At 36.3% G+C, this 72089-nt stretch overlaps 1 protein-coding gene across 1 annotated transcript; it reads left to right on the top strand.

The window, feature by feature from the left end:
* Positions 1-22659: 22659 nt before the first annotated feature.
* LOC113058164 (follistatin-related protein 5-like) lies at positions 22660-69798 on the top strand. Its single transcript, XM_026225839.1, has 6 exons — positions 22660-23060; positions 37549-37684; positions 42742-42775; positions 64131-64379; positions 68876-68942; positions 69690-69798. The coding sequence occupies exons 1-6, from the start codon at positions 23038-23040 to the stop codon at positions 69796-69798; spliced, it is 618 nt and encodes a 205-aa protein (XP_026081624.1). The 5' UTR covers positions 22660-23037.
* Positions 69799-72089: the final 2291 nt, after the last annotated feature.

The following is a 72089-nucleotide window of genomic DNA, read 5'->3' as shown; positions in this document are numbered from 1 at the left end:
ACCCTCTAAGGCGAGGGAATCAATGCCCGAGACAGCATTACACAAGAAGATTTTCACAAATGGCACCTATACTTCCCACTCGATACCTCAACAAGAGGGGACACCCGGGTGACCAGGAATCCACTCAGGGTTACCTAGGCGGACATCCAGGAATATCTTTGCAGTGACATGCCGGGGTCCTGATGATCAGAAAGGCTCCCTGGCCACATAATCCAGGAAGCATGAAGCCAAAACCAGGGCTATCCTACCGGCTCGACATTATATACAGTAGATGAGTGAAGAAACACTACATGTCGAGCACCCGGTTTCTGAATCCAGCTAAGGGGCGGGGGTGCTCACAGAGGACCTACATTAGAAGCAACAGAAACACACAGGTCCTGGAAGAACACTGCAAATAAATCTGACAGGTGGGGGAGGAGCACGAGCCACAAAACTAGCCTTCTGTGCCCATCTGTGATCCTCACAGTGAGACGGACCAGGATCCCTATGTTGTTCAGGCTCAGACCTGGACCTTCTTGGAATAAAGGATTTGAAGGCCGTCTCAACGGAGATACCAAAAGTTCAGAAGGCGAAACTGGAGCATTGAGAAGAAAGCCCCTTTCTTTCTTCCTGATATCTGCCAGGTTCACCCACAGATGTCTCTCCGTTACTACCATGGCCGTCATAGACCTCCAGGCGGAGACGACCTGCTTAGTAGCATAGAGAGCGAGATCTGTGATGCGTCGCATCTCAGCTGCCTCATCAGGAGAAAGGCCCTCGCCTTTATCCAGGTCTTTCAGCAGATCAGCCTGATATGCCTGGAGCACCGCAATCATGTGCAATGAAACCACAGCTTGACCTGCCGCTGCATATGCCCTGCCATTTAAGTGAGATGTATCCTGAAGGTGATTAGATGGCAAGGAGGGAGTATTAAGAGAAGACGTCTCACCCATAGAGAGATAGCTAGCCAGCATCTCCTCTACAGGGGGCATCCTTTCATAGAAACACCTCGATATAGGCATAACTGGTAATACATTCATGAAGAATTTACAATAAAGCAGACTTTGACTTTGACTTGACATGCCAGTCAATGTTTTGTTCGGTATTAGAAAATCATGTTGTTTCCTTTGTGTTCTCAGTACTCTTCTGATGTGTTATTGAATTTTAAATTCTATTATACAATAAAGAAAAAAGAAAAAAAAAATTATTGTAATTTTAAAATAAAAAATTTATGAATAAAAAAGTACCTGCGAGAGCATTTAACTTAGGACTTATGTTCAAAAAACCCATACTAGTCAAGTGGAATAAAAACTGCTTGTTTTATGGCTTGTACTGTACATGCATAATTTATTGTTTTGAAAATGAAGGGAATGTCTATGTTGTTGTGCACATGCAGTGTTACAGCAAGCAAAAAGGGGCTTAACAGATAAATCAATAATCTGTGCTCTGTTGCCTCTACATATAGGAGCTGGGGATTTACATTTTCTTGACTGCTGATTGAATTTTACACCTTCAGCTTGGGAAAACGGGAACTGTAATTACTTTGATGACGGAGAGAACGGTATAAAGGAGCACCGGATGAGAGAATTAACAACACGGATCGTTCAACGCAGACTCCCTTTTCACTCCGTAAGTCAGAGTAATGAAAGGCAGGGGTATAGAACACAGAATTATAACCATGGACCCCTGTGATGGATGGTGATCACCATGTAGTTTAGCTAGCTGTATATATATATATATATATATATATATATATATATATATATATATATATATATATATATATATATATATATATATGTTCTTGTAAACAATATATGAGCACATATATATATATATATATATATATATATATATATATATATATGTTCTTGTAAACAAATCAGCACATGTGAAGTACCCTGTTCTTATCTCAAGGTCAGAGGTCAATCTAAAATGAGGAGTTTTGCTTTTTGGCCCAAAATGTACTAAATTTTTGGTTTGACTTCTGCCAAGAAGATTTATTTTTGTCCAATAATTGCTGTCAGGAATTCAACTTAGTCTAACATCCGACAAACTTAGCAGCATATAGGACCTCACACCATTGATTTTATCATGATAGAACATTAAAATGCAGATGGTTATGCTGTCATCAGTGATGTGAAGTACTTAAGGGTGTGAGCAATTAGATGAGAGCTTATCTCAAACGAGTTACAGCGCACTAATAGACGTCTGTCTTAAATATGATAGATGAAGCATGCAGATACCAAATTGCAGATTTCACTTTGGGAACTTTGAGTGACAGACCTGCTTATTGCCAAGTTTTTCCACTGTTGGTGTTTTCTAAAACACTGTCAGCTTCTTGATTTATTGTTTGCCAAATTAGCTAGCTAGCATATCACTGCAAGTGCAGAAAGACTAAAATGAATTCTTAAGTGGAGTACCAGCTGCCCGTGGAGTTTCTATCAAAGTTAAATTGTGTAAATTACATGTGAAATATATAATGTGTTTTGCTACCTGCTGTAAAACACAGGGAAGCGAGAGGAGATTTTACTCATCTCCACAAGGAATAATTTAACTTCCCTTCTAATATTGTCATTGCAACAGCTTGTTGTTATGATAAAATGCGTTTAAGATTTGCCTGTTAATGCAAATACACCTCCAACACACTAGTACGCATATATATATATATATATATATACAGTAAATAATAATCACTGTTGTAGCAGTAAACTGTTTACGCAATGGGAGTGGAACTAGATCTCTTCTATTCTGAGAGCAAGGGAGACTGAGGCTTTTTCTGCTTTGAGTCTTAATTGGTTCCATTCCCTTTTAGAATTTTCCAATTATCTACACATCTGGAGACCTTGATGGCATCAGGCCCAGCCAAATAAACACACATGCACACACAAATATACAAGGTGAATGGGATGTCAGCTGTGCAAGCCCTTCACACCAATTCAGTGGTGCATTAATTATCAGATAGTCAAATTAAAGTCTTGCCACTCTAGTCCATTAAGGCTAATGTAAAAATGAGTCCACCAATGCATTAAAAAAGTAATCTCATGCATTAAATTAGACATCATATTATTCACAGTAGTAAATATTTACACTTTTAAGGGCAACTGAAAGGAATAGTCCACCCAAAATGTACATTTGCTGAAAACTGACTCATACTCACTCAGGCCATCCAATATGTATAGGGGATTTATTTTATTTGATGTATTTATTTTATTCTTCATCAGAAAAGGTTTGGAGAAATTTAACATTACGTCCGTTGCTCACCAATGGATCACACAGTTTATCAGATATTACTTTGTTAGTCCAAAAGGCAAAACAAATACATTATTAAAGCATTTTAACTTTACACCAGTGCTTTTGGCTAAAATATGATTCTTCTATCCCTAATACTTTGAAAAAGTTGTCTCGCCTGAATCAGTAGAGAAATACAATCAGATCTAGCACAATTTACAAGCAAAACATTTTTTAAATAATAATTTAAGAAATAAAAAAAGAGAGAGAGAGAACAGTTCTAAACAAATGGTGGTGGATTTTAATGTGACTAGACAACAAGTGAGTTCTAGCAAGCTTATTAAGGATTATTGGCCCAAAGAATGCCTTAATGATGTATTTGTTTCGAACAAAACAGCAATTTTCACTCCACAAGACATTAATTGATGGATTAGAGTTGTGTTTTGGATTATTGTGATTTTATCTTCTATTTGAACTCTCATTGGTAAGCAAGTGATGTAATCAAGTGATATATAGATAGATAAATAGACAGACAGACAGACAGACAGACATATAGACATATAGACATATAGACATATAGACAGATAGATATATAGACAGATAGACAGATAGACAGATAGATAGATAGATAGATAGATAGATAGATATTTTTTACACTCAGGAAAGTTTCAACACGAGGAATTCTCTAAACATTTTGCAGCAAGTTTCCACAGCACTGTCTTTGTCAATTTCATGGGCGACTTACATTAAACCAGAAATACACTTCTTGAGTTTATTCTCTGTCTGAAGCATCAACCACATCTATATTTGATTTATAATTTCTGCTTTTTCTAAACCACAAATGATCGCCTACATACATACAGTATAAGCAGTTCCAACTTTAAATGGGGTGGTGCATCAGTTTGTGAACTGGATCATCTTTAAACTGAAGTTTCACAAAAAATTGGCTTTGGGAGTTTAACTCTGCTTATGTCCCATCCTATATTAATGTTTTAGTCTTAGTGTTAATAACTCAGGAATGTGTCTGGATGAATGCATACATGGATATACGAGGGTGAAAGGAATGCTTTGAAAACCATTAATATTAAGTATATGTTTTGGAAAATATATATTCATGCACATGTAAATTACCCTAAATAGTGATATTCAAAAGTCTAATACCACAAGTGAAAATGCTTCTTTTTTGCATTCCACTGATTTAACTCTCTATTAGACCCCACTACTGATTATATGCATGTATGCTTGCAAATTAAACACACATGAAGGTTGTACTTAAAGCTTGCACACAATTGCCCTCTTTTACCATTCGTTCTCCTCTAAACTCTAGCCCAGCAACCAAACTCCCTCTTGGCCAGAGCTATTTCTAGTCAGCCCTGTTTACTCTGAATCAGCAGTAACATTCAGCTCTTTGGTTGCTTTACCTATTATCTACCTCTGTCCTCAAAGCAAGTTGGGACACACCTCACAATTGGGTTGGACAGACTTGTTGCTTCGCCTCATGTGACAAGTCTTGTTTGTATGTGGACACTCAAAAGACCTTTTCAGAGAGCTGTACAATCAGTGTCTGCAGACCTGGATATTGATTAGTATATACTGTTGAGTGAAAAGTTTTTGGCACCTCAAAAGCAACCACTTTATGCACATAAAAGCCGAGGGGAATTTTCTTTTGCTTTGATTGAGATATTGACCACACAGTCTGACCTTACAGAAGACTCCAGGTGCTGCCATTCAGAGGCACTTTGAATTTCCCTGGAGAGGGAAGGAAATGTTTGAAGTGGTAGCAGAGAGCTACCAGTGTTTTTGTTCATGTTGATAATTTCAGTCACCATGGCAACAATGAGGTGTTATTGAACCTCTTTAATAATAATAAAAATGAACATCATATACATTTAAATGAAACTGTAAACATGATTTAGTTGTGTAACCCTAGTGGGGATAATGGATAGTTATTTTTATATATATATTAAAATAACTAATCATGATTAATTTAATAATTTTTCAGTTCTATTTTAAGGGAAAAACTATCTTTAACATATGATTGGGAATGATTAAGTGAAACAGGGGCAATGTTAAATGGATAGTCCACCCAAAAATAAAGAATATTGTCATCATTTATGTTCACTTTCAAGTTGTTACAAACCTAGCTGTTAAACACAAAATACATTTTGAAGAATGCTGGTAACCATGAAGTCGACAGTAGCCATTAGCTTTTATCGTATGAAAAAAAAAAAAAAAAACCTTAACAGGACTTAACCATCAGCATTAGTAATACACTCAAAACTTCAACATGAGGACTTAATTCTCTAAACATTTTGCAGCAAGTTTCCACAGCACTGTCTTTGTCAATTTCATGGGCAACTTATATTAAACCTCAAATACATTTCTTGAGTTTGTTCTCTGTCTGGAGCATCAACCACATCTATATTTGATTTATTATTTCTGCTCCTTCTACATCACAATGGTCTTCTACAAACCTAGCTGTTGAACACAAAAGAAGATATTTTGAAGAATGTTGGTAACCAAACAGTTTGTGGTAGCCATTTGCTTTTTAGCCGTACAGCTACCACTTCTTAGGGGAAGTCGCAGAGAGAAAGTAACTCATACAAGTTTGGAACAAGTAGAGGTTGAATAAATATTGTCACAATTTACATTTTAGGTGAACTATCCATTTAACGTGGCTCTATTAAGTGTTAGTTCGCCCAAAAATTAAAATTATGTCATTAATAACTCACCCTTATGCTGTTCCAAACATGTAAGGCCACCTTTTATCTTCGGAACACAGTTTAAGATATTTTAGATTTAGTCCGAGAGCTCTCAGTCCCTCCATTGAAGCTGTGTGTACGGTATACTGTCCATGTCCAGAAAGGTAAGAAAAACATCATCAAAGTAGTCCATGTGACATCAGAGGGTCCGTTGGAATTTTTTGAAGCATCGAAAATACATTTTGGTCCAAAAATAGCAAAAACGACGACTTTATTCAGCATTGTCTTCTCTTCCGTGTCTGTGAGAGAGAGTTCAAATCAAAGCAGCTGGATTTCCGGTTCGCGAACGAATCATTCAGTTCACCAAATCGAACTGAATCGTTTTAAACGGTTCGCATCTCTAATACGCATTAATTCACAAATGACTTAAGCTGTTAACTTTTTTTAATGTGGCTGACACTCCCTCTGAGTTCAAACAAACCAATATCCCGGAGTAATTCATGTACTCAAACAGTACATTGACTGAACTGCTGTGATGAACACCGAGCCGAGCCAAATAACGAACAATAGACTGACTCGTTCATGAGTGAAGAACCGGTTGCATCGGTGTTCGGATCACCAGTAGTTCTTTCGGACAGTTCGATTCAATGAACCGGTTGAAGAAAACGGTTCACCAGTTCTTTTGCGCTCGACGTAATGGCATCATTGGCGATGATTGCCCTTGATTCAAGCCTGCGGTTTACCCACACCCATAACACTAGCACAGAATCAGTTCAGAATCAATCACCAAAAGAATCAGTTCAGTTCAGACGCTCTGTGTGTCGGTCTGCTTCACGCTGAATCACACATGCGCAGTATCATCAGCTCCTCGGTTCTCGAATCAGACACGTCTGACAGAAACGGTTCTTCACTCGTGAACGTGTCAGTCTATTGTTCGTTATCTGGCTCGACTCGGTGTTCATCACAGCAGTTCAGTCAATGTACTGTTTGAGTACATGAATTACTCTGGGATATTGGTTTGTTTGAACTCAGAGGGAGTGTCAGCCACATTAAAAAAGTTAACATCTTAAGTCATTTGTGGATTAATGCGTATTAGAGATGCGAACCGTTTAAAACGTTTCAGTTTGATTTGGTGAACTGAATGATTCGTTCGCGAACCGGAAATCCAGCTGCTTTGATTTGAACTCTCTCTCTCATAGACACGAAAGAGAAGACAATGCTGAATAAAGTCGTTGTTTTTGCCATTTTTGGACCAAAATGTATTTTCGATGCTTCAAAAAATTCCAACGGACCCTCTGATGTCACATGGACTACTTTGATGATGTTTTTCTTACCTTTCTGGACATGGACAGTAAACCGTACACACAGCTTCATGGAGGGACTGAGAGCTCTCGGACTAAATCTAAAATATCTTAAACTGTGTTCCGAAGATAAAAGGAGGCCTTACATTACATGTTATTAATGACATAATTTTCATTTTTATGCGAACTAACCCTTTAAACCCCTGCTGGAATGCAAAAAGCATCTATATGCTTTTATCACAGCACTGACTTATATATATATATATATATATATATATATATATATATATATATATATATATATATATATACATATATATAGATGACTAGATGATCAAACAGTTGGTCGAGAGTAGTGTTTGGATGCTAGCCTTTCAGGAGACCTGACTGAGACACTTCTCACCCATCAGAGGTGTCCTCAACTCAGAAGCACCTGCAGCCTCTGAAATCACACTTAAGATGCTGTGATCCCTCAATCTCTAGTGGCAAAGCTGCCAGATTCAGCTAGAGAGCTGCTCGAGAAACCATGTGATCTGGTTAGCCATGCAGCTACCAAACGCATCGGGATGGTTAGTGATGCTAATTAAACTGAGAGATAGGTATGAAAACAAATGATGAAAGACCTTTCTGTTTTTCAATCTGTTAGAATAAGCCTAAATGTCTACTGAATGTGTTTCTGCTTAGCTGAGGTTTGTGGATGAAGCAAGAGCCTTAGGGGACATTTGATTTCTTGAACATTGCTTAGCAAGCTGGTAAACAAATTCAGAGAGTACTGTTAAAAAATCTCTGCAACATGCAATTTAATCTGGATCAGATTTTAAAGATGTATGAGGAGCTAGAATTTGATATAATGATATTTAATCCCAAAGAACCAAACAGCCAACCCTTCTTTCTCTCTGTCTCCATCTCTTTCCCACCTGCAAGCATTTTCCTTAACTAATGAATTACTTTGCACTCCTGAGCTGTCAGTATACACTCCCAATAACGCTCTTTTAGTTCACTACAAAGGGATTCACACTATCAGCGAATTCCCACTCACACCTTGCACTTTGCCTTGCATCAAGCGGTTTCTTGTGAGGATGACGTTTACAATCCATCACTGATGGGGGTTGGATCTGCAAGAATGTCAAGAAACCTTTGTTTAATTGAAATATAAGGAATAATTTAGGAAAAACTTATATTCATGAGACTTTTTTGTTATTACCTTATGTGACGGTTTTCAGCTGAGGCAACAACAAAGCACAAAAGTCCTGATTCAGCAAAGTAAATCTGAGCAAGCATTATAAAGCAAAATACTCTATGCAGATTTGAAAACGTTGTACAACTAGCAGATGGTCCTGAGATTTACAATTTTAAAGGGATAGTTGACCTAAAAAATTATATTGTGATCATTGTTTCAGCCTTATGTTGTTACAAACATGTTATGTTTTTTTTCTGTATAAAATATAATAATAATAATAATAATAATAATAATAATAATAATAATAATAAACAGTTTTAATAGAATTAAAGACAGTGGGGACCAAAACATTACATTACTATTTCATGAACAAACAAAAAAAAGGGACTATTTATTTATTTATTTTTATTTATTTATTTATTGAATGAAGTATCTCTTTAATTAAATAAAAGGACACATTTATGCTGTGCATATCTATGCTTCTTCCTTAAGGGCCATTTTAAAGCCCACTTTGTATGATTTTATTAATGAGAGTTGCCTGGGCAGTTAATAAGAGAATGTGCTACTAATACAGGACTGTGAATCAGTCATTAATTAATGTTTGTAAGGGCAGGAGGACTTGGGTTACTGTGTCACCTCTATGTGAGGAGGCAGGTGGCCTGCAGCAGCTGGCCAACAATTTCACTTAACAGTCACTCCTGACACAGGGAAAAATACACACGTGCTTGCACACATCAGTTTTCTTTTTCAAGTGTGTATATATATATATCAGAAATTAATATTAGAGAACAACCTACAATTTCCTAAGTTTCAAGGTCACTGCTTAGTCCTATTTGAATATTTCCTAACAGTAGTAGAAGGGCAATGTTGTTGTTATAGAATTCCAAGTGCACAAAGAAGTCAGTGAAAGGTGGAGGAGGAAGTGTCATGGTTTGGAGGTTAATTAATTTGTTTATCAGAACCTCCTACAGCAACATGTGGTGCCTTCCCTGCAAGCATCTCCCAATAAGCCTGCAATTTTCATGCAGGACATGAAAATGTGAGATTTTATATATATTTAAAATTTACATTTATTCATTTAGCAGAGTCTTTTATCCAAAGCGACTTACAAATGAGGACAGTGGAAGTAATCAAAAACAACAAAAAGAGCAATGATATATAAGTGCTATAACAAGTCACAGTTAGCTTAACACAGTACACGTAGCAAGGGCTTTTAAATAATATAATAAATAAAAAGAATTGTATATATATATATATATATAGAGAGAGAGAGAGAGAGAGAGAGATTGTGCAGCATGTTCCGAAAGAAAGGGCCTCATCTTCTTGATGTTGAATAAAGCAAATCTGCAGGATCGGACAGTTTTAGCAATGTGGTCTGAGAAAGTCAGCTGATCATTAATCACAACTCCAAGGCTTCTGTCTGTTTTTGAAGGAGTTATGGTTGATGTGCCTAACTTGTTGGTGAAATTGTGATGAAACGATGGGTTTGCTGGAATCACAAGCAGTTCTGTCTTGGCGAGGTTCAGCTGAAGGTGATGGTCCATCACCTTCAGCAATAAATGTCTGTTAGAGATGTGAGTAGCCACTGTCGGATCATCAGGATGGAATGAGAGGTAGAGTTGAATGTCATCAGCATAGCAGTGGTATGTTTCTGAATGACAGAATCTAATGATGCCATGTAGATAAAGAAGAGAAGTGGTCCAAGAACTGAGCCCTGAGGCGCCCCAGTAGTTAGATGTTGTGACTTGGACACCTCACCTTTCCAAAATGCTCTGAAGGACCTATCTGATAGGTAAGACTCAAACCACTGAAGTGTGGTTCCTGAAATGCCCTTTGCCAGTAGGGTTGATAGGAGGATCTAGTGGTTAACCGTGTCAAAAGCAACGGACAGATCAAGCAGGATAAGTACTGAAGATTTGGATTCCGCTCTTGCCAGTCTTAGAGCTTCAACAACTGAGAGCAAGGCAGTCTCAGTTGAATGTCCTCTTCTGAAGCCAGATTGGTTGCTGTCAAGGAGGTAGGGTTAGGTGCAGGGTTGATGTAGGTCCATAGAATATACAGTTTCTACAGTATAAAAACCATTACGCCTATGGGATGTCCCCACAAAAACAAACGTGTGTGTGTGTGTGTGTGTGCTGACAATTCAGCTTTGCACAGGAATATTACCTTTTTAAATATATTAAAATAAAATATTGCTGTTATATATTTCATAATATTGCTGTTTTTACTGTATACTTGATCAAATAAATGCAGCATTTATGAAAATAAAAGTATTTTTTTATTTCTTATTTAGATTTTTTTATGATGCTCTAAATGTGTTAATTGTGAGATTACTGAGATTATACTTTTCTAATTTAAACATTACTGTTATACTGCAGCCATATATTCTTATAACACCTTGCCCCATTAGCTTCTATTTCTCCTAGGAAAGTAAGATAAAGCGGTGAGACAAACTTGACACTTATATTTAAATATAATTTAAAAAATAAAAATAAAAGTTGACACTTATAATATTACATATAATGTTATTGAGAGGTGAATTTGGTGAGAGGTTTTAATTTATGGCTCATGTAGTGTGACTCAGAGGCCACAATCCCTGTTAACATCATCAGGATACATACATGCTAAGCCATTAGTATACCATTAGTGTCTAGATAACCTTTCCCCTACCAGTGCTGACACAAAGACTCTGTGTAATAGATGTGTTTAACAGGAAGCAGAGGAAGTGTGGTTTCACCTGGATGAGAGTAACAATGGCTTTTCTGTGTGAGAGACTCGCTTGTGCTTATACTGGCATTTTACATCAGCCTAATTCGGACACTTAAGCAAAATTTTTATTTATTTATTTATTTATTTATTTATTTATTTATTTATTTATTTATCAAGTATACATCAGTGCTAGGGCTTGACATTGATTTAAAAAATAATGGAATATTTTTATCTATTGTCTTTGATTCAGTGATTTACTTATAATACTCAAAGACACTAGGCAGTCCCCACCTAAAGACAGAGTCATAGGTTTACATGAATCTGTCAATGACTCAGTGATTCACTCATAATACTCATGAACAAACTGCATACATTTGAGGCTGACCAAATGTATGAAACATTTTTTATGCAAATTATTAACATCAGATTTGTAAAAAAAAAAAAAAAAAAAAAAAAAAAAACATTTATTTATTGTAGCATATGATTTTATTATTTCTATTTAGCATGTGTTCCCATTGCAGTTTTATAAAAAAAAATAGCTTTTGCTTTATATTACACTGTTTACAAGATCTCACTTTACCTTTCTTTTTTCCCAAAAGGATAAAGGTAAAGTGGTCTAAAATTGACTCTTGAATCAAATGCATTGATTCTGAAATTGGAATTACACAACCCTAATTGATATTTGCCTGGCTAAACAAAGTTCTCCAATGATTTAAGCAGTTTAGCAATTGTTCAAATCTTATAGTAGAGGATCTTCTGATAGTCATTTTAGCAGCCTTGTTGACAGGACTGGCAGCATTTGTTTCACAACAAAAGCGATGCTGCGATGATCGTTTGATTGCTTTATCGACTGCAATCTAATAGATTATGGGAGGTCATTCAGTCTGTCATCCATCTTTCACTTTCTGTCCTTCCTTTTTCCTTGCATCCCATCATTCCCTCATTTTTTCTCTCATTCTTTCCCCTTTGTGTGTCTGGCACACAGCTTTGACAGACAGGCTGAAAGGTAAAGGCTCGTCAGTGTTATCAGCAGGGGACAGGATGACACAGGCAACTATGACTGTCTGTGCACCGTCTCTGACTAATCATCCAGACCAACCACACACACAAACATGAAACCTTGTGCAGGAAAAGCAGGCAATGAGGGGTCAAGATAGTGTGGGTTTATTTTTAAACTTCATGAAATGTTGCATGTAGCTACTAACAATAAGACCTACCATTTTTAGGCCAAGAATTTCATTCATAATCTGTTCCGGAGAGACAACTGGTGCATTTGTTCTAATATTACAATCTGCTGTATTCACTGCTTACGCTCCCAGTTGGGTTTCAAGGTTCACTGAGATCAGCCAACCTAATCGCCATCATATTTCTCTATTTAAATGAGCTTTACAGACAAAGTATCCCAGTAACCCACTTAGAAGTTGTCACGAGTCACGACTGAGCATTAGGTATTTATCTATTTTTATATCTAACAAATTAAGAGCCTCATTTGCTAATCATCTAAATATTTTTTTTACTTATATTGTTTTCAACAGGGATGAGGAGGTAATGACTTTTATAAAATGAAATTTCTGAACTAGTCAGTAGGATGTTTAAAACATTTATAATGGAATATTATGATTGTTTCATCGAACTTGTAAAGCCATTAATGCAAATATTGTGCAAATATCTCCTCCAGGCTTCACTTTTGGCCACTTCTCACAGAAATCATTGTTATTCTCCTGCATTTCTGTTATAATTCTGGAAAACGACTTCAATAATTAATTGTAGTGCCATCATCAAATCAGTTTTGTCTTGACATCATTGTACTACTACTAATAGGATAGCTTTCAAAAGGTATTATAAACCTACTTGTCTGTGTGACCTAAAGGTGTTTATTACACAGCCCCATAATACTGCCATATCAGGATTAAACCCCCATAATCCTCCAGTAGAAAGGGTTAGATAAAAGTCAGCATTACTGTAGTTTCAGGTAAATTCCAAAGTTTTGAGTTTTTTCCTTCTTGGTGAAGGTTCCAGTGAATACAATACTGAAAATTAGTCATTTCAACTGTATATCAGCTAAGTTGTGCAGCTAAAGGTGAAGAAAAAAATGGTTTTAAAAAGGCTGACAGAATGTCAATATATATATTATTATTATTATTTTATAATGGAAATATTGCTGAATAACAATGATTTTGTGCAATATGTGGCATGATTATGTACACAAACACACAAAACATATGAAATTGTGACACAATGACCATTACAACCAAAACATGAATGAATTGCATTACAAGCCTCTATTATTGACTGTTTTTATGCATTGTTTCATTGTGGTGCTACAGGTTACCGGCCAAAGTTAAGCCTGCCAAGAACAAGAAGGGAGTCAGTGCAAAGATATGAATTTATTTTACATTTATTTATACAACTTTTAGTGCTAGATTGTTGTTTAGTTTCAGCTCACTGTGTGGTTCATAAAGTTTTAATTTTTAGCTTGCATATTTAAACGCTCATGTTTTTCTGCAACCAAAATCGTGCTGTTTTCTCTTGAATAAAACATGTCCATCTATTGTTTAAGCTCAATCTTCTATCTCTCCATAGCTTTTTTCCATGTATATTTTATAGTTGTCTCTGTATTTATAGTACATTTAGGACCCTAAAGCTCTAAAAGTCCAATTTCTAAAAAATCTGTGGGTTTTATTTTTGCTTCTGAAATGAAGATGAAAGCTCTTAAAGTACCAAACGTTATCAAAGTATTTGTATTCAAGGGGAGACTGGGGCTAATCATAAGACTTTTTACTTTAACTGACTCCACACTTTATAATATTGTCGGAATATTATATTAAATAGCAGTTTAACAGTTTAACGTTAAACAGTTTAAAAAAAGTGTAGTAAAAGTCAGTTTATGAAACTTAATGCAAACACTTCTAATTAATAATATGTAACGCCTACCCCATTTGCTTTCCTTGACCTGACATTTATGGGAAAAAATAAAATAAAAAAATTGTTCTTAATATACAGTTAAACTCTTTGGTTGAAATACACGATTTATAAATTGAGAGAACAAATTAGTAAACTGTGTGCACGATTTAGCAATTCCAGGGAACAAAATAGTAATCGTGTGCACATTTTACTACATCGAGGGAATGAATAAGTAAATCATGTACACATTTTATAGATTTTTTTCTTGTATGTCATGTGCAGGTCTCCGTAGAAACTAACATTTATCCTTTGCGAGGGAAAACTAAAATTTGTGCAGTTTGGCTCCAAAAGTGAAATGCATTCTTTGTAACAACTTCCTGTGTGACAACAAGCCCCGGTCTCCTCTGTAAATAGTTCTTCGTACAGTATACATTCAAGTATAAGCTGTACTCCTACTGGTTGTCTGTTTCAGTCTCCCATTGTCGAGAGATAATAGTAGGCTCTGGAAATAGATAACCATGTCAGAAGAGAAGGCCTCAAAGTAAGCCTCTGCCTCCAAAAGGACTCTTTACAGAGGATATTCCTTTTACGTCGAACTCTGTAAATGCCTCCTAGTGGGGTCTCTATCTCTCTCTCTCTCTCTCTCTCTCTCTCTCATACACTACACTCTCTCAAGAGAGCAGACTCATCTATCTTTTATCTTCTCACAGTGTGTCAGGTTAGTCAGAACCTTTCTAGGCAGAAAGTGGGCAAAGAAAGTGAAAGGTATCTTTGAATACGCTCTGAGTCCCGCACCTGTTTCTCCAGGTTTTCATTTGTATTTTTTCTATTGTGAACAGGATTAAAGGCCATCAATGCTCCTTATTGTATCTAAATATTTATAATAAAATATTTCATTAGAAGCAGTGATACTTCTTCAGTGATCTTGCAGGAAGAAGCAGTAAATATTTTTCACTAGAGAGCAGCTCATGAGAAAAGCAGTGCATCTGTAAAAGTGTAAAGTGGGGTTTGATGGCATTTGGCACAACACCAAGCAACTGAGTATGTGTGTGTGTGTGTGCGTGAGTGAGTGAGTGAGTGAGTGTGTTTACATTTGTGTGACAACATAGCAGCTGGCTGACTAGTTTCTGTGTCTCAGTGCTGATGAATATATTTCATAAGCACCGCTGTATGAAATTTACTAAATGCGCTTCAGTCAATTTAGTCTTAAACTGAATTTGTTACGGTTTTATTGTCGAAGCAATGTGATGCTGATCATATCCATTTGATTTATTAACATATATTGATGTATAAATAAGACTCTCTGAAGAAAAGTCTTAGGTGATATAATTATTTATTTGCTTACTTGAAATTTGAGAAAACCTTACGTCAAATATAAATGTTACACATGTTATTATATATATATATATATATATATATATATATATATATATATATATATATATATATATATATACACATACAAACACACACATTCATGCATACACATTTGGTATATTTGTCATGTGGTACACACAAAGTACAAAACTTGATGTTGCTCACAGCTACTGTCTAAGAGTAAAAGAAAGGGGTTGACAGGGGACTAGTTAATCATTCGATGTCAAAAATAAGAGTAAACAGACTGTGCTTTGTTGTTTCAGAGGGGTGGCTGGAGGCAAAGGATGGTTTGTGTATGTTGTAAACATTAGTTTTTGTTTTTCTGCTTTCAGCATGTGGTTCTGTGAGTGGACTTGTGCTGTGAGTCAAGTCTGATTTAAGGTCAAAATAAATGGTGGCAGGGTTGGCCCTGTAACCCAGTGGTCACACTAATGGTCGATTATAACCAAGAGCAGGAGGTGACTTATGTATGGACTTTTTGTTTTGTGCTGTAAGTACAGAGGCTTGAGTTTCACTTCATCTTAAGGGTGGGAGATGGAGTGGAAGGACACGGAGTTGACCCGCAGTATTTATTTTCCATCAGCATTAATTTGCTGGTGCACATGTTAACTTTTGTCAGCATCAAACTACTCATTACCTCACTCTTTATTTCTGCAGCTGTAAACACTTGGTTACAGTCAGAGGTGATAACACCACGTTGTGCTCTATTTCTTACATCTGTCTTTCTTTTTGCAAACAAAAGCATTAGACTATATACCGATTCTCAAATATATATATGAGACTGTGGGTTACATGATACCAGAAGGACTGGGAAAAGCTGGTAAAAACCACACAAACTCTGAAGACAGATTCTTTGTGTAACAAAAAAAAAAAATTGCAAAAGTGTTTATTTTTCTGTCATGCTGGTGTATTTTTTGGAAGGGCAAAAATAACCAAGCAACTAGCCATTAAATCTACATGAAACAAACTGTCTGTGATTTCCAACTCCAGACTGCTGAATGATCTCAGCATGGTCTCCTCAAGTGCACCTGCGGTTGCCATGTAATAGTCAACAGTTCATCTCCATCTGTTCTTCAGTCTGCAGCTTGCAGCGGTTGGACATTTCATTTCATGCATGTCACTTGGTAAAGTACTCAATTTATAAACATTGGCTGAATTAGATTTCAGTGTAAGTCAGCACATGTACTGTAGTGTGTATAATGATGTATATTAGATGTGCGCTATTATCAGCTGTTAGAGATGTATGCACAGAGCAGAAATACAGAACATGAATATTGCAGAACTAGGGAATCATAGGTAGAATGTGTAAACTGCTGATGGCCGAGGGGTTGCAACAATCTTATGGGTGTTATTGGATAGAGCTTGACTGTAATGGGAATGAAACTCCTGCAGTACAGCCTGAGAGTGCTATAGACCTGTTTCTCTCTCTATATTTCTGAAGTGTGTCAGGTTCTGAGCAGTGACCCTTAAACAGGATTATGGACAGATCAATTATGGCTATAATATATAGGACCCTTTCCTGGGGCTACAAAATGCATTATAAGTTGGTAGTAAATAATTATTATTATTATTTACATTAATTGTAGAATAATTTTAAATGTGTATATAAAATAAAAAAAATGATTTACATACAATTGTGTATACTATATACACTGTACATACTCTACCAGTATGTTTTTTTTTATGTTTTTGCATTTATTTGTTAAAAAAGTGATGCTGATATATTATTACAATTTTAAATAACAAATTTTCTATTGTAATATTTGAAAATGTAATTTATTCTTGTGATGCAAAGTGTCAGAAACCTGTCAAGCTAATCACCCACACCTGTTCCCTATCAGTGACCTCATCACAAGGACTTTAAAGCAGTCACAGCCCCAGTTCTGGGTCAAGCTTCCAACAGGAATCGACCTCACGATCTTGTCTCCAACTCACCTCGCTTTCAGAAGACCTCCAGAAGTAACGTATACTTACCTTTGAGAAGCTAACATGTGTGTCTTTGTTCTACTGTCTCCAGGACTCCTGAGATAACCCAGTTACCTGAATTCCCTACGAGCTTCGATATCTCCTGTGTTCCCGTAAGACTCTCTGGGCATTGGCCTCCCCAGTAAAAGTAAAAGAGACAAGTATTAGTATTCGGGAATTGTGTTGCTTTGACTTCTCACCAATTTATGAATTCACCTCATTCCGCCGCTCACTCAGTGATCGGCACAGAATCCGCACCTAAAATTTTCTCCTACTTACCTTTAACAAACTCCTGAAAAAATAAACACTGTGTTGAATTCAACTACCTCTGTCTCCAGTGTACTGTATATCCTGACACAAAGCTGAATATTCAGCATCATTACTCCAGTCTTCAATGTCTCATGATACTTCAGAAATCATTCTAATATGCTGATTTGATGCTTATTGATAATCAGTTATTAACAATGATTCTTATTATTATCAGTGGTAAAAACAGTTGCTGCTTAATTTTTTTTTTTTTAATCATGATCATTTTTTCTTCATTTTTTTTTTTAAATGTCATTACTGTCATGTTTGATCAATTTAATATGTTGCTGAATAAATTATGTATTTTATAATTTATTTATTAATTTTATTTATTTCAAACTTGCATTACAATAAAAAATGGGGGTATCACTATTTGTTTTATTCAATGTATTATTATTATTACTATTATTAGCATAATAATAATAATAATAATAATAACAATAATAATAATAATAATAATAATAATAATAATAATAATAATAGAAGATGAAGTAGTAAAAAGAAGGAGAATTATTTCTTCAGCAGCAAATCAACATATTAGAAGGATGTTTAAAGAATCGTGAAGACTGGAGTAATGACTGCTGGAAGTTCAGTCATTATGTATTTATTTGATTGTTTATTTAATCTGCATTATAAAACCTATATATCTAATTTGGTCTTTTAGGAAGGGGTCCCTTGAAAGGTGAGCATCATATTTGGGGGTCCATGTCATCCAAGCAATTGAAACCCCTGGTCTAGCCTTAAATGTTAATCAGTATTTTGCTGTAGTAGGGTTTTTGTTTTGTTTTTAACAGTGCAGATGGGTTCTACTTACATAGGGCAGTGTATTAAAAAATTGGAGCTGCATAAGTAATCTATACTGGAATGATAAGGCAGAGAGGCTTGGATGTGTACAACTGCAATAAAGCAGTGGATCAAGAGATGAGAAAAGAGGACGATGTGTGGGTGTGGGGTGGGATGGTAAAGACATGGAACAAGACATCAACAGATCTGAGGATTTCTGCTGACGAGATTATGTTTTTAAGATGTTGTGGAAAGAGAACGGCACTTTTAATGTCCAGGAAAATAAATTTTTAAGAGGAGAGAGTTTGTAGACCATGTATTAAATCATAAATTAAATAAATGATCTGTGAACCAAGTGGTTGGAAATAGGTATAGCGTTTCACTACAGATGTTTTATACTTCGTTTTATAGCTATTTGACTTTCGTTAAAAAAAAATGGGAAATGTGTAAAAGAAATAGGAAATTAAATCTTAATCTTATTGGTGTTTATAAATATTTGTATGTGACCCTTTTGTAAGACCCAAAGTCAGTTTTGCATATTTAAGTAGATTGGACACAATTGTTTTGTTTAAGTGATTTTAAAGATAAATTCAATGAGCAGCAAAGATATATTTTTTACATTGAATATAGACATTAACTTTATCTTAAACTTGAGTGATTATTTTTATTGATTTTGTGAATCTTTAAATCATTTGCATTGTATTTATTTTAGAAATATTTTGGTATAGTTACACTTATTTTGGTATAGTTACACTGTCAAGATCTCAAAGTCTAAAGTCATATATCTCAGTGATTGCTAAAAGCATATATGTAGATGAAATGGTGATAAAACAGGTTGTGAATTTGTCATCTGAGATTTCTTCCAGCTTCATATTTCTTGCGGTTCTTTTCTGTCAGGAGTTGAACCCGCCGTGCTCCTCCAGGTCTCATTAGCTGTCCTGTCTCCCAGGTTACGCTCACATAATTGCTGCTGTTGACTGCAGTTCTGTCTCTTGATAATTATTTTACTTTTGGATACCTATTGTCCCTGAAGGTTTAGGATAGAGGTGACATCATGTCACTTCCTGTTAAACCTGTTATGTTTCACAGGTTGGGTGAGAGGGCACAGTGGCAAACCTTTTAAGTCACAGGGAAGCATTGCTTCATGGATACGCACTGCTGAGAACAGACCAAGGTTTAAAATGGAATTAAATGCTGGATATATCAATGGCAATTTAAGTTACAAAAATCTGAAGTAAACAGCATTAAGTGTTTTAGTGTTTAGTTTTAGTACTTAACCCTTAGTTGCATAAAATGAATAAAATTGATAATAATAATAATAATAACAATATTTAAACCATGCTGCTATAAAATATCATTGTGAAATATTAAATAATATTATTAATATTAATAGTACAGATTAACAGATATCTCTGGTTGAGAATTACTGGTGTCTATAGTATGAAGGTTTCTTTTTTTCAATAAATATAACATTTATTAATGAGTTTGTAAAGGGAATGATATACCCATTACCTTTGGAAATTAACCCATTACCTGGACTGTCCATTTGTCATGGTGTGGTGCATGAGGGGAATGCACAATGACAAAGAAGATTATGATATAAAGTTTTTAATATTCCACATAGAAAGAACACAGAAAACCCCTGTATACTTCGACTTGACCGGACAGCCAAACACTGAACAGAATGCAACATATATGAGTAATGTTAATGAGGATAATTGACAAGACACACCAGAGCATCATGACACAATCAACAGGAGACAGAAACTAATTCATCTAGGTTTCTGCAAGTATCAAAGCTAAATATTATGCAGTTAAATTGTTTACATTAGTTAATTATAATTAGTTTTTAAATTTAGGATTGAATTTATTATTATTATTATTATTATATGTAATTAACCAATTTTTTTTTAACTTTTTTATTACTTTTCAAAATTACTTTGTTAAACTGGAAATAGATGTAAAAAGGCAATGCAGTTTCTTTGTAGAAATCTATTAAATAAAATGCTTTGTTTAAATAATTTTTCTTCCCTTAAAGTATTTTTATTGCATAACAACACGCCAGTAACTGTTCTGATACAAATTACAAGTTACCAAATAATCATTGTATATGTGTGTGTGTAAAACTGTGGTGTCCTGCTGCTGATTAAGACGGTGCAATTAACTTCCTACAAAGTGTGGGTGGTTAAATCCAGCCACAGCACCCCCATGTCTCCATCACTCTGATTTTGTGAGTGCTTTTATCAGCTTTATTGCGTGAGTACTATTTCCTCTGCCTATCAGCTTGAGCCATATGGGCTTTGTCTTTGTAGCTCTCTCACAATCATTTTTACTGTAGGTGTTTTTAGACAGCTAAGTGGGTCTGTAGTGAAAACAATTATATGGAGATGCTCTCTCGCTCTTTCTCTCTCACTCAGTGAGCTGTTTTTGGTTCTCTTCCAATAATCCGCTGAGATATTTGGCTCTACCCTTCAGACTAGTTGTCCTCGGAATTCCACTCTCTGTGTCTGTGTAAGGTTGCTTTGACTGTCTCACTTTCTCTGTTGTGTCATTACTGTGAGTTATAGTTCCTTTTGGAGCCCAACCGGATGCATTGTCTGGCTGATAATTACTCCTATGTGCAGCCACAATCATCATAACTTTTTCCATGTCAACTGGCTGCACCCAACTGCAGGTTTATGAAGTCTGAATGGTACACCATAGTGTAATAGCTGGGGCGACTGAAGCTTTTGTGGCAATATTTTTGTCCAACAGCACTACGGAGATAGTATAGCAATTTAGAAAAAGAGAAGTTTTGCTGGTATTGTTGTGTTTAAATGCTAATTATTTTATTAAACTCTTGTTTTGTTTTGAAAAAAATCCTTTCCCTAATTGGATGTTCACAGGTCAAGAATGACCAGCTTTTAAAAATTACTTGTAAATACCTCTTTAAACTGCAATATCACCAAATCCTGGATTCACCTTTTTTGTTTTCTTTCAATTAGCACAGGTTTAGTAGTTATTTTTGGCATTGATTGATTGTAGGCCTTGTTGATATGCACCTCAGTTCTTGAGTAATAAAAGAATTTGTAGATAATGTTGGCAATATTCACTCAAAAACTATTGCATACAGTATGTATGTTCAGATCAGTGAGGCTTATGATCATTCAGTTCCAAAAAGAAATACAAAACCTGTGCAAAATGAAAGAAAACAAGTTGATAAAAACACTGAATCCAATATTTGGTAATAAAATAGCATTATAAGAGATTTACAAGTGAACATTTGTTAGGACATTCATTTTTGACCGGGAACATCACAAAGCACGAAATCCAATGTTTACTTCACACAATAGGCTCACTGAAATAAAATGCTTCTTAACTGACAAAATTTTCTGTCATCTTCACTTGACAAAGCCCCTCTGAGCCATATGATTTTTGGCACCATGATGAACTGACGAGTGTGGAAATCAGAAACATACTTGAGACTGATATGAGGGTCCAGGCGCAGATGTGAAGATGTGCCTCCAGAACATGGGTGGAATCCTGATTAAAAACGCCGCTATAAATCGGTCAATCTTAATCCTAGTCCTGAAGCTGATCTAATGATGATTTCATTGAAAATTTTATTTCAAATAAAAATAATAATCAATTAATTAAAAAATAAATAAATAAAATAGAAATAGCTTTAGGCCAAATCTTTAAAACCCATTTACACTTGAAGTTTATATTTAAACATTTTTTTTTCTTTATTGTTACAATGTGTTTTTAGGATAAATTGCCTAAGAAGTATGTGTTCTCTGTGCTTAACATCACATCACACAGGTATGTACATTTGACTAATTGCCTTGCATTTTATGCTATTTAGTTTGTTTATTGCATTATTTTAGTGTCATGTATGTTGCTTCTTCATTGTACCATCTGCTGTTACTGCATTTTACAGTATTAAAACCATTTCATCAGCTCGAATAGATTGGAATGTCAACATTGTGTGGATTAATGACACATGTATGCCATTAGGAACTGTAAAATATGCATGCCCAAAATGCCATACCATAATGCCAGTTTTTCTAATCATAAATCCGCCTTTGAGCTTATAAAAAAAAAATGCTAGACATAGATCATATATGTAATGTTTTCCATTTTCAGACCACAGGATAAATAATTTGGATGAAACACTCGAACACACAAATACAGCACCGCGTGGAAAAGAGAGGATAGGACGATCTGCACACAAACTCTGTTCATATTTGTCAAGGACAATTCATTTAAACGGATGAGCTCAGACAAGTCAGCTGGTTGTTTCCACTCGTCGGTGTTTGCGGCAGAGCTTTCGATTGGCTGGTTGTATTATTGTATGCAAATCCGGTCGAGGTTGCAGCCAGTAGGTGAAAGGCTCGCGCTGGTGTGGCTCTCCAGACCCGAAGCACGAGGTGAAATCGCTTTCTGCGGAGCTGTCCACTCCAGGAGGTGCTGAAACCGACACTTGGAAGGAATGCACAAACTCGGAGGACGATTTACAGCTTAACCAAAACGGAATTGGATTTACTTCGCACCAGTCAACATTGTTGTTCCAAAAGAAATTATTTTATTTTAAAAACCTCACTCGGAAATACTTTTCTGGATGAGTTGTAGTTGGATAAACAGGTATGTTTTTCTTCTGTATGATGTACTACATAACCTGATGTGATTTACGATCAAACCTCACGGATGAATTTCCGTGTGATTTAAACGCGAACACTATATTATTATCTGTGCTGGCTTCTGTACTCATTTGCACTTATTCAAATGGATTAAATGGAGAGTCAAAGTGGAAAGCACTTTCGCTGTAAAGTGTGAATAATTTAGTATTTTGTGCAGTGACATTCAGCGTAGCAGGCACGACTGAAGTCCAGTAGCCGTGCTTGATGGAGGGTGATGAAGTTAGACGAGCTTTTCCCATCCGCCGTATCGGGGACGAGTTCACTCGTCGGTCGATCCGATGTAATGTTGCCTTAAACAGTGCTGCGATAGTCCTCGAATGAAAAACGTAGACTTTAAAGCTCGTGGCCGTTTAATTTAGCCGCAGGGTACTTAGCAAGTTGTTTTTCTTAGCACGCAAATCCTTGAGTGACACCGTGCGCGGGCGAGGGGATTATACTCTTGTTTTCCTCGTTCCGATTCAATCTGGCGTGTGTTTATGGCGATCGCTGGTAATTGACGTGGCTGACTAGATACGGGCGACAAACTGGTGTCTGTAGTGCGACTGTACGGATCCGTTCACATAGGACGTGTTCTTGCGTTCAAAAACAGATGGAAGAGGCGCAACGCAATGGAATAGACGCGTGTTAAGTAGTTTAAATTACTGTTGAATCTCACCGCGCTGTCAGGTTACGACACAGACGTCTTTTAATGTTTGTGTGCATTATCTGGCTATTATAAAATATGAATACCTAATAATCGAACGGGTATGTGAACAGCTCCAACGATTTAACCCGTTCACACTGTTCCATATACGACCATGCAACTCTAAACGCATGCATAAATTATAATAAATCCGTATATGATACATTTTTGTTATTTTTAATGTCCGTTAACAATCATCAAAACCATGATCATTGTACACGGAGTTTAAGGAATTACAATAAACTTTTTATGAATGATTTAATTCAAAATCATTAAGGATACAGATGTTGTTAATATTGACGATGCACTCAGATTGAATCAGAAATAATCATCTGTGATTTAAGTGACACCAAACAAAAACTGTTTAAAAAAAATTGTGATGTCCATGGGTCTGAATGAATTATAGAAGACGTATGCTTCACAAAGATTTGTTTTTCCCCACCATGTTCACAAGGGCTGCCATTTTACCGATTTATTCTCAAGAATGCCTATTTCTTGATCTAAACATTTTGTGTGTCTGTGGCCATTGATGAATAGAACTTTTCTTCTTCACATTTTCTGTATGAAAGGTTGTAGGCGTTATTTCCATTTTTTTATTATTATTATTTATTATTTATTTATTATTATTATTTTGTATTAGGTTTCTTACAGCAATATTTTTCGACAAGACCTCAAGAGACAGCATTGCCAAGCTCAAATAGCCACATTGTCAAGCTTTCCTGGTTTGTTGTTGTCTGTTGGTTTAGGTTTTGCTGCCAAGCATTTATATAGAATCTGCTTTTGTAAGCGAAAGTGAAAGTTCAGATAAAAAAAAAAAAAATGGAAAGGAGTAAAAGCACAGAAAGGTGGGTGGAAATGCATTGTACCACCTGCTCAGTGTATGACTGATGAGATTCATAGTTAATGTATGAGAACTCTACTACTGTAGCTACTGTATGAGCTTCCATGCTTCTCTGCTCAAGTGAATCTGATGCACATTGAATTATACATCAAATGAGTATAGGTATTATTTTGTCAAATTGTCCATAGTGCTCAGTAGCAACGAATATACTGAAGACAAAAACTCTACAAGGAACTCACACGGTGCAGAAAGTGAGAGGAACAACAAACAATCACTTCTTCAACACACAGAGATAGGCAAACATGCATTATCACACAAAAGTAAAGCCTCAGATCTTACAAAAACACATTACAATTCACTGTATTGGCTATTAAATATGCCTCCAGAGCAGATGGCATTTAAAAAAATATAAATAAAAACATTCTGTAGGAAACCTAGCTGGAAATATTGGGAAAAGAACACTCAATGGAAATATATAAATTTACATAGAGAGAAGGGGAAATGTAGTGTAAGCACATTATCAGCACTGGATCTTCCTATAACACTCTAAAGGAGACCGCATTATCCTTTCTCTCTCAGTAGCAAGAACTCATCCTGTCACATTATTTCAACTCACCAATTTTAGAATTTCACCCAATCTTAAATTTTTCAGCAGCAGGTGGAAGAGCTGCTTTAATGCTGTGGTGTGCACTGATGTGAGAAACGCTGCTCACAGTGGAAATAAATGTAGGCACTGTTACCCAAAAGAGTAGTTCAGCATGTAAGTTGGGTAACTACTTAAAGTTTTCTTAGAATTTAAAGGAATAGTTCGCACAAAATATTGCTGCAAATGTTCTCCCCCCAGACCATCCAAGATTTAGATGAGTTTGTTTGTTCATCCGAACATTTGGAGGAATTTAGCATTATGGATTTAGCAATGGATCCTCTGCGGTGAATGGGTGCAGACAGAATGAGAATCCAAACAGTTGATAAAAATATCACAATAATCCATGAGTATTCATATTAGGCCAGAAGTGACAGAATGATGGATTTATTTCTTACAAACTATCATATTTTCACCTCACAAGGCTTTAATTGATGGACTGGAGTCTTTTGAAATGCTGAGCGTTTCCAAATCTGTTGTGATGAACAAACAAACTCATCTACATTGAATGGCCTGATGTTGAGATTGGGCATTTTCAGCAAATGTTTATTTTTGGATGTAATATTACTTTAAAACTTGTTCATTCACCCTCATGTCAATCAAAACATGAATAACTTCCTTTATTTTGTGTAAAACAGCTGCCCATGCAATGAAAGTACTTCAAACGTGTTATCTTTAAAATATTTTCCTTTGTGTTCCACAATGAGTGTGAATGAATGTTGACAGAATTGTTATTTTTTTGGTGAATCTCTTTGAAGCAATAGTTCACCCAAAAATGAACATTTTGTCATCATTTACTTACCCTAATGTTATTCCAAACATGTATAAGTTTATTTTCTATGTTGAACACAAAAAAAAAATATTTTGACAAAAACAAATTACAAAATGATGACAAAATTGACCTTTTTTGGGGTGAACTATTTTTTAACATTCTTGCTGTAATTGATTATTATAAGAAGCATTCATATTTTTTTTTTTTCTTGGAAATAACGACCACATTTCTCATTTCAATCAGCACTATCATCATCAGCAGCCACACTGTCAGCCACAGCTGCATCTTCATCATCATCATCACCATTATTATCTTCATGTGTTTCTCATTTTCTGCCTTCATCACAAATCATGGAATCGTTATGTGTGCGCATAATAGCAGTCTGTGATTTTCAGTTGTTTTCTCCACTGAAAGGCACTGCACTCACACGATACAAAAAAGAAGGGGGCAATACAAACACTCTAATTGCTTCCAATAATTAATCTCCTCAAACAACTTCCTCGCCTTTGCAGCCTCGACGTGAATAGCATCACCCCGAGATACACGTTCAAATAAGAATCCAGCATTATTTTCACACAATGCTGCTGAGATGCATGTGCGAACAAACTTTATTCCTGTGGTCTGTGGATTCCCCTGTCCATAGATATGTTCATCACAGACCTGAGTGAGTCCTACTGTTGCACTAATGAATCCTGACACTGCTCACAGATTGGACAGGTCAGTGCAATCCTCCGTGACCAGCAAATAACACAGTTCACTGGTCAGCGGACATAGAGCTATCTCACAGACCTGGCTCACAAAAGGCCTTTCTGACTTGCTCTCTGTATCCATCAACCAGCATGAACTTTTGGGTTTAGGGAAACTTTATGTTTTGTCTGTTTATGTCTGTTATTTATTTTTTATGTTATTTTTTTCTGGGGTTAAAAATCAGCCTTAAATCTGTTTTCCTTTTCCATCTTCAGATCTAATCATCAGATCTATTATTGCATTTGTGCACATTCTATTTAAACTTACTCAGGGCAACAACCCATACTGTATCTAATCAACTTGTATCTGTTGAATACGGCAAATATGTATGAGTGACTTGATTCTTGATAGGGCAGATATGTGTTTGACAGGGCATATTCACTACATACTGGATCTGGCTTAGGGCTTGGGAGAAAATAATTAGATTGTACAACCAATGTTTTGAAGTTGAATAGATTAAAGAACAAAGCCAAGCTTGGAAAAGTAGTTTGAACTCACATAGGGAAAGTGTCTGGATATTTCCAGCTTGTTCTCAGGCTTGTTCCCAGATTGGTAGACTGGCTGTCTGATCCTGCTTATTGATTGTCGGTATGTGTGTGTGTATGTGCCCACATTGCTCTAGATGTGAGCTTTGGAACATGTCCGCACACAGACAAAAGACCAGTCTTTGTGAAGGGGGACTGGTTTTTAAACTCTGGCCAGTGAGGTTGTGTTCTTTTTGATTGCCTTTGTTTGTTTAAATGTGTGTTTCTCTCTATATTTGTATGTTGTGGAATACACAGAGCCTCAATATGAAATTCTCAGCTGCCTTCCTGAGTCGCATTTTAAGGGGTGCAGGTGCCAGTGTCACATCGTAGTATCTGTCCCAAAACACAGGTACAGCTCTAGAAAGCAGTGTATCTGTTGCATAACGTAACAGAAGCTGCGTTCTGGCTTTCCGCTCTAATCTCACCTCTGCTGGCTGCTGGGGTTGTGTGTGTGCGTTCCATTTAATGAGTCCACATTATCCGGGGAAAAATGCTAAGCAACCATATCACGACAAACTAAACAAGAACCTCGGGACGCTTCTTTAGAGATCATGATTTTTTAATGAAAGTGACTCAGACTATGATTAATTTAAATGACTTTCAATTGCACTATTAATTGCACAAGAGTTATCATAGAATATAGATGCTTCTGTCACACCTGTCAACATTTGGGCACCAAAATCTGGGAGACCTCAGAGCAAGGGTGGGTGATGTATTGGGGTGGTTCAGAGTATCTGCAGGATTTTTTAAAATTAAATGTAAGAATTTTAAAGACCTTTTGAAGTCCTGCACAAGTAAAATGAATACCATTTGAGTGGAGTAGAGCAATGTCTATGGTAATATATTAAACCATAAAATGACAGTAAAAAGCAGGATTTGCAGTTCAGATACAGGTTTTCACAAAACAAAATGTTTCATAAAAATTATGAACTTCACATTTGAGCCTTTAAAACATTGTTAAGAAAAGATAGATAGATAGATAGATAGATAGATGGAAAATAAAAAAATATTATCAAACAATTATTAACATAAATATAACTTAATGTCTTAATTGTTTAGATTTGTATAATGCATTAATTTCTTGTAGATCCACCAGTTCACATTTTTAACTCTGCATATTTTCTGCTTAAAATGTGGGGCAATTTTCACTTCAGTCTGAACAAAAATAGTAGAAGGGCTTATTAAAAATGCACATTCATTCTCTGCAGGAGGAAAGGCAGAAATACAGGTGCTTCCCTGGAAATCGCAGTACACAAAGCAGCGCAGCAGCTGACTTTGAAACATGCACTGATCATATTTAATCAATTAACCATTGCCCTTTGAAATTTAATCATAAAGCTATATATCTCAATTCTTGTCTCTCTGTCCCCAAATTTAAGACCTCTTGAATCATAATTAAAGATGTCTTTCTTGTACAATTTAAGATTTTTTTATTATTAAGATTTTTAATTTATTGAGATCAGTGCGACACACTTTGCAAAAGGCGTGGACCTTGTCTAGCTGTTTGTTAAATTTATATGTAGGCTATATTTACTTAGTCTTCTCCTCCCATTTCTACCAATGATGCTTGAATCAACTTCCCGCATTAAACACCTGCACAGGTTTCAACAGTGCAACATGGTTGTAGGTTGCCAGGTTGAGGTCACAAATTGTTTGAAATTTGTGTCATGTGTCGATTTTGTGAGTAGGATGTGTTTCATACAATATCTGGCAACTGGACAACCTTGGAATAACATATTAATGTGATTAACGAGGTTTGGGCCATACAAATTACGGGAGTTTCCTGGGAGAAATAACAAAACTGGAGGAGTGCGGGAGATGTGTGTGAAATACAAGAGACTCTTGGGAATAACGTGAGTTTTGACAGGTATGGCTTCTGTTGTGTCTAAAAATATTAAGGATAATATCGTTGTTAATGGAATAGTTCATTCCAACTTCATTTTGTCGTCATTTACTTGTTTCTTTTTACTTGTTTCTTTTTATCATAGAACGCAGATAGAGACATTGCGAAACACTGCTTGTGTTTGTCCTTGTACTTATAAGAAACGAGACTCCTTGCAGAAGTAACAAATAAATTATTATTTTTGAGTCTGATCTTTTGGATGAAAACCAAACTGATTCAGTTCATAAGAACTCACTGACTCCGTGGTCCAGTTGTGGCCATTAATTTCAGTTTAGGGTGAACTGACGTTAAGATCTCATCGTTTCCATAAAGCTATGCCTTTAAGTGAATTTAGTTAAATGTAGGTTAAGATGGACATTTTGGAGATGGTCTCAGTTAGAGGATACAGCAGTTTAGGGGGGATGTGAAGTAAGAGAGTTCCCCCTGGCATGACTACTTTAAGACTGTTTGGTCCTGTTGTTACGCCTCTCATCTTATTAGATTTCAAAGAGCAAGACCACACATACTCAAAAAAGAGACCAAATCCATTTAGAGAAATCCTTGCGCTCTGCCCAGGGGGGCTGCCTTACAATCAAGGCTTATTAGCATATTACCCAGCATGCTCTGAGAACTTATGTTAGTGGTGGGGAGACTAGAAAGTAAGTCATTCAAGGTGGGAGAACCCCTATGGGAGTCAATCCAGAATGCTCTTAAGTGTGTTTGCACATTAATCTGCTTTTAGTCCAGCTGAACATTGACTCCAAAAGGGACTAAATGGTTTTATCAAGAGAAATAGATATGAGATGTGAGCCCTTGTAGTGTATCTGCCTTCAGCAATGTAGCACAGTTGTGATAACACAGGTAAGTCATCTACTGAGGATGGTGGCTCAATCGCCTCAATTCCAAATTTGATTCGAAACTTGTTTATCCTCCTGGATATGTACGTCTATGCTGGATTTTGAGAAAGATTACCTCTAAAGAGTGATTTAGCTCTGAGCTCTATTTCCACACAAAACTTGAGGGATTTAAGCCTCAGTGTCTCCGCTCAGTATTAGGCCGTTTGGAGCTGAACAAGAAAGGAAACAGGAAAAGTTTCATCAAATTATAGTTCAAGATCAGGCTTGAAAACCTGTACAAAATGAAACCATAGTTTTATATTATACTAACTGAACATTTTAATGGTAAATTGTATAATTTTTTAATTTAGATTTTAAGGATATTTTTGTTTGCCTTTAAGAATTTTGGTACTGTGTTGGGTCACCACTTGATATCTAATGTAAAATCGTGCCAAAACCCGTTTGAAACCACTGATTTAAGATATTTTTAATGGATATTTTCAGATGCAAAATGTCCTTTTTTCTTTGTGTATGTATGTATGCATGTATGTATGTATGTATAAATAGAAACATAAATAACAAAGCACAAAAAATGTAGCCTGCTACATTTTTACATATTCTAACTAAATGTGACAAAAATATATGCCTGCAAACACACACACACAGTTACATATTCTCAACTTTTGACATTTCTTTATCAGTGACATTTCTTTCATCCACAAAGGATTTACGAGGGGATATGCAGTGCAGCACTGTGTTCAAAGCAGGCAGCAAATTACACTCTTTCTTTTTGTGATTACAGTGCTGCATTGGGAGAGATGTCAGAATAAAAAAGATAACATGTTCATGAATGTGATGAGCAGCAATAAATAATGTCACCTGGTACACATGAACAGAGCAGTGTTTACACAAGTCCTGATCTCTTTTCTCATCTGTGATTGTGTTCTCCTGCCAGTGTGCTTTTATCATTGGTTTCTAGCAGAACTTTGGGTGTAATTAATCAAGGATATTTATTGTCCATGTTCCCTGTCTGGATAAAGCTTACTCTCCTCAGACTAATCTGGTTAAAGGACCAGCACGTGGTTGACCCGCCCGGCTAAACCCTGGTCATGTGATGCTTATCTGGGCACAAAATGACCTCTGCATGTGAGGTTGACTGTTTTTGCAATACTTGTGACGTTGGTGTAGATATGATATCTTTGTTAGTGTCTTGAAATAAACTACTATTCTTGCAGTATAAAACTAATAAACTAGTAGTTTACTGAGACTATCCTTCAAAGCATTTATTTAGTAAACTATTAGTATACCTATAAGTTCACTTTTAGTATAATTGCAGTACAAACTACAAACATAGAGGTAAACTAGTTGTGTATTCAATGTTTGCTACTGTTATACTTAAAGGGGGGGTGAAATGCTATTTCATGCATACTGAGTTTTTTACACTGTTAAAGAGTTGGATTCCCATGCTAAACATGGACAAAGTTTCAAAAATTAAGTTGTACGTTTGAAGGAGTATTTCTGTTCCAAAAATACTCCTTCCGGTTTGTCACAAGTTTCGGAAAGTTTTTTTCGAGTATGGCTCTGTGTGACGTTAGATGGAGCGGAATTTCCTTATATGGGTCCTAGGGCACGTAGTTTATTTTTACAGAGCATCAACGGAGTTGTGCAAGTGTTTGTGTTTGTTCCCTGCATTTCGAAGATGCTTGTTTTACAAACATGGCCCAGTTTGACGCCGGAATTGCGTATCGTTTATTTCTTAAGGATGATGCAATCCCAACGAAAAAGGGCCACGATCGTGTGTTGGAACCGCAGGCGGTGAGTAAAACTGCTTCAAATATCTCTGCCTTCTTGTTAGTGCGTCCGCCTCCCATGCCGAGACGCGGGTTCGAGCCCCGCTTGGGGCGAGTCGTTGCTGCTGCTGCTCTCGTTCAGTTTCGGCCTCGGGATCTGATTCTAGATCATAAATATATGCTGAATCTGTCTGTTAGCCATGGTTTGTTTTGGTTGGTTTTTTCCTCACGGTGTCACCGCTTCCAAACGCTCTCAACGCAAAAGCTTACTCGCGCTCGTGAATATTTAGCTCCGCCCACACGTCACGCCTCCAGTCGGTCGTGTTTTTCCGGGAAAAATCGGTACAGACTATCTTTCTCTTATGAATATAATAAAACTAAAGACTTTTTGGAGTTATGACGGATGCAGTACTACTCTATAGGTACTCAAGATTAGCAGGATATTGAGTGAAAACGAGCATTTCACCCCCCCCCCCCCCCCCCCCCCCTTAAAGTATAATTTTATATACTAGAAAGTGGGCCAATTTAGTTCCAAGGAGTATTGAAACTGTACACTTGCAAGTATACTACTAGAACACTGATATATAAATAAAGTATACTTAAAATATTCTTGAACTTTACTTAAGTATACTTAATAAAATAAACGTATACTACTTTTTGGTAAGGGTATTGACATCCCTTGTTTCGCAAGTTTCAGAATCATTAGATGAACTCTTCAGCTGGAGCTTAGCAGGATGACTTGAATGCAACACTGTAAGCTATTTATAAACAGTGCTAGCTTAGCATAGAAAGCTATATGTGCATGTGACAATTTATGGCTATTTATTCTTGTTAAAATACAATTGTATGAAGCAAATTCATTTTCTGATTTTATGCAGATCCTGATCATGAGGCACAAATTAGATCATTAGTAGCTTTCTATACAATACTGAAGGCACCTGTGTTAGCATTTTCTTTATCCAGCAAATACAATGGAATTGATCAATTAATTCGAAATGTTAATTGTTAACTTTAGTGGTTTCTTTAAACCGTTACGGATGCAGGAAGCGTGTGGTTGCTGATGTTGTTTTGTGTTCACCAGTCAGGAAGTGTAGTGGCATCAGAAATTGGCCATCTGTTTGTCATTTTTGCATTATTGTTTGTGTTTCTGTTTTTTCAATGAAGGAAACTTTTACAGTGCAGTTTTTAAAGTCTCTTATGCTCACCAAGGCTGCATTTATTTAATCAAAAAGTATAATAAAAACAGTAATATTTTGAAATTAATCAAGGTAAAATAACAGTTTTGTATTTTAATATATTTTATAATGTAAATGTAGATAAAAAAAGTCAGATTTTTACTGGTGGCACAAATTACTATACTGTTGCTGTAATATTTCTGTTTGAATAACAATGCTGAATACTGGATAGCTTTGTGAATATATATAGTTTGTATAGCATCATGTGTTTTTGACAGTATATGTATATATCTTAAGGTATGAAAGTGAGGATCGTATGCACCAACAGGTTTTAATCATTAATCAATTTTTCCAGCTCTGCTTTACAACTTCTACAAAGAAAATGCTCTTTAGGAGTGGTTTTATGAGCATTACAGATGTTCAAAACACATTTAAATCTCCCAGCCCACCTGGAGGGCTGAAGTGAAACATCCCTGGTCATTTTTTACTTCAAGCAATAAATGCAGTAAATCACAGTCTAAAGTCACATCCAAAACAGAGCTTAAAATCTAAATATATAAAGCATGTTATTCTGCTGCTTGAGTTTTTATGGATTGTGTCTAAAAGTGTGCCACAGTCCAAATGTAAAAAAATGCCAGAGCTTAAAGAGATACATATCATATATAATAATTGGTTATCATATAATAATCATTAGTATCATTTGCTCAATGTCATGCTGTTCTAAACCCTTCTACTGTGGAACACAAAAGAAGATATGAAAATTTGTTTTTGACCATACAAGGAACATCAGCTGGATTCAATATGTTTAGAGCACTCTGAATATCAAAATATTTTATTTTGTGTTGCACAGATGAATGTTTCCCTTTTCATAGGATCAGCAGTTATATACAATATAAACCAGAGTTACTGAGGGCTTTGCACCTATGCAGTATTTTGAGAGGCGACATTTAAGGACCAATAGAAATTTAATGATATTGAAACAAAGCTGGAGAAATACATTTTGCCTGACCTTTAGGAAACTCAGGTTTAACAATATCGCAGGCAAATTCTGTTTTTCAGCACAAGCCTCTTTATACAGTACAGTCCAGTATAATTAGAAGTTCTTCTGACAGTTTACACAATGACAGAAAAGTCATGTTGACACAAAAGGCCAACATCTGTCACCGCCCACAGCCCATTGGTTTGACAGACTGCAAAATATAGGTGAGATTTCACAGGGTTTTGTAAGTGGACCATTTCCAGACTTTAATGCTCACTGTCTCTTCTCTCGACATAGTGTAAACAGTTGCATCTCAAATCCTCGGTATGAGACATGGGAGGAAGCTAAATTGCAGAAAGATCTGGGTTGTGCTCCTATTCAAACAGAGTGCAGTAATTCACAGTAACAGCTGTGAACATAATACAGCAGCTTCCAGGGGTGTAGGAACAATAATGAATATTAATAAGGTGTCCGGCTCATAAATATTAATTGGGTAGCATGATATTCGTCAGATATCTGATTTGCTGAAAAGCGAGTAAAAGGATGCTAATTCAATCAATTGAAAAATGAAAAGAAAAAAGAAAAAAACAAAAAAACGTTGACAGCTTTCAGCTTTTCCTTAAATCACAGATTATAAATGAATATTAAAATATGCATAGATATGAGAATAACAGACTAGATAATAAAAACAGGCAGAGAAAGTAAGCAAACAAAGTATCTTTTGGAAAAGACAGGCCGTTTTTTCTGACCCTCTGTGTATGCCTTGTTTCATGATCAATGTTAAAATTCACCCAAGCTGGTCAGTTTAGTTTGATGTTGAAAAGACCATTTCGACTGAAAACATGTTTGCACAAATAAAACGGACACATAACGTTTTATTTCTTCTTCTTCTTCCTCGATGAAAACAACTGTATGTACAGTAAGTGCTAAGAGAATGTAATGTTATTGTTGTAGCTGCCAGCCATGAAACTCAGTAACCAGACCTTTGGGACTGCTGTGCAGATTTAAGCAAACAATGAAATAGGTCTGTTCTGTATTTCATGAACCTGTGTATACAATTGCTGCACTATTTTTTTTTTTCTTTGCCTTACAGTGTGTAATCCAAATATTTTTGCATGTTTTTTAACCTTGCATTTTTTTAGCCACAATTCACAGTTCAATTAGTGAGAGCTTTTTCCCCTCACAGGAGAGGAACAAAGAGATTAGGTGCAAGCACTGCTGCCTGCTTTCCTAAATGTACATAGCTTGGTGTAGATGTGTATCATTGTCAGGCAACTGAACACATATAAATGCTGAAGAGCCATCAGTACATGTGGTCTCATCACCTATAGAAGGACCTTACTGCCGGAGGTGACAGTGATGTTGTTCGTCAAGATGTAGGCCAGATGTGTTAGCCCCCTAAGGAAGCCTAATGCCTTCTTTACTGTGGAAGAGAGTTTTTTTTTTGTTTGAATTGTTGATGTTTGTTTATATGAATCCTATATGAAGACTCTTTCTATATTCCACTGATGAAAATGTGATTAAATCTGTCTGGGATGCATACTATGTTGTCCAATTTGAAAATAAACAATTTTATTTTATTATGTTCTCTATTATAACTACAAAGACTGCAAATGCCAGTGTTGGCAACACAACATTATTTATCTGGATGTATTATTTAATTTAATTTAATTTAATTTAATTTAATTTAATTTAATTTAATTTAATTTAATTTTTCTGTAAAAATGGCATTTGTTGACTCATTTTCTATAAACTATACAGTAACTACTCTTATTACAAAATTATCACTCTAGGTTTTCTTATTTCCTTTTAATTTTTACTGTACTTTTTTTTACATTTTGTTTGACCTTATTTTATCAAAATAACATCTGTTAACTCTCACTCTCATTTCCTTTCTTAACTGTATTTTTTGTAGTTGATGATCCAGTTGGAAACCTTGGCAACCTTGGTAATCTAGCATGCTCAGTGTGTACCCTTTATTGTAGGAGGCAGCATAAATTCTAACCACAAAGTCTACAAATGTCTGCAATACCAGGGTTGCCAACACAGCATTATTACTCTAGTCTACCAGAGCATGGGGGTGTACCGAGGGGCAAAATTAGAGAATGGTTCAGAAGATCATGCTCTGAATACATTGAAGCACCGATAAGTAAACAATCACTACAGATATGACTTTGGGCAAGTACAGTACAGTTGAGATGGAGTAGAAGACACTCATATCACTCTGCCTGCTGGTAGACTGTCATACAGTGATCTATTGTAAACATTCTGAGTGATAGACATCCCTCATTTGAAAGGCAATGCCAAGACACTTGGCATAGATGTGGCGCAGACGATTTATGGCCACATGATAAAGTTATGATGACTGTCCCTATAGGTGATTGCTCAGCGTTCAATCTTCCTTCTTCATGCGCTCTCTCTTTGGCATACAGACAGCATGAAATATGATAGTCATGCATGCTGAAATTGAAATAAAAGCACAGATTGGTAGCACAGGTTTGCATCAAGAGTGCTTGCTCATTTCTTGGGCCAGTCAGGTGCCTGACTTCAAACCAGTAATGTGAAATACGGATGGTCTTTGAACTAACCAACGATAAGAATCTCTTCTGAATTGCTTTGTTCTGAAATCCAACGTCATGTCATATAAACTAGTGTTTCCATTCCAAATACATGAACCCTAGCAGGACAACACTCTCACACAGCAGTTGTCCTGGGACCTGTGATGAGGGGGGCCTCAAGACTGCATCCTACTCAAATGTATATATTTTACGTTTATTAGTTTGTTGCTTTCTCCGACAAAACGACTCTTGGGACCCCACTAATGCTCCAATGTTTTTGCATTGAAATACCCTGCAAGTAGCACTTTTGTGAGTTGTGAATCCAAATATATTTTGAGTCAAGTCAACTGAATGAATGACGTGTTTGTGGGCGGGGGCAAGTTGTTCACGGGCCAGCCGACGTAGAACATAGGTGCGCATTACGCAAATGTGTTATTAAAGTGTTACCGTTTAATTATTTATTCAAATTTTACATCTAGTTTATTAATTTAATTTAACTTATTTAATTGTTTGTTTGTTTATAAATGATAAAGAAATACATTTTCTCCACGGTCTGTCGCTCCCTTTTGACCCCTGGGGGTTTCCCAACATCAGTTTGAAAACCATTAATAAAGACGGTGCAAAAGTCTCTTATCAGGACTGAATCTGAATGTTACTTTGATATGAATGCCTGACTTCAAAAGAACTGCAATCTATTGCGTTCACCATCAGCACTGTAATATATTGATTCTTTTTTTCTTAGCTTTATCTTTATTTCCTCATGGTGCTCATTATACCTTAAATGATTCAAAGTAGATTTAATCTTACCATTGAGTGTGAGGTTCTTATTGAAAGCATTAGTTTAAACCCACAGTAGATCGGCATCCTCCTTTGTCTGCTCTAATTAGCCGAGCTGTGATGCATTGTTTGTTTCAAAAGGCTTTAAATGCTCCGCCTAAATGCTTAACCTACATGGGTTGTTGTTTATTTTTGTGTATTCATATCTTTTATTTTATTACAGGAGGGTAATGAGAGGCTCCAAAAGATGGTGGGCAGCTGTCCTGCTCTGGGGGGCAGCACTGATCGCAGAGGCACGTCCCACTAAAGAAGGATTTACCCTGATGGCGTATCGACCTCTTGTCAGATTCCGTCACAAGGTATCGATCTTTCCAATTTCATTAGCCATCCCTTCACAAGAGAAGACTATTGTGTGGCCAGTTATGATGCTAATTATTATGGAAATCCACATTGCATCGAGCGCTTCTGGTTTGATAATTTTCACAGGACAATTCATTATTCTTCCTCTGCTCAAGAGCCGAATATCAGAGATGCAAAATAATATTTAAATTAGAAAATGTTGGATCTTTCACTGTGGACATTTCGAACTGCAGGCCAAAACCCCTGCTGCGCTGACATCATGATGAAGTAGCTCAGTGTGATTGTGTAAGTGAATGTTTATTGACTGGCCACTGCAGTGAGCTTTGGAGATACACACAGCCAGATACCAGCAATCGAGGAGTAATGCAGCTCTGACGAGCTCCACTCTTTCTCTCTCCTCTTTTTCCTTCCTCATCACCTTGAGCGAATGTTCATATTATGCAACAGATCAATTAGGCAGGGACGGAGGGCACTGACTGACAGAACAGAGACTCATGGGAACACTTTCCTTTAATATCCATATATATGTCTGAACAGGGGGTCATAGAAATGTCCCTTTGAGCTGCGTCTATTTTCCAGTTACCTGAAACTCTTGTGGTGTTTTCACAAACCTGAGTCCGTTAGACATTTGACATATGAGAATCTTCCTTGAAAAGTTTGTCAAACTTGAGTAAATGAATCAGTACTGATGAGGGCAAATTTTAATATTTTGTGTTTCTCATAACTGCTTGCCTTTAATGAAATTGCCTTTGGAGAGCATCTTGCATTCTTTGCATCTCTTGCAATTCTTCTGCAGCTCACACACAGACAAACTGATGTGTTGCCATGTGTGTATTGAGTTTTGATGGTATATCCAAAGGGACAAGTAGGCCTGCTTCAATAGAACACTGAAATTGGCATCTTCTCCTCCTGTGTTGTTACCTAGCTACAGTAAACGGCTGCCATTAAGGAATTACTGTTGGGGGTGACGCAATCATACAACTGTCCAGAGCAACAGAAACAATGTAGAAAGAACCAAGCAGTTCAACCAAATGTGAGTGGAAAAGCACACGTTAGCTTTTCGAAATGGCTGAACCGTTGTAATTTCAGACAGTTAGTATTGTTGTGCTATCAAAATGTTCCATTTATGCATGCGGTTTGGTGTTAATTATTAGATCATTATGATTTGACAGATGGCATATGCAGAGACGCAGTGTTTTATAGATGATAGGGTTCCTGTGAATTTCTGTTTCTTGCGTGTGACTGATACTTGATCAGTAATAGCACCATGTCAGATAGTTACATTTATTTGTCTTATGTTCAGTGCAGTTTAAGTTTGATTCATTTACTGTGACTTTTAACAATTATTTGAAAACTTTTCACACTAGAAATGGTCAATCAGAATTCAGCAGACTTTCCACGTTTTGAGAAATTGGGGTAAGAGTGATAATAACAATAATTATAATAATTACTTCTATTATTATCATTATTATTATTTATGTAATCTGTTTTTGGTTTCTGAACAAAAAAAGGGATTTAGAAATAGTTCTTATTTGAATATTATGATTGCAATAAATCTATAATTTTTTTATAATATTTTTATTACATTAAGTCTGTTATTATTATTTTTAAACTCGACTCTAAAAAATACAAGAATAAAAATAAATAGTGGAGCTCGTTCTTAATGTGACCCACTAATAGAAGCAGCAAATGACTGCTACCATTGTGCTTACAAATGTGGTTGAAGTGCACAATTAACCTAATGACTCTGTCATTAATTCGCTGAAGGTAACCTTGAACATCCCACTCCACTCAAGTATCAGTGTTGTCTGCTAATACTCACTACCCTATTTTGTAGACATTTGTTTAATAAAGCTGGAAATTATGAATGATGATGCCCTTTGTTCTTTTCTCTCTGTATTAAATGTTAATGCTGTCACATACATCAGAAGGCCTTGATAGTCGAAATGCACACTATGGGAACACACAGTTACTTAATTTCCTGCAATAAATTCCTTATCAGACCACGATGTGTGAAAAATCCATTAAGAGCAAAGCACCGCTAGTCTCAGATAAGAATGTATTTGATGGCACAGGCCAGAAGCAATTATATTTCTTATAATTATTATTATGCTTAGTGGTCATGTTATTTATGAATCCTATATGAAGGGTCATACTGTGTCAAATGCGCGTGGTCATTCCACAGTTTTCCAGTAATATGAATCCATAAAGATGCCTGGCATCTGACATACCAAGCCTGTGTTTCAAATGAGGGAGGTGTGTTGGGCCAGGATTGTGGGCTTGAGTCTGTTTTTCTGGCACTGGCACAGAGATAAGCCATGACCCCGTTAGCTTTCCCTCAACTCGACCTGCTTCAATCATCATGAGTTATTCAGCTTATAGTATGAAGCTTTGTCCTGCTCTGCAAAAGCCAATCTCCCGTCAAAGCCAAAGATTTAATTCACCATAGCCCCACCCTTCCTCTACCTCCACTCAGATTATGGCCCAAATTTGGCTACGCCTCACATTTAGACCTATCAAAAAACAAGATGCCTGAGTGACAGATGGCGCACATGTAAGATAAAGTGTGTGTGTGTGGGGGGGGGGGGGGTCTTGTTATAGCTGTGATTTAATTTCTGTAGTTCGGTTGCGCAATTGATGTACAATTGATTTCAGGAAGTTAACCTATTCACCTAGCCTCAGAACTCTTCAGAGTATCACTGTGAAATGAATGAGCTGTTACTTTTGAACTAAATGCTCTCTCGTCTATTGAAGAAATATCAGTTTAAGATATCATACATGAATAACAGTTAAGAGCAATTATACTCCTTCCTTGGTATGCTGAATCATAAAAATAACCTGAGTACTTACGTTGGTGACACAGGCACCATTCCAGTACACTGCAACACAATTTAACAGTAATACATTGTAAATGTGTAACTGAATGTGTACAGTATATGCTCAGGTTAAGAAGGTTCTATCATAGATATGTATAGGTAAATGCCCTATTAGTGGCTGTTTCTATGGTCCACTAAATGTAAGCCATTTTCATATTGGAATGATCAAATCAGGTCTGTGAACACTCAAGCAAGGTGCCTGTATTTCTGCAACCCTAGTTATAAGCATGTATGAATATCTATATCTTCAACAGACTTCAGGGAATAATTTTGCTAAACTAATAAACTGTCATTAATGCACCATTAAAATGTTACTATAATTTGAATAAAGCTTATTAAAAAGCATATTAAAAACACATCTACACATTCTTACCTGTGAAAGTTTATACAGTTTCTTAAGGAATTAAAATTTCGTCAGTTTTTACAACCAGAGGCTGTGAAATGTTGTGTCATTTTTATTATGAGTGACAACACATTGACCATTCCGTGACGGTGGAGACGTTGACTTATCTTAAGCAGTTGAATGTAGCATCTACCTACAGTATCTATGAGTTCTGTGATGAAGCTTTTTTGCACCCTTGAAGGGCACTTCGGGAGGGGGGATGCCATTTGTAGGGACTTTCCAAATGAAGGTGAACAACTGAATCACTTCACAGAGAACCTTTCTAGAAGTCTGTTAGCGAAGGGAACGTGCGATGGTCACTTCTCGGAAGTGATTTCCATTTTTTATCATGTGATCTTCGGTTAGGAGATCTTCAAATGCTTTTTAAAGCAAAGTTGGAGTTGATTTCAAGTTTACATACAAACATAAATAGAATAGGTTAATTCAATTTGTCTATTTTAATGTAAAATGACAAAATATTTTCAGTGATAGAAATATGTTTTAGGACGGTAGTGTAAGCAAGTTTTTTTAGAAAACTTTTAATAGTAAATAAGAAACAATTATATTTGAGTAAAATAATAATAATAAGAAGAAATATTTATTTGCAACAACTGATGGAGTAAACGCATACGTGCAGCATTGTCAAGGTAACATTTGGTCAATTTCCTTCACCAAGGGAGTTCCAAACATTCTCTTTATATGAGAGTCATGGCATGCGCTACACCCTTCAAACAACACACTTCAAGTGCTCTGCTCTTCGAAAGGGAGTAGGGCATAGGGATGCTCACTTCTGTTTGGAATTTGCCCACTGTCTCCAAGACTGGCACAGGAAGGGAAGGGGCTTGCAGCAAGTTTGTTTGCATTTTGGACATAATGGACAAATGGCTTCAAAGTCCTTGGAAAACAGAGAGAAAGTCTGTATTTTGCTGCTTCATGGTTATCACTAAAAATTCAAATCCTCACCAATTATCCATCTTAAATTCAAAATCTTCTATAAATTCTATATCATCTTGTTAATCTCTTTATACCAAGACCAGTTGATATATTTACTAATTACTGATTCTGATGCTCGACTATGCAACAAAAGTTTATTTAACCATTGTTTGTCCTTATAGACACCATAATTCATGCATCATTTTAAAGCAGTAATTCAGCATAAAGCAGTAGTTCAGGTCAACTTTCAATGTAAAAAGAGTAGCTTGTAAATGATCATCTCATGTTGCAAAACAGGGTGAGAATTACATGAAAATGATGACCAAGTTTACATTTTTGGGTCGGTTATTACTTTTGAGCTTCCGGTTTAGAATTATGTTACACTTTATGTTTATTTCTCATCCTATGGCACTGTTGTATTTCTTCCTTAGAAGCAAAATGACATCAAAATTTCCCATATGTCTCTTTAATGGTGGAGTACGGCATCCTTTAACCTTTAGAAATAGACTCATTGAGAGACTGCCATACACTGGCTGGTCTGAATGAATTAATCATTTAACACATACTGACAAATAATTCAAGCACCAACATTGAAAGAATATTTAGACTTTGCTATGGCAATATGGCATAGGAATGATTACATTACCAACTTTTAAAGAAAGAAAGAAAGAAGCAGCAGTCATTTAAAGTGACATTATTCATCTAATAATGTAATTTTCACTAGAAGTAAATCAGCAATAAGTTGTATTTGGGGTGTGTAAGCCATCCAGTATCCAGTATGTGGATGTCTGTGGCCAGGACTATATTGACATACTGTACTGTGAATGTTTTGTAAGTATTGTTTTTCTCTCTGTTCTTGTTCCAGCAGGATGGGATCTCAGAGAGTTTACGGATTAAAGGTATGTTCAAACCCTACTTCTCTCTTCTCTCTATTCTTCTTTTTTTTTTACAATCAATCAAATATACATAATAAAATAAAATAAAATAAAAATGTCCAAAAGGTATAAGGTTTTTTTTTTTTTTTTTTAAAGGGACAATGCACATTAATTAACATTTTTTGTTTTACACTCAAAATGTTAATGCGTCAGAGTTAGCTAGAGAGCTAATTTTCATCTGTAGTCCCTTGGCAGGTAGACACAGCATCATAATACAAAATAAAAACAAATTACATGTAAAACAGAAAACAATTTAACAAAATGGATACATAATAATAAATACAATACAAAGAAGGGCAGTACCTAAGATAAGATAAACCAACTATTAATGATTACAGTTTTGAGTGTTTTTAATCCATTTCTTAAGTGTAAATTTAAATGATAAATAGCTTGTGCTCTCTCTGAGTTCCATAGGGAGGCAGTACCAATAATTTGAGGCCCGTACTGAGAAGACTGTTTGACCAAACTAACTACGTCTATACGGTACAACACAGTCTCCCCTGGTAACTGCCCTTGTTGCCCTGCCACTACTGTTCTTCTGTTGTATAAATTCACCCAGTGGTGGAGGTGCAAGTCCATGTAAAATTTTAAAAATAAGGCAGGCATCTAGGTAATGTTAAAAACAATCAAAATTTAATACATTATATTTAGTAATAATATTGCAATGATGATAGCTAATAGGTTTTTGATCTAATATTTTTAAGGTTTGCTTATAAAGGGTTTCTATTGGTTTAAGAGTTGTCACATTTGCCTGGGACCAGCTTGTAAAACAATATGATATGTGAGAAAAAATCATGGCATACATAAAAAGTTTGGCTGCCTCTGTTGTTAAATAAGGCCTTATGTGTCTGAAGTTAGCCATATTATATCTAATGGTATTAGCCACCTTTTTAACATGCTTTTTAAAAGTTAAATTAGAATCTAAAATAATACCAAGGTATTTAAACTCAGACACCACCATGAGTTTTTCTCCCTCAATAAAAACATCAGCCTGCTGTGCACTTGTGGACCTCTTAGAAAAGAACATACAGACTGTTTTGTTAATGTTAAGGTGCAGATCTGACATTTCTAGCCATTTGGAAACATGCAACAGTGCTTCGATTAATTTAGCTGCAGCCTGTTGTTTGTTCTTGGTATGCAAATAAAGAACTGTATCATCTGCATAAATTTGCACATTAACAGATTGACAGACTGAAGGCAAATCATTAATGTACAGGCTAAACAAGATAGGGCCCAATACTGACCCCTGGGGTACACCAATATTACAATCAAGATATGAAGAGTAAGAATTGCCAATATGTACACTCTGTTTCCTGTTAGTTAAATAGTTTTGATAATAGTGTCCGGTGATTCACAGTGTCAAAAGCCTTTTTAAGGTCCAGAAACACTGCACCTACTATACCACCCTCATCTAATTGTAATTGTAAGATTTCTCCAAATACGTTTCCCATTTCCTTGAGCTTCATTAATAATTCTAATAAAAAACTCTGCCTTAGGTTCTTTTCATGTTTTTTAAAGACTTGTTACAATAGTTTGTAGGGTATTTTCCAATGCTAGTTTTAAGGTATTTAAAGTACCTTTGTAGTGAATATGGAAATGGTTTAATACTTGGTTCAGTGGTTGTATAAAACAATGGTACTGCCCAAGTACTTTTTTGTAAGGATGGTGACTCTGAACATTAGATATTTTATTAATTCAGAACATAATAGGCATAATAAATGTATATGGTATAGTAGGGTTTCTCTTTTTTACACAGTTTTTTTATATGTCTGGGTTTGTCCAAAAATGAAGAAATATTGTGATTTAGTGGGAATTATTGAACTAGAGATTGTGTATTAATTCATGCAAAAAACAAAAAAAAACACACTTTAACCTTAAATCTTACTCTTATATAATAAAATAATTAGTGGTGGGCCGTTATCACCGTTAACGTGCTGCGTTAACACGAGACTCTTACCGGGCGATAAAAAAAAATATCGCCGTTAATCTATTCTCAAAGTTGGGTTGGGAGCTGGGTCTATACTAAGCGAGCTATGATGACTTCACCTTGATATTTTATATAACCGACTGGCTGAGGCCAGCCTAAAAAGATGCTCAGGACAGTTGATGGGTCACTGCTGCGCATCGTCACGAAAGCTTATCTTTCTCACGTGTTGTTAATCCATAACGCTTGTCGATTTAAACATAAGCATCCAAAAACTAGACGCAGAAAAGCTGAACAGAGTAGCACGTGCCGTTTAGATGCGCACGAGAGAGAGAGCCGCGTATCATGGACAACGACACTTGAACCGAGCTCTCTTCTGCGAAGTTCACCTCGAAGTTCCTACTGCACCCGGACTAACAAATATAAATCGCAGTTTGAACAAACAAAAAGATGTGAAAGAGCCCAATTCAACACCATGGTGTTCTGGTGTTCAGGGCTCGCGCAGAGAAAGGCGTCTCAAAACACTTGAACATCGAAATTTGCTTATTTTTGCTCTTGTGCCGACAAATACATACAAAATATGTCAAAATATCCACCTTGGAAATTATGCTCGAAAAAAACTGTCAGTTATTTCTTAAGTGAAAGCAAACAGTTGAGGAAAAAAATGGGATGTGTATTATATTGGATGCGTTCATGGTCTCTTAAAGTGACCGCGCCTAATTTAGCTACTGGCCGCTGTAATGTTAATCCAAGAAAATAAAATGAAAATCACTCACTGCTCTTGACTGAATTTCTTTGTAGTTTTAACAGTCAAACCAAAAATTATTCAGAAACCAGATATAATTTTTGATATATATAGCAAAACTGTAATAATGTGAGAAATGTTGAAGGTGTCTGAATAAATGTAGGTTTGATTGTATATTTCATTTTTACATTGAAGACTATCCAGTGCTATTATTTGGTCTCTGTACCTTGACACCTACAAACTTGAAAAAAAAACGTAAACATTGGTGTGAAACAGGAGTAATGTTGTTTGCACCTTGTGCAATGTGGAATTAGTTTACATCTTTTTCAAGCACTTTGTGATACATTTTGGAAACAGGAGATGAGCCCCTTTTCTAATGCACCACCTAGCTTGATAAACCCCTTCTCAAAGACTTACTGTTTGTCAATTTTATTTGCGTAACACATATTCTGAATGCCTTCGGCAGAATTCGAATGAGCCATTATAATCTAGATTAATATAGATTAATTTCAAGATCACAGTAAGATTAATCTAGATTAAAAAAAAATAATCTATGCCCACCTCTAAAAATAATGTTTTCTTTCCGTGAAAAAAACAATGAGCATGTTGGCAGTATTTGGAGTGAATGCATGTTTATTTTATATTGAGCAATATTGGCTACTGAAGCGGGCCATATATGGCCACATTAATAATGATGCTAGCAAACAGTCTGTGGTTTAAGGTGTAAATCACTTGTTGGCTATTGCCCAGAAGTCATCTGTAATTAAGACGGCACATGAGTTAGTCAGATGATGCCAAGAACCTACAGAGATCCATCTCGCTCCTCTTCTCTGTGTAAGGTGAAGTCCCACCATAAATTTTATCTAAGGTCAACTCAAAAGTGCTTGTGTTAACAGCTCCTTTGGCTACAAGTAATATAATCAGACTTTAATAGAGAAGCAGACTGTATTACTGCAGAAGGTCAAAGCTGAGCTGCCATTGTGATAAAAGACAGGATCTTACTTATCTACAGCTGTTAAGTTAAACGGAAGCGCTCTGTTTTTGTCTTCTCTGCCTTTTAAAATCAGTGTGAAATAAAATAGACACTATTTCTTAATGAACGTGTTTCATATTGCGAACGGTTAATCTTTGCTCGTTATTAAAAATTGTCTTCATAATTTTGAATCAAGTTTCTTCTTTTCTGTTTTGTCAACATCACTTAGGTCATTGTTGGATAATGCTAGCGGACAGCTTAACTGCTAGTCAGTGTTTTAGCAAACTCACATTGAATCCATCCAGTATGTTTTAGATGGATAAAATGGATTTCAAACAAGAATTTGCTGTCATTTTTATGCTCAGTACACTGTTAAATAATAATGATAATTTAAGTCTTTCTATTTCCAAATTTCACAATAATTCAATGTTACTTTGACAATTTTATGAACACTTAAAAGTCAAGTCAAGTCACCTTTATTTATATAGCGTATTAAACACAATGCTTTGCGTCAAAGCAACTGAACAACATTCATTAGGAAAACAGTGTCTCAATAATGAAAAATGATAGTTAGGCAGTTCATCATTGAATTCAGTGATGTCATCTCAGTTTAGTTTAAATAGTGTCTGTGCAATAATTTGCAATCAAGTCAACGATATCGCTGTAAATGAAGTAACCTCAACTAAGCAAGCCAGAGGCGACAGTGGCAAGGAACCAAAACTCCATCGGTGACAGAATTGAGAAAAAACCTTGGGAGAAACCAGGCTCAGTTGGGGGGCCAGTTCTCCTCTGACCAGACGAAACCAGCAGCTCAATTCCAGGCTGCAGCAAAGTCAGATTGTGCAGAAGAATCATCTGTTTCCTGTGGTCTTGTCCTGGTGGTCATCTGAGACAAGGTCTTCACAGGGGATCTGTATCTGGAGCTCTAGATGTCCTGGTCTCCGCTGTCTTTCAAGGCTGTAGAGGTCCTTTCTAGGTGCTGATCCACCATCTGGGGCCGGTTTCACAAAGCTATTCAGACCGGTCTATAGTGTTAGACAAGTCTAAAATTTACTCATAGACTAGTCTAATGCAAGTTAGACTGTTTCACAAAGATAAAGACTGACTTAATTTAGACCAAAAAAATTAGACACCTTACCCCCAGGCTAACTTAGGTCTAAGACTCTGTTACCTTGGCAACCAGCAGAAACAAACAGCCAAAAAAAAAGGGGAAAATGGCTCATAATTTGTGGTTTGCTGACGACGTTATGGAGAGCGCTATGAGAAGGGAAAGGGTTTTTAGGGACCGCAGTAACCTACTGGAAATTTATAATAATGAGGACTTCATCAGTCGGTTTCGTTTGCCCAAAGAAGTTATACTGAGTCTGACAGATGAATTAGCTGAAGTACTGAGCCCTGCCACTTCAAGAACCCACAGTATCCCAGCAGTGCTACAGGTTTGCACTGCTTTGAGATTTTATGCTACAGGAAGTTTTCTGAATACTGTTGGTGACACAGTGGGTCTCAGCAAAGCTTCTGTGTCACGGGTGGTATACAGGGTATCAAGGGCACTTTCAAATAAGCTCCCTCAGTTCCCAAACCAAATGGCTGAGCTGAACAAACTCAAAAGAGGGTTCTTCAGCATAGATTTCCCAATGTTGTTGGAGCAATTGATGGGACACATGTCAGAATCCAGGCTCCACCTGCTCATGAACATTTGTTTGTCAATAGAAAAGGATATCACAGCCTAAACATTCAGGCTGTTTGTGATTCTGATCTCCGGTTCCTCAACTGTGTGGCCCGCTGGCCTGGATCCCTTCATCACTCTCGAATTCTGAAATATTCTCAACTCTGTCTAGCATTTGAGCAAGGCATTATCGATGGGGTCCTGTTGGGGGACTCGGGCTACCCTCTAAAACCTTGGCTCCTTACTCCCTTCCTGAATCCTACTACACTTGCACTGAGAAACTACAACACAGCACACTGTTCAACTCGTAACACTGTAGAGCGGGCATTTGGTGTACTGAAGAGGCGTTTTCATTGCCTACATGGGGAATTGCGAATGGCACCTGACAGAGTGTGTAACATCATCTGTGCGACTGTAGTGCTGCATAACATAGCGAGGTAGGCCTACCTGAAAACAAAATCCACATTGCCATCCATTTTCAATAGGCCTAATTGAATTACTATTTACCACATGCTTCAACTATAATCAAAATTATTTATTTCATTAATCATTAGGGATCTCCGGCTACCTGAGCCTGAAGGTGAGGATATCAGAGATGACAATCTCAATGAACTGGAGGATAGAGAAGATTTAGAGGAGCAGAATGGAACTGGTCGATATGTGCGTCAAATGTACGTTGACAGGATTTTCAATGTCTGAAACAAAATCAAAAATCATGTTGCCTGTCTTTACCTATCAGGCTTAAATGAGTAGCAAACAACTTAATAAATATAAAATTTATTTTTTTAAGGTTTCTCAAGTGACATACTATTCATTCAATAAATTACACTACATTCAAGTCTCATTTCATTCATATCAATATCTTCAAGGTTATTAAAAGTACAACTTACTATACAAACTGGAAAACTATTAACTCACAAAACAAGTGATATACTGTTCATTCAATAAATTGTTCTATAAATTACATTCAAGTCTCATTTCATTCATATCAAAATCCTCAAGGTTATTAAAAGTACAACTTACTATACAAACTGGAAAACTATTAACTCACAAAACATGTGACATACTGTTCATTTAATAAATTATTCAATAAATTAGTAGGCTACTCAAGATATTCAGGACTCCAGCGACTGTTTGTGTAGCTCTAATTTTAATTTATCTCTCTGAAGCTGTAAAACTTCAATCTCTAGCAGCAATTTCCTCTCTTCCAGTTGAAGATTACTGTATTGTTTGTCTAGCACCATTGACATGGTTGTTCCTCTCGACACCGATGTGCAAACCATGGGACGAGCAGCTGTAGCTGATGCTGATGCTGATGCTGATGCTGATGCTGATGCTGATGCTGACGCTGACTCAGACTCTTCATCTCCTGTCCCCTCATGTCTCTCAGCCAGCTCCTCCACCACTGCCTCGCTTCGGTTCCAATTCAAAGACAGGGTCACTAAAAAAAATAAGTACATAACATTTTATTACTTGTAGGTTCCTTCTATTACAGGCTGAGTCATTACGTTGTTCACGTTGTTCACGTTGATTTGCTGGATAGCAAGCTTACCGGTTCACATTAGCATACATTATTACCGGTTCATATTAGCATACATCATCAACTTGACTTTATAAGCATCAAATCAAAGGCAATAAAGCAAAAGGAAAAACCAAACTGATTTATTTATAACAATCACCCGCTGTTACCTGTATTCTCATCTTGACTGTCTGGCTCTTCCTCTTGATGAGGCGGCGGGGTGCTGCTGTCAGTGGCTGAGGGAACTCCGCCGGTTACGTCAGTGTTGACGGCGCCACACACTCCACTTTCCCGTCCTCCGCTTATCCCCCAGAACATCGGCGACTGTCCACCATATATATTCATCATCATTTCAGTGGTGTCTTTAAGTTTCTCTTGGGGTCCTCCTCCCGTTTTTGGATATTTCCTCTTAAATATTTCCTTTTTGGCATCTTGCACCATGTTTTTGTATCTTTTCTGTACGTCTTTAACGCTCCGCTCAACGGTCGGATTAATGCTGTTTACTGTCGCGGCAATCTTTTTCCAAATTAAACATTTCTTCTTGTTACTACATTCTCCTCTGCTAAATTTCCCTAGTAAAATGTCCTTGTAACTATTATACTCCTCCAACAAACACATATTTTCTGCTGGGGTAAACTGAACTGACCGGTTAAATGCGCTTACTCGATCCGCCATGTTTTTTGTTTTGAAAAGTGTCTTATTTTACCCAGAATGCACTGCAGTGTAGTCCTACTTGAGATAGTCAGAGTCTTAAGTGCTTTGTGCAATGGTCTGAATTAGATGTCTATCTGAAGTCTGACTATCAACTATATCTAAGTCATAGTCAAAGTCTATCTTTGTGAAACCGGCCCCTGGTCTGTATACGTACTGGATCTGGGTGACTGCAGTGACCCTCTGATCTGGATACAGACTGGATTTGGTGGCTACGGTGACCTCGGAATAAGAGAGAAACAGACTAATATTAGCGTAGATGCCATTCTTCTAATAATGTAGCAAGTACATTGGGTGTTACTGGAAGTGTTCCCGGTTCCGGTTTACCTAATTAATGCTGCCTAAAAATCCTTTAACAGATTTGGATATTAGAAGCATATTAGTGTGTTATTTGTAAGCCAGGTTAAAGAGATGGGTCTTTAATCTAGATTTAAACTGCAAGAGTGTGTCTGCCTCCCGAACAATGTTAGGTAGTTGATTTTGATTTTGATATTCTAGGTATTATCAAATATTCGAGTTTTGAGAACACAGCGGACATGGAGGATTATAATGTAACAAGAGCTCATTCAAATACAGAGGTGCTAAACCATTCAGGACTTTATAAGTAATAAGCAATATTTTAAAATCTATACAATTGTTGATAGGGAGCCAGTGCAGTGTTGACAGGACTGCATATAAGTATGATCTAAACCAGGGGTGGGGAACGTTGATCCTGGAGGGCCTGTGTCCCTGCAGAGTTTAGCTCCAACCCTAATCAAACGCACCTGAACAAGCTAATTAAGGTCTTCAGAATACAGGTAGGTTTTTTTTTTCAGGGTTGGAGCTAAACTCAGCAGGGACACAGGCCCTCCAGGATCAACGTTCCCCACCCCTGATCTAAACCATGCTAATGCACTTCTATTAATGCCAACAAAGTGTTCTAGTCTATGCAAAAGAATGTTGTGGTCAATAGTGTTGAACGCAGCACTAGGATCCAATAGCACTAACAAAGAGATACAACCACGATCAGATGATAAGAGCAGGTCATTTGTAACTCTAAGGAGAGCAGTCTCAGTACTATGATACGGTATAAATCCTGACTGGAAATCCTCATAGATACAATTTTTTCTCTAAGAAGGAATATAACTGTGAGGATACTACATTTTCTAGTATCCTGGACAGAAAAGGGAGATTCGATATCGGTCTATAATTAACTAGTTCTTTGGGGTCAAGTTGTGGTTTTTTGATGAGAGGCTTAATAACAGCCAGTTTGAAGGTTTTGGGGACATATCCTAATGACAATGATAAATTAATAATAGTCAGAAGAGGATCTATGACTTTTGGAAGCACCTCTTTTAGGAGCTTAGATGGAATAGGGTCTAACATACAGTACATGTTGTTGGTTTAGATGATTTAACAAGTTTATACTATTCTTCCTCTCCTATAGTAGAGAATGAGTGGAACTGTTCCTCAGGGGATCTATAGTGCACTGTCTGATGTGATACTGTAGCTGACGGCTGAATGGTTACAATTTTATCTCTAATAGTATCAATTTTAGAAGTAAAGTAGTAAAGTAGCAGTCATTACTGCTGTGATGTTGAGAAATGTCAACACTTGTTGATGCTTTATTTTTTGTTAATTTCGCCACTGTATTGAATAAATACCTGGGATTATGTTTGTTTTCTTCTAAAAGAGAAGAAAAGTAATCAGATCTAGCAGTTTTTAATGCTTTTCTGTAGGATAGGTTACTTTCCCACCAAGCAATATGAAATACCTCTAGTTTTGTTTTCCTCCAGCTGTGCTCCATTTTTCGTGCTGCTCTCTTTTGGGTGTAAGTATGCTAATTATACCATGGTGTCAGACTGTTTTCCTTAACCTTCTTTAAGCGTAAAGGAGCAACTGCATTTAAAATGCTAGAAAAAAGAGAGTCCATAGTTTTTGTTACATCATCAAGTTGTTCTGAGGTTTTGGATATAAGGAATTCGGATACATCAGGAAGATTACTTACAAAGCAACTCTTCATAGTCCAAACAAAAAGGGATTCTATGCACATAAATGCACAAAATAAATGTATTTTTTTTTCTTATTACCCAATTCAAGTCACCTTTATTTATACAGCACTTTATACTTTATACTGATTGCTTCAACGCAGCTTTCATTTTTAAGTTTGAAGTCAGTTCATTGATGATTCAGTGATGTCATCATCCTGTTCGGCTCTCTTTCAATAGTGTCTGCAATGAGCAAGCCAAAGGCAAGGAACCAAACCTCCATTGGTAACAGAAATCGAGAAAAAAAAACAGGGAACCAGGCTCAGACATGGCTCAGACATGGGGTCAGTTCTGCTTTGGCCAGATGAAACCAACATGGCATGGTTTAATTCCAGGGTGTAACACAGATGTGCAGAGGATTTATCTGGTCCCCGTGGTCTTGTCCCGATGGCCATCTAGTTGATGCTTTCTTTGCAGGGGATCTGTCTCTGGGGTGCATCTAGTTGACATGGTCACCACTGACATTCAGGGCTGCAGAGGTCGTCTCTAGGTGCTTATCCACTTTCTGATCTGGATACAATCTGGATCTGTATGGCTACAATGACTTTAATGCATTAATGCAATCTAACCATCCTTTGAATTAAAGAAATGTGATGTGTTATGTGTATGACAGGTTAAAGAGATGGGTCTTTAATCTAGATTTAAAGTGACAGAGTGTGTAGATTGTTTGAGAGATTGGGCGCTAAACAGGAAAAGGATCTGCCACCCACAGTTAATTTTTATATTCTAGGAATTATCAAATGGCGAGTGTTTTGAGATCACAGCAGACTTGAAGGACTATAATGCGATAAGAGCACGCTCAAGTTTTGAGGAGCTTAGCCATTTGGGGCTTTATAAGTAATTAGCAAGATTTTAAATGTTTAATAGGGAGCCAGTGCAGAGTTGACAGAACCGGGATAATATGGTCATACTTTCTGGTTCTAGTAAGAGCTCTAGCTACTGTATTTTGAACCAGCTGGAGTTTGTTTAGTAAGCATTTAGCAACCACCCAATAAAACATCATAATTATCTAATCTTCAATTTTTTTCAATTCAATTCAAGTTTATTTGTATAGTGCTTTCTATGATAGAAATCATTGCAAAGCAACTTTACAGAAAATTATGTTTCTACAATATTTAGTAGTAGCTTATCAGTGGTGACTGTCAGTTTTACAACAAGGTTTTCAAAGGAAAAATTGCTATCAATAAGATAAAGAAATAAGAAAACGCTAATAAAAAAGTGGCGTGGAAATGCTTAGGCAGTGTTCCACACTCCGGAAATATAATTCTTTTGAAGGGTTGTTTTAATTATTTATTAATCATTTTTTTTAATTATTCAGTCTAATTACTTCATGTTTAAGTGGATTAAATTCAGACTTAGTTATATTACCTTAATGGAGGTTTTGGAATATTCCTCCCACGACTGCCTGAAATGCTTTTGATAAAGCTGATTCATTTCTTTTGATGAAGCTCATCTATTTAATAATTATTTTAACTGTTGAAGTATATAAAGCTTTAGTGGTGAATGCATCTAGTAATCAAGGCAAAGCGCTTTCAGCTTAATTTGTGACAAGGCAAATGTTGCCTGTTTTGTGAATTCAAAGTGCAGCACATGAAATATAACTGGAAAGAATGTGAAGCCAACTGAAATTGGCTGTCAGAATTTGGAAAAGAGAAAAACTAAGACAGCATGCACAAGTGCATAGCAGAATGCCCTGTAATTGGAATCTTAAATGAAGTGGCTGGCATATCCAATGTTCCGCTGTGCAGCTGAACACAAAATATCTTACTACTGAGGGTGAAATCACATCTTTTTTGGGGCTGAAGAATAGCTTTTTGTGTAATAGTATGAAAATTGGAGGTAATGTATTCGGACCACCAGCCACTCTACACTATACTCATGCCCAGCACTCACTGCATACAGACAAGTTCTCTGCTTCTTCCACAAAAGCTTTCAAAGACAAAAGCTTTCTAGAACTTTTTATTTAATTTTTTTCATGATGGGGTGTGTGCATAGAGCTTTAAGCATGCACGAAACCAGGCACGGTCCCCTGATTCTGGCTTTCTTTATATTGTTTCAACTTTTCCATTACTATTCATTAATAATAATGTGCACACAGGGATGCCTCTTTGGCCTGCAGTTGATGAAACATTTTGAAATGCTAAAGGATTTAGCTCTAAATTCTATGTTAATCCTGAAATCTCTTTAGCTTCTTTGGGATTCCTTTTCACTTTTTGAAAGGAACATTGCATTGTGTCTGGTGTAAAAAGAGAGTGGTGCTAGACTTACTGCCAGGCTGCAGTAATTTTACTCGACAGATTTACTTTTGGGCAACTGCCCACCATTCAACTAGCTGCTGAATATCCCATGTGTACTTATTCAGTAAATTTAATTGAATTCTGTTTATGCAGAATACAGTATTTGCTAAATACTGTATTGTTTAGTATTCCAAAAGAGGAGAAGACTGTATTATGTACTTGGATGCTTGATGTATGGAATTTCAGTACAAGTTAAGCCCAATCAACAGCATTTGTTGCGTAATATTGACTACCAAATAACTATTTCTGCTTGTCTATATATATCAGATCACGATCAAATTTCAATTTGCGTGTATTCTAAAAAAAAATAAATAAAAAAATGGAGTACTTTTTGTGTGAAGTTATATCCGATTTTAGAAATTTATTGTCATTACATTGTAATATCATAAACACTAAAATTTTTAAAAATTATTGTCAAAAGTTTTTCAATTCAAATAATGTGTTTTAATCAAAGAGTTATTGTGTGTACCTTTTGTAAAATTATACATTTCATATCAAAATTTGATTATGCTCCATGTTAAATTCCATAACCTCAATTGTTGCTTTTTTATTATTATTTTTATTTTAGAAAAGACAGATGAATCAAAATTATATTTTGCAATAGCTAATCAACATTATAGAACAAATGCTGTAAAAAGATGCAGGTTAGTAAAGATAATTCTTTGACCACTTTGACCACTTTAATTTAATTTCAGAATAGGCTCACAACATAGTAGAAAAAAAAAAAATATGTTGAATTTCATGAATGTTCATAAGTAGAAAAGCCAATGAAATGAGAGGGTGTCTAATTTCAACAATGGGATTTGCACATGGAAGGTGATGAATCTAAAAAGACTCATTTGGGAAATGAATGGTTCTGTTGTTGCTCTTAACAGATGTTGTCTCTGCAACACCAACACCTCTTTTCACATGCTGAGGGTTTTTTAATTCCTGACTTAAGCAGTTATTATAGCCTGTATACAAACCATCATCATAATGCTAATAAGTTATTAATGCTAATTTAGCATTCAGCTAAAAACACAAGTAATGCTCTTGCAAAGTATAAATAAGTCTCGTTTAATTTCTCTGTTGTTGCAGTTCTGGTGCATCTGGCCAGAACCGAATCTTGCCAGCTCTGTAAAGTAAACTGCAGTGGTGGCATACTATAAAAATAGATCACTAGATGAATGACAGACTATATGAATAAACAGTACAGATGATATTTGCCTCTTTAGCTCATTTAGACCTAATGAGGACAGTATTATATTATGGTTGCTGAAAGTGCAGAAATATACACTTTTTTGTTGTTTTTCTCTTGTAGTAAATGTCTGTTGATTCTATTGTATCTCTTGCAATCCCTTTCACTTTATCTCTCATTTACTTGTTTTTTTTTTTTTTTTTTTTTTTTTTTACCCCTTTTACCCATTAAGTGGTTGTTTTGGGAGTTGTTTGAGTAGTTACATGGTTTCCAAAAGCTAATAAACTGCCTGCTCTGTACATTGGCAGTTTCTAAGGGCAACATTTTAACTGCAATGGAACATCAGCTGACTAATCTGGAACACTGCACATAGGCAAACACAAGATTATTGATTTCTGTAGAATTTGGTTAGAATTTTTTTCTTTTAATTTGATTAAATTACTGAATTGTTTAATTTGTTTGTTTATTAGTTTTATTCATTTTAGTTTTTAATTAGTTATTAGTTGTTGTTGCTTTTGTTGTTTTATACTGTTTTTCTTTCCCATAGACCCACTTAAACTCCTTTGTGTTTATTATTTCCCCCTAAAAACCCCTGCTCTTTTTAAACGTCCTGGGGTACAACCACAAGTAGAGATGATTCATATGGTGATAGTCGAAGGAATTACTCAATGGTACAGAAATGTGTGTATGAATTAGCAGGGGGAGGTTTCTGTGGGGTGTACAATTACTGAAGCATGGTGCTGCCTCATAAATAGTTTAACTCAGTGGGACTTAATGACAGCTGCTTTTTAATGGGGTTTAACTCCCCTCACTTTACAGATCTTAAGGATTCCACCTCCTGAGCTTCAATTGATCTTTTAATGACTTTGCCACTGTGATGCTTCCTATTGAACACTATATCTACTGCTCTATGGGAACCAGTCTATAACTGCATCCGCATCTGGCTAGTCATTAGCTATAGGGTGCCTTTACTCTTATAGTCGGTTTGTAATTTCTTAAAGTTCAGGCAAAAGTCGATAGCAATTAATTTGCATTTAAACAGTCATTAGATCTGGAAAGTTACTTAGTAGAACTTTTTTTTTTTTCATAGCAGATCTTCTGAGACTGATTGAAGATAAACAATGTTGCCATCTAATGGTCCTCTGTTTGCTCGCTAATATATCTAGATATTAATAATAAGGAAGGTAGAGAAGAATAAATACTGGCCTTCAGCTTTAAAGTGGAAATCAGATTGTCCTTTGAGGTGAAATAGTCTCATATTGTACTATGAAAGCCTGCTATAACTTATTAAAAGAAGACAAATTACTGAAACTATAATATACAATCTCTTATTAGATATGAGGAAATCATTCCTGCGCTGTCCATACTTTCACATGCACATAGAAACTAGATTTTTACTTTGAATTTGACTCAATCTCAGAGTTAAAAGGATGGAAATGAAATGAAAATTCAGCATTTGTTCGTCTGAGAAGGCTATTCTCATTGAGGCACAGTATGTTGCTTGAACTGCGTAAATGTAATTAAAGGCCTTTACAAAGAAACCTTATTTATTTCTTAATTTCTACATGAAAAGCTTCCTGTTCAATTGCTATAATTTACCAGCATTATTATGTAAGATTGATTCATTGTAAATGTAAATCTTTTCATTCTGTAAAGCTTTTGAGTGCTTGTACAAAGTTTGTTTACAAGAGAAAAAAAAGTGTGTGTGTGGGGGCGGGGGGTGGAGAAAAGGGATATTCTTTACTTGGAGCATTTTAGCAGGTCATTGACCAACTGAAAGCAATTACACCCTATTGACTTATTTCCTAGTGAATTCAGAGCACCATTTAAGTAATAAATATTATTCAATTTATGAAAACATCTCCTTGGATAGAGCTTTCAAATAAGCTGACTTAAAATGACTTTAAAAAAGTATTTGTGAACTTTAATTTGAAGGGATAATTTACTCAAATACCGTAAGTGGATTCTGTCATTATTTACTCACCCTCAAGTTGTTTCAGACCAAATTAATTTATTTCTTCAGCTGAACACAAAAGAATATATTTTGAAGAATGTGGGTAACTGAACAGTTGATGGTCCCTCTTGAGTTTCCTGGTATTTTTTTATCCTTACTCTAGAAGTCATTTGGGACCCTAACTGCTGAAAGGTCGTAGATGATGACAGAATTTACATTTTTGGGTAAATTATCCCCTTTATGTGTCAGATGTTTAGGGTCGAACTCTGAAGCGCTTCATCATAGAGTGATATTTGCTTTTATTAATAATGAAAATAAGTGAATTATGCATGCAGTAATGCATGTTTATTGTCTGACTAAAGCAGTTTGTTGATGGTGTTCCATAGCTGCTCTCGTTCCATTCGGCAGATTTATTAGAGCTGATCTGCGTCAGGTAATAAAGGAAAATAAAATAATAAATGAGAAATAATGCCACAACTGATTCAAACTGACGTGTCTCGGAGGAAGCAGATCGCAGATCATTATGTCTGAGATGCTGCAGCGTCTCGCTTTAATTTAGCCAGTGCTGAGTTGTGAATTGTTGTGCTTACTGATTGTACAGCAGCATGTTTAATGAATGAAAACCCGGGAGCACATCAAACTTTGTGTTTTTCCACCTTTCCCATAGCAAAGCTTTCTATAAATACAGCTCCCCTCAGCCAGGTGCTTGTTAATACAACCCCCAGAGTGATGAGAAGCCGTCGTTTTGTGATATCTCATTCTGCACTCCAGTAACGACTTTGGTAGAGATTTGGTTTGTTTAAAGGAATCGCAGAGTAGTTGGTAAAGAGACAGCAGATGGAGGAGTATTGGTAGGCAGGTGAGCACAGCGTGTTTCTGTGTCGTCTTTCATGAGGAGTTTGAAGCATTGTTTGAAGGCTGTTTTTGCTGATGTGTTTCCTCTGTTTTGAAGCAGCCGTGTCCACAGAGGCTTTTTAAAGGGCTGCAGCGAGCCGAGCTGAAAGCTGCCGAGTGTTGTTTACTACATTACCCAGAGTCCCTAAGGACTGGCTTCTGTGCTGGAAAACATCAGATGGCCTGGGACTCGCACCTTTGGTGGTGACAAGAGAATGAAATAATGACGCAGTGTTAAGAGGAAAGAAGCAAAACCTATGTATTTAAACAAAGGCTCTGAAAGTTTGGCATGTCACCGCTCATGCAAGCACTGTGGTGTCAGTGTTTATTTTAAAGACTTTATGCAGACTTTGAAAACACCTTAATGCCAAAATCACTGAGAGAATCTAAAGTGTTTTTTTTTTTCTAACAGCATCATTAATCATAATGTTTAGACTGTAGTGAGGCTATATAAAATGTTCTCTTATATAAATCAAAAGGTAAAAGTAATAAAAAAAGTAGGTGCCCGATGGATATACATTTATTATTTTTTGAGCATGAGAATAAAACAAATAAAGTGCATCATTATTTATTTATTTTGGTCCCTGAAGCATAAAACTGAAAACATATCCCTGACCACAGTATGTATATTGTCAGGGATATATTGTTTACTTACTGTTTTAAAACTCTCTTTATATTGTAATGTGAATCTTGTTGTAGCCTGGTAAATTTATTTTCCTATTCAGTTTATCCATAGAGATTTCAAAACAGAGTTTAAAGCCAAAAAAAACACACAAACCAACTATGAGATAGACAACAATGCAATATTTATGTGTTGGGTGTAACGAGTTACTAAGTGATGTGTTACTGTAATTAAGTAATATAATTAATAATCCACTGAAAATGTCAAATAAGGGGTTGCTGTTCATTTTTAGGTAATTTAATAACAGTTACTTATAAAGTACTTGTGTTACATGCTGTAAATAATTTCATCCATTTTAAAATCAATATTGACTTTGAAATATAAATTTATAATTTAAAGATAAAATTGAATGCAGTGTCTTTAACCCTCTTCGCACTGGCACATTCACTTGCAGTTTTTTTTAGAACAGAGAGAAGATCCTAAAATACTCAGATACATATAAGACTAAAATCAATCAAGTCTTTAAAGGGTCTACTTTTATTTCTGTAGACTGACAATTAATTGTGCAAAACCGAGCGGCAACCTCCCACTCTCTCTCGTGAGGCCAATAAGGAAGTGACTTAAACTGCAATTCATCGACTGGCCGCTTGAGGCTGGCTGCAGAAGAGAGTCAGTCCCATAGACTCCCCATGTTAAAATGCCCAACTTTACAGCAGAAAAAAACATGTTTACAGCCTGGTTCAAAAAATGATTTTGGTCTATATTGCTAATTTTGCCCTTCATGACAACTGTGAGAGGGGTGAATTTTTTTATAACTCATCCGTTGAAATTATATTAAGCCTTAAAGTTCTGCATAATTAAGGGCGTGGCCACTTGAGTGACAGGTGGATTGCCACTGCTGATAATGCAGTCGCGCTAGGTGGGCGTGGTTTCAGCAATCAGCTCCCGCCTTTTTGCCCATTTTCGATTATCCGGGAGAGTCGCACGGTGACGCGCTTCCAAGATGGCGACGGCCCGCTCTGCACACTTTAGGCTTCAAAACCGCTATTGAGGAGTCTATGGGTGACGTCACGGACACTACGTCCATATTTTTTTACAGTCTATGTGCAAAATGCTGTGCTTTTGTAAAATAAAACAAACAGTGTGAGCTTTCTGCCATCTCAGTCTCCAATGAACTTCTCTATGAAACACCTTATAAAAATGAACCAAAATTCAGCAAATATTTTACACAAGAGACACAAGAAATATATTTTTATATTTTTGAGTGATAATTCAAAAGAAGCATATACAATACCACTGATTAATAACCTTATATCTTTTGATAAGTCTCCCTTGAAATATTTACACAGAATGGTTAAAAATCTGTGTCTCTGTGGATAAAAAGAATGGAACTTTTTGGCTTCTGAAACTAGACAGTGCTCTATTTATCATCACAAATGGTTTTTCTGCAGACGGATATCAATTACAATCGCTAAGATAAGACAAGCATTCAAAATTCTATTCCAATACGTTGCTCTTTCTCACAGCTAATAAAACGTCTTCACAAGTACAGAGTAACTGATGTGCTCCTCCTTTTATTTTGTCTGGATGTCTTCTGGTGTACATCTGTATGAAGAGATATGACCGTATCTGACTCTGAAGCCCTGTGCTGAGCTCTTATTAGTTATCATGCATGTCATGGATCTGCTATAATCAGCACCTAAGGGCTGACACTCAGTTCAGAGACCAACTGGGTGAGTGGAGCTTAGTTATCACTAAGTCATGGCTTTGCTGCCAGTGTCAGGTAGAAAAATCTTTCCCTGGTGAAGGCCACTGCATTTCTTTTGACCTCTTCAGGTAATGAGACAATTTTTTGTTTGTTTGTTTTTGCTGCTGTCAACTTTTTCCTGGCTCACTTTTTGGAATATCACTTCTTTGTACTGTTCCTTTAGTGCAGACTTTGATAATGTTTTGTATGCCACTCTGTTTAGGATTCTCGTGTTGGCTTTTACTGGGATGAAAAGTCCATGTTTGATGGTGGACAGATGAAAGCCGGACAACACACCTTCACCTAAACCCTTCATGAGAATCAAATGTTCCTTCTCTCCCTCTGAGACTCTCTCTCCTCTCTTTGAAAAGCTGACTCATCAATAACAAATTGTTGCAACTGAATTAGTCATTTGTCTTTGATGTCACCGTGGTCAGAGTGAGGCACTGTGTGCATACCAATCAGAGACTATCTTGGCTTCTGTCCACCCTGCTGGCAAAAGCCAATTTTCTCCTTTTACTACAACAACCTGCAGTGAATAGGTCTTCATTATGTGGTATGTGATGAAGGGGGTCATCATTTAATTACACACATCTAAAAGGTCTCTAACTGAACATAAAAGCACAACTGTGTGTTATGCTTCACAAACTTACTTTGGTTTTCTATGATGAATAGAACATGATTGTTGTGTATTTGGCTAATTTTAGTGTCACCAAAGTTATCTTGCTGGCTTACATATTTAGTACAATCAGAATCAGAAAGAGCTTTATTGCCAAGTGTGCTTACACACACAAGGAATTTGTCTTGGTGACAGAAGCTTTCAGTGCACAGGCAGGAAGACAAGTGGCAAGACACTGATAACAAAATAAAAATATGTGATTAAAAATAAATATACAAAAACAATACACAATAAGTATAAGTGGGAAGAAATTTTAACTTTTCATGGGGTAGATGGCCTGAGAGAACAAACCTTTCCTGTCTGGCTGCTCAGTGCTCTGAGGTGCAGATCAGATGGCAACAGTTCAAAGAGGAAGTGACATGGATTAAGAGGTCCAGAATTTACCAGAACTTTTACTTACTCTGGATGAGTACAGTTCTTGGAGAATGGGGAGAGTTTTACCAGTGATTCACTCAGCAGTCCAGACTTTCTGCTTTAGTCTTCTGAGGTCAGTTTTGTTAGCTGAGCTAATCCAAACCATTATTGAAGTGCAGAAGACGGATTCAATGACTGCAGTGTAGAACTGTATCAGCAGCTCCTATAACAGGTTGAAGTTCCTCAGCTGTGCCTTCTTCATAATGGAGTCAATGTGATTGTCCCACTTCAGGTCCTGAGAGATGGTGGTGCCCAGGAATCTGAATGACTGTACTGAAGCCACAATGCTGTTCGTGATAGTGAGTGGGCAGGGGGTTTCTCTTGAACTCCACTGTCATCTCTGTTGTTTTGTGCATGTTAAACTTCAGGTTGTTGAGACTGCACCAGACAGTCAGCTGCTCAGTCTTACTTCTATAAGCAGACTCATCACCATCCTGGATAAGGCATATGATTGTATTGTCATCTTCAGGAGCTTGACAGAGGAGTCACTAGAGGTATAGCCGTTAGTGTACAGGAAAAGAGCAATGGGAAGAGAACAAATCCCTGGGGGGCACCAATACTGATGGTGCATTTGTTGGATGGGAATTTACTAAATCTCACAATTCAGCGCTCCATTCACACACTCTTACGGAGGAATGTAAATACTAACCAGGACGAACAAGGAAAACAGTAAAACAGCTTACAGTTGATGAAGAGTGCATGTAGATTAGGACTTCACATGTTTTTAATGTTGTTACAACTGTAAAGATGTAAAGTGCCCTCCAGAATGGCTTCATTCAGCCAAGGTTTCCGTGAATCACGTAGCAGCAGAGTTTGAAAAATCCTTGTTTTTTCAGGAGAGCAGAAGTTGTTTGTCCATCTTGTTGGGTAGAGGGTAGAGATTTGTCAGATGGATGCTAAGCAGTGCTGGTCTAAAGCCTTACTCTCTGAGCTTGACAAGCGTCGGCTCACTTCCCACGCTTGAGTGTCTTAGAACGCCTGAACAGCGCTGCTGCTGTGGTGCGTTTTGCCGGATATACAGTAGTTTTTCCCTTGTAAAACTGACTGTATTTATTTATATATAAAAAAACAGGACAAACTAGCAAAAACAATGAAGCATCTGGAGAGCCCCACACCGAGGCATGCATCAGCAGAACCATCTTGGGTCCATAAAGTTATGAAATTGCAGGAGTGACTTGGAAGTCTGTTAAAGTGGTTTGAAAAGGACAAATTAAGAATATTTTGCAACCAATGCCACATTTTCCAGCAAAGGTGTGTAAATGAATGTCTAGCTGTCATGGAGTTGTTTCATTTATTGTAAAAAGTACATATTCCTTTTCTTATAGTATAATCTAATCAATATTTAAGTGTTGTTTAAATTTGAATTCAAATTATATTTTAATAATAATTAAAAATGATATTTAATACAAATAAAAAACAAATATTAAACAAAAAGTAATGTTAAAATGTTTTAAATAAATGATGATTGCTGTAGAAGACATAAAAATACATTTTAATATATACATAAAAAGACTGAGAGCTGAAACATGACTGTGCATTTTCAATTCTTAATCTCTATTAAATGATCAGCTGAAGGAGGAGTGGAGCTCAAGTCTTTGTAATTGGTAATAAGGGGAAGCCTGCTAGAGCTCAGGCTATGTTTTATTACAGTCATACATATTTCATCTAAAGCCCATACAGCTTGCATATCATCAGTGCAGTGGGAATGGTCGTGAGATTGTTCATGGCCTCTCTAGCTCTATATGCTTTATATTGTAAAGACGGTGTTTTAAAATACAGTAAGTTACTTGTTCAGTTGAGTATGGGATGAAAAATTATATTTATACATTGAACCCTGTATAAAAGAACGCACTGGCTTATAATGATGTGTTTATGTAGTTGTTTGAGTGAATAAGCATATCATGCTTCATCATATTTGTGTGATATTACAAATTAACATGATTTCCCATCTTTCTAATGTGTCTTTGCAGGGTTCTTTGGTCAGAATGGCTATCCTGGGCCCTGTGAACACAAATACTGTGGTTTGGGGAAGCACTGTGTGGTTGATCGAGAAACAGGTGAAGGAGAATGTCAGTGTCTGGAACATTGCAAACCACATTATAAACCTGTGTGTGGATCTGATGGCAAACTCTACCAGAACCACTGTGAGCTTCACAGAGCCTCCTGTATGACCCATCAGAGAATAACCATAATGCACAGCGAGGAATGCTTCTACAAAGGTATAGAACCAACATGATGTTTAATGAATTATTGTCCATTTGTCGATTCCTTTTTTGTTCACACGGGTTGTTGAAGGTTTTTATTTATTTATTTTTCTATAAATTGAGCAAAAATATAATAATTCTTAAAAAATGCTGTTCTGTTAAGCTTTCTATTCATCAAAGAATCCTAAAAAAAAGCATAACTTGCCACAAACATATTAGGCAGTTTTTCTTGAGCAGCAAATTAGCATATTACAATTATTTCTGAAGGATCATGTTCTGAAGATTAAAAAGCCATCACTAAAGTAAATTACTGTTTAAAATATATTAAAATAGGAAATGGTTATTTTAAATTGTAATAAAAGTTCACAATATTGCTGTTTTTACTATTATTTTTGATCAAATATGTTCTTGGTGAGCATAAGATACTTTGTTTCAAAAACAAAACTTTTGAACGATAATTATGTTTTTGTTTTGTTTTGTTTTTAGTATTAAAGTGTGTGGTTTTTTTTAGTACTGACTACTTGCTTGTCGCAATCATCTTTAATTGCTTAAAGATGTGTTTTTGTAAACTCTGAATGGATGAGAATCTGGATCATAAGAACTGCATATCCTGATATGTGCAGTGAGACAATGGAGAGTTTTTTTATTTATTTATATTATGGCCAATAATGAATGGAGCATCGATATTATGTTTGTGTGGAAAATCAGATTTAGAACTGAGAACTGTGTTTCTGAAATCATGATCATTTTAAAACCGAAACAGTACAAATATGAATTGTAACTCTTCTGGGTGATCATTACTGTTCTGCTGGATAATATATTAGGTTGAAGATGAAGATCAATTGAGAGAACTTTAGATTTCTAAAGATGACTTTAGATGAAAAATTAGACCAGTTTATATGTGTCAGTTGTTCTAACGGACCATTGTATCTAAATCAAATAGTTCAAAACTAGTTGAAATCATATAAAAATTTCAAAACATTGATAAATCTGTGTTCACTTGCTGCTGTATATCATCTAAGAGACACTTTGTTCAGTTTTGTCAAGTTCACAAAGGCCAGGCAGCCTCATGAATGCAGTATGGCACCCTAACTACAGCATTCATATGCAGAAAAACTCTTCAAACACTTCATATCTCCTTTAGAATGCATGTAGGCAATGAGCCAAGCACTTCCATGTCCTGACCGAGAAATCAAACCTCTAAATGCCCTCTCAAATCAAATCTCAGACAAAGCATTTGGTCATCAGATGATGATATGGACCTGCTTGGGCCAATCAGTGTAAAAAAGCCAGAGAGATGTATGGGTAAGTTAGGGGAGATGATTGTCCTGCAAATCAAAAGTTTCACAGAAGACCCCACAATGTATGATTGCAAATTGTCCTCCGAAAATTCATTAATCTTTGTCATTTTAATAGGATTTTTGTGCAATTGTGTAACACAACCTTCAAGGTATTTGTGCAATTATTTGACTATTAGTCATGTATGTGGTTTCAGAAAATGATGGTTTGTTCGCCACAATTGAAAGCTTTGATTAAACAGTAGAAAGTTGGGAACTGGTGAGATGATGGGATTGGATAATTATGCATTCTAATTATCAACAGTGTGTCAAATAGGTCCTAATGGTTTTCACAATGGCAGGTGCACTTAAGCTGCAATGTTTGGGCTTATTTTCAGGAGTTTTGAGAGACTAAAAAAGGATGCTTAAGTTTTTATTGTCTGGCGACAGTTATCTGGACTTTAAGCATTGTTTTTTACCTGTCAGAAAAAGGTGGACGAGGTGACAAAAAATAAAAAAAGCTGATGAAATCTATTAGACTTGAAGTAAAATTGAGTTGAGAGAACAGTAATGGATTGGACATTTTGTGTGCCTTGTAGTATTTTACTTTTTGTATAAGTTTAATTATGCTGAATGATTATTGTAGGTACAAATGTTGTGTGTGTTTGTGTGTGTGGTAAAAATACTGCTATTTTCACACAGCAGTGGTCATTTAATAAGTGTCAAAGGCCTGCATACTAGTCTTCTCTGATGCATCATTTGTACTCCACCTTACCACTCCAATATTTTTCATGTCTCTCATGGCATTTGATTGTCTGGCCAGGCGGTGTTTACAAATACTGATATTGCCAGAGTCTAGTGATTTAGGGCCTGTACATATGCCAGAGCAAATTAACCAAAAAACAGCAGGATGAAAGCTTCCCGAAACCTCAAGAGACTGCTGATTGTTTCCAAAGTATGTGCTGACCAGGGTGAAGAAGAGAAGTAGCAGGGTAGATGCCATAATACTAAGTAATAAAACATCACAGAGCATATGCTGTAGGCTACAGAACTTTTGTGTCCCATTGGGAAGGCTGTGAAGGAGTTCTCTCTAGCCAAGGATGAGGTTTGAGATTTTGTGTGCCTGTAGGGCTGTGTGGTTTGGCACGAGGCAGTGGGTTTGGATAATGATGGGATACAAGCTGTTGAGTTGGCAAAGCAAAATGTAAATGCTTTTCTAATTGCTTGCATACATTGAAGCCCAACAGAACATCTTGTGCAATTACAGAGCATTATATTTAAAGGAAACTCTTTTGTTCCGTATCATGCGGGACAACCATCAGTGTGAGGGGGCCTGACCCATCACAACATCCATTCATCTATCCGTCCGTCCGTCCATCTGTTGTTCATTCCATCATTACATCACACCAATTTTTTCCCACCAGATGACGCTTTCTAGATGACAGCAATCTAGATGACTGAAAATCAGCACAAAAAGGGATAAAAAAAGGCGTCCTGTCATATAGTTTTAAGGTGGACCCCCAAGATTTGTGGTACCCAGCTGCTCATGTTAAATACATCAAACAAAAGGAAGAATGTAATGTTTCAAAGTTTTAAACTTTCAAAGTACTTATGATGAATAATCGGCAGATGTCTCAGAAGACAGCTTTACTCTCAGCCCTAGTGAGAAAAAAAGTTTCATAGCTTGCCACATTGACTGTTAGGGGAAAATATCCCACCATTAAGCTTTTCTCTGTTTGTTAAGCTTCAATTATGTCCCTTATTCCAGTGACTCACCACCATATGACTGTTTGCACTGGGGAAATTAAATGGCTTTTTCAGAATTCTGCACTTTGCTCTACACACTGTGTAAGTTTGGGTTGTTTGAGATGTTTTGAAGATGATATATTTATCTCATTCTTTTCTCCCCAATACTTCAAATTCGTTCATGAGAATGAAGAGTTAATTAAGCTTGTGGTCTGTCTGATGTACCATGTCTCCATTCAGCCATCAGTTAGCCTTTCACATGCCTTGTTTTTCTTCTGTTGTTTTGGATGTTGCTGACAATTAAAAGGATGGACTGAATTCAGATTTGCAGTATCTCATATGTTATGGTTTAGTTATGAGAGAAGTGGGGGAAAAAAAACCTCGGGATCAATTTATAAATGTCTATAGATATACACTGTTGTTCAAAATGTTTGAGGCAGAACCTTTTTTTAATGTTTTCCTTTCCATTTATTCAGCGAGGATGAATTGAATTGATCAAAAATGACACTTAAGACATTTATAATGTTAAAAATATTATTGTTTTTTGTATTTTTGAATATGTTCACTAAATCATAAAAGATATTCCTATTTCTTTATTGTTGACCACCTTTTATGTAATTGACCCTTTTATATTATGTCTTGCAGAATGAAACCAGTTTATCCAGTTACAGGATCACAAAATTAAAATAGTTGAATTCACTCATGAAACACCCCAATGGCTTGTTGCCCATGACCAGACATGTCATTTCTTTAGTGTGTCAGCCAAGTCCTGTACCTCAGAGTACTGAAAGCGTCTGCATCTCCTCTGCCGTGTGACATCTAATTAAAGCGCTCTCCCTGTAGAGACAGCTGTGGAGTCCTCTGAGAGAGAGACCCACCCGGGCCGTCCCTCCTACTGCTGCCTGGACTGCTAATGAGCCTATTAGGAACCACACTACCTGTTGGATGCTGAGACATGGTTAAAAGGGATAAACTGAGAATTAAAAAAATAAAATAAAAACAATTATGAGCACAAAGACCATAAGAAACAGAGAGGGAAACTTGATTTACTATAATGAGTAAACAATAATTATACGAGTGCCCGAGTCAAGAAACAGTCCCTGTTCTCTGATATGTTCCCAGCAACTTCAAAAACAGACAAATTCATTATTTTTGTTGTTGTTGTTGTTGTTTTGTTTTTCTTTTATGTAGTACTCATTCATAAGCTGTGTGAAGTTGAGGAAATGTTGCCTCTCTCTAAGGTCATTACAGAAAAATGACACATCCAAGACATTTTATACAAAAAAACTCAGCAGGTTTTCTTTCATGTGACATGATTGTTAGTCTCTTTTTTTCGTAATGCATTATGTCTGCTTTGAGATTTTTCAAGGTTATAGAAGCACTTTTGGAAATATCTTGCAGGAACACCAGTGATAAAAGTAATAATGAACCAGAAAACGAAAATTCTGTTCTCATCATTTTAAACCTTTATGCTGTTATTTTTTTCAGCTCAACACAGAGGGCAAGTTTTCAAGGAGCTTTTCAAGGAGCTTTTCAAGGAGCTTTTCAACTCACGGTTGTAACAGTGCCATAAAAATAGTGTTTATGAATTATCAAATATAAATATTAAATCTAATTATTAAAAAGTAAATATATGATATATAAGTAATATTTATAGGTTTATATAATAAATGTCTTATTTTTATTTTATTTAAATAATATTTTAATATATCAAATATACAGACATGACATCAGAAGACATAATATTGTATAAGTTATAGAGAAATTTCTTTATCTTTTTTTTTTTTTTTTTTTTGAGCTTGATAGATGTAATGTGATTGAAAGAGTCTGTGATGGTCCATGCACTGTCCACGTGATGTAATTTTGATCACCAGGACAGTCCATGGACGTCACTATCCAGGTATATAATTTGTATCTGCAGACGGATAACAGTTTTGGGTTAAAATGTGGTTCATGTTGTGTCAGACCCATCTCAAACCTTTCAGCTTCCAACTTTAAGTAAACCGAACTTCTGTCCGTACAGATATATGAGTTCTAAACTGAAGTCTACTGTCAAAAGAATTGACATCCTCAAGAGAACATGTTACACAGAGCCATACTGTTGTGAGATTACAGCCTGTTTTATGATGTAAATACATCCAGACCACGGTGACACAAATGTTTCTTTTCTGGTACGCATGCAAAAGTGTTCTCAACAAATAAGATTTAAAAAATGGGGGGAAAAAATAGCCTTAATACGTCTGAAATGCAGTGTAAGTTTTGCTCATATTTGAATTGCTCTGTAATTGTGGTGAAGTTGTAGAGGTAAAGATGAGGTCATGCATGGCAAAGCTCTGGGAGGCGTGATTAAACGTTTCAACCCACCCCCGCGGAATTATCTGATCATCCGCATGCTGCGTGTGCAGGATTAGAGCAACATCATCACAATCACATCTGCACCATAGATGAGACACTGGAACCTTATTGAGACTCTAAAATTATGAACGCAGACACTAAAGCACAAGGTTTCATGGGTTGCCCGGTGCAGCAAATCATGTTTTTTGGCTCTGCAAGGTTGTTGGTGCAATTGACAGTTTTCTTACCAAACCCACATTTTTTATATGTAAAAATATAATTATGTATAATTATAAATGTTTGCAGATAGATGATGTTTATTTACTCTGTAAACTTTTTAGTTGAATACAAGAGAGTAAATCAGCTTGTGAGAAAGGAAATAACACTTTTTTTTACACTTCAGTGTTGCATTTGACAGTTTTACCTTAAAAAGGTTTCCATGCATCTCAGCAAGATTTCCTGGAATTGTAAAATCCCATCATCAGCTGAAATGATTAATGATAACTGCTTTTTGAAGTGCTCTTCTCACATCTGATTCTGAAGGCTTCAAAGTCCTCGCTCGTCCTTTTTAATAATAAAGGCAGGTGTAGTAGCCACTTTTAGACCAGAGAGAGAGCCTGGAAACCTTGATGTTCCTCTTATGATGAAACATGTAGGAAAATGGGGAAAACTAGTTGGGCCGTTCCTTTTTTAGTGATTTATTTAATAAGACAAAAGGAGTGGAAAGAAGATTGATGGCGTAGTTAATGGAGACATAACATTCAAGATAATTGACTCATTGTCTTGATGGAGAAGCTCTGTCCCAATTTAGATCTCCTAATTTGGTTAGCAGCCGAAGGAATATGATATTATTTCGTCACGGACATACTTTTGTCTATGGGTAGATGGATGGGACATCTCACATCTCTTATTGCGCTGGAATGAAGATGAATTCTGTGCATTTAGCCATAGTGGTGTTTGGTTGAATTGGACTGCTTAAAGAAAAAAAAAAGTAAATGGCCCATTTTTCTGTTGAATTGCTGTCATATGGGGAATTGAAGTTCGGAATTGTCTCATGGATCTTTTCGTCTAGAACCCATCAGCTGCTGTCATCAATCTTAGCAGAAGCAGCAAAATAAGCTAGGGGAGGACGATCGCTCTTGCCTACCTAGAATGTGGTAACAGACTGGCTAGCTCATCAGTGCAAAAGATGAACAGTCTGGATGTTACCAGTTACTGTCAGACACTAAAACCTCTGGAGATGTCTGAAAGGGGATTGTTGTCAGCTTGACATGCCGACATTGACAAGATGTCTTTTATTCTATAGTAGTCTCACCTTTGATTTTAAATGCTCTCTGTGCTAAACCTATAAATGCAAAAGGGTTATTCATTACGTAGACTGTATATGCATGTTGAATTCTAATTACATTTCAGAATTTAATTAAAGGTAGCAGCAGGGTTAGTTTGAAATTTAAGAAAGGAATTGAATGTATCAGCATGCATATAATTAATGCTTCAATTAATTGCATTTATTACAGGCTATTTTAACTAATTACATTTCAGAATTGGATATAAGGTAGCAAGCAGTATGCATCTGAATTTGAATTTAATGAATATATTAGCATACATATAATTAATGTTATTAATGTAAATTCAGCATCATGGTGTGCATTCATTCATTCATTCATTCATTCATTTTAATTTCTTTATTTTTAATTAGTTGAATGTATTATTGTTGCTGTTGTTGTTTCCCTATGAAGCCACAGAGCATAGGGACTTTTGTGCAGCTCTACACAGTCTGATAGAGGTCATGTGTTCATTCCCCTGACTCCAGCACTATGTTAAGTGCTCGGAGGCATTCATTCACCGCACAGATTGTGCAGGAATGTCCAAGGAGAGAATCTATATGTGAGGCATGCTAGCAAAATGTACCTTTCTGTTATCCTTCCTATCTGTAGAATCGCACACTTTCCTCCTACAGTACTGTATAGTGGAGGAGCTCAGATTGGATAAAACTTTCACACTCTTTTGAAAGGCCAAGGGAGTGTTTTTTATTTTTTAGTTTGTTTGTTTGTTTCTTTTTTATCAGTCAAGTCACTCAGCATTAAGTTTTCTGTGATAACAAAAATGCCATGGTAAGGAAGATAGTAGAAGATCTTCTGGCGACTGTTTGTCTTTCTTCTTATATCACGGCCTCTATCATCACTTTGTAATGGCAGCCGTTCAGTGTTTCACTCCCTTCCTTTATCCATCAAAGAAACAGTGTTTGGTGCATTATGGGTAACGGAATATCAAATGACTGAACAGCCAGCATGAAAATACTGTAGAGCCTTTAATGTTTGTGAGGTGATATCAAGCACTTTGACACGTGACATAGTTATTTGATCTT

Source organism: Carassius auratus, chromosome 39, assembly GCF_003368295.1.
Source record: "Carassius auratus strain Wakin chromosome 39, ASM336829v1, whole genome shotgun sequence".
In the NCBI taxonomy this organism is placed as follows: Eukaryota; Metazoa; Chordata; class Actinopteri; order Cypriniformes; family Cyprinidae; genus Carassius; species Carassius auratus.
The sequence above is the reverse complement of the archived record's forward strand: the minus strand, read 5'-3'. Positions and strand labels throughout refer to the sequence as shown.

Bases quoted from the DNA above. Each gene is read 5' to 3' on its own strand.
- LOC113058164 (XM_026225839.1), top strand. From the start codon at position 23,038: ATGAGTTGTAGTTGGATAAACAG. The intron at 37,685-42,741 runs GTATCGATCTTT...TTCTTGTTCCAG, and splicing joins TTGTCAGATTCCGTCACAAG to CAGGATGGGATCTCAGAGAG. The intron at 68,943-69,689 runs GTTGTAACAGTG...GTGAAGTTGTAG, and splicing joins AAGGAGCTTTTCAACTCACG to AGGTAAAGATGAGGTCATGC.